The sequence below is a fragment of the Schistocerca gregaria genome, chromosome 9 (genome assembly GCF_023897955.1).
Source record: "Schistocerca gregaria isolate iqSchGreg1 chromosome 9, iqSchGreg1.2, whole genome shotgun sequence".
Classification (NCBI taxonomy): Eukaryota; Metazoa; Arthropoda; class Insecta; order Orthoptera; family Acrididae; genus Schistocerca; species Schistocerca gregaria.
Window position 1 is genome coordinate 42,706,011 of NC_064928.1, and position 72,089 is coordinate 42,778,099.

Genomic DNA, 72,089 nt, shown 5'->3' on the forward strand with positions numbered 1-72,089 from the left:
TCTGTGGACCTTCAAAGTGTTGATGAAACACAGAAATTGCATCGCGATTGTATACAACAGTCACCATGCGCACTTTCTTCCATGGGAGTAATGTCTCAAACAGTCTACGCTTTGATCGTTCCCTGGAAGACCAGTAGTAGTTTCCGATGCACATCTAAAGGCATTCTGTAATCTGTGGACCTTCAAAGTGTTGATGAAACACAGAATTCGCCTACGGGATTGAATACAACAGTCATCATTCGCATTTTCCTCCATCGGAGTAATGTCTCAAACTGTCTACGTTTTGATCGTTCCCTGGAACACCAGTAGTAGTTTCCGATGCACATCTGGAGGCATTCTGTAATCTGTGAACCTTGAAAGTGTTGATGAAACACAGAAATTGCATCGGGATTGAATACAACAGCCACCTTGCGCACTCTCCTCCAGGTGAGTAATGTCTAAACAGTCTACGCTTTGATCGTTCCCTGGAAGACCAGTAGTAGTTCCGATGCACATCTGGAGGCATTCTGTAATCTGTGGACCTTCAAAGTGTTGATGAAACACAGAAAACGCCTCGGGATTGAATACAACAGTCATCATTCGCATATTCCTCCATGGGAGTAATGTCTCAAACTGTCTACGTTTTGATCGTTCCCTGGAACACCAGTAGTAGTTTCCGATGAACATCTGGAGGCATTCTGTAATCTGTGGACTTTCAGAGTGTTGATAAAACACAGAAATTGCATCGGGATTTAATACAACAGTCACCATGCGCACATTCCTCCATGGGAGTAATGTCTCAAACAGTCTACGCTTTGATGGTTCCCTGGAAGACCAGTAGTAGTTTCCGATGCACATCTGGAGGCATCCTGTAATCTGTGGACTATCTGAGTGTTGATGAAACACAGAAATTGCATCGGCATAGAATACAACAGTCACCATGCGCAATTTCCTCCATGGGGGTAATGTCTCAAACAGTCTACGCTTTGATCGTTCCCTGGAAGTCAATGTAATAGTTTCCGATGCACATCTGGAGGCATTCTGTAATCTGTGAACCTTCAGAGTGTTGATGAAACACAGAAACTTCATCGGGATTGAATACAACAGTCACCATGAGCACTTTCCCCCATAGGAGTAATGTCTCAAACAGTCTACGCTTTGATCGTTCCCTGGAAGACCAGTAGTAGTTTCCGATGCACATCTGGAGGCATTCTGTAATCTGTGGATCTTCAAAGTGTTGATGAAACACAGAAATTGCATCGGTATGCAATACAACAGTCACCATGCGCACTTTCCTCCATGGGAGTAATGTCCCAAACTGTCTACGTTTTGATCGTTCCCTGGAAGACCAGTAGTAGTTTCCGATGGACATCTGGAGGCATTCTGTAATCTGTGGACCTTCAAAGTGTTGATGAAACACAGATATTGAATCGGGATTGAATACAACAGCCACCTTACGCACTTTCCTGCATGTGAGTAATGTCTCAAACTGTCTACGTTTTGATCGTTCCCTGGAAGACCAGTAGTAGTTTCCGATGGATATCTGGAGGCATTCTGTAATCTGTGGACCTTCAAAGTGTTGATGAAACACAGAAATTGCATCGAGATTGAATACAACAGTCACCACGCGCACTTTCCTCCATGGGAGTAATGTCTCAAACAGTCTGCGCTTTGATCATTCCCTGGATGACCTGTAGCAGTTTCCGATGCACATCAGGAGGCATTTTGTAATCTGTGGACTATCAGAGTGTTGATGAAACCCAGAAATTGCATCGGGATTGAATACAACAGTACCAGGTGCATTTTTCTCCATGGGAGTAATGTCTCAAACAGTTTACGCTTTGATCGTTCCCTGGAAGACCAGTAGTAGTTTCCGATGCACATCTGTGGGCATCCTATAATGTGGGGACTATCAGAGTGTTGATGAAACACAGAAATTGCATCAGGATTGAATACAACAGTGACCATGCGCACTTACCTCCATGGGAGTAATGTCTCAAACAGTCTACGGTATGATCGTTCCCTGCAAGACCAGTAGTAGTTTCCGATGCACATCTGGAGGCATTCTGTAATCTGTGGACGATCAGAGTGTTGATGAAACACAGATATTGCATCGGGATTGAATACAACAGTCACCATGCGCACTTTCCGCCATGGGAGTAATGTCTCAAACTGTCTACGTTTTGATCGTTCCCTGGAAGACCAGTAATAGTTTCCGATGCACATCTGGAGGCATTCTGTAACCTGTCGACCTTCAAAGTGTTGATGAAACACAGAAATTGCATCGGGATTGAATACAACAGCCACCTTGCGCACTTTCCTCCATGTGAGTAATGTCTCAAACAGTCTACTCTTTGATCGTTCCCTGGAAGACCAGTAGTAGTTTCCGATGCACATCTGGAGGCATTCTGTAATCTGTGGACCTTCAAAGTGTTGATGAAACACAGAAATTGCATCGCGATTGAAAACAACAGTCACCATGCGCACTTTCCTCCATGGGAGTAATGTCTCAAACAGTCTACGCTTTTATCGTTCCCTGGAAGACCTGTAGTAGTTTCCAATGCACATCTGGAGGCATTTTGTAATATGTGTACTATGAGAGTGTTGATGAAACACAGAAATTGCATCGGGATTGAATACAACAGTCACCATGTGCAATATTCTCCATGGGAGTAATGTCTCAAACAGTTTACGCTTTGATCGTTCCCTGGAAGTCCAGTAGTAGTTTCCGATGCACATCTGGGGGCATTCTACAATGTGTGGACTATCAGAGTGTTGATGAAACACAGAAATTGCATCAGGATTGAATACAACAGTCACCATGCGCACTTTCCTTTATGGGAGTAATGTCTCAAACAGTCTACGCTTTGATCGTTCCGTGCAAGACCTGTAGTAGTTTCCGATGCACATCTGGAGGCATTCTGTAATCTGTTTACCTTCAAAGTGTAGATGAAACACAGAAATTGCATCGCGATTGTATACAACAGTCTCCATGCGCACTTTCCTCCATGGGAGTAATGTCTCAAACAGTCTACGCTTTGATCGTTCCCTGCAAGACCAGTAGTAGTTTCCGATGCACATCTGGAGGCATTCTGTAATATGTGGACCTTCAAAGTGTTGATGAAACACAGAAATTGTATCGGGATTGAATACAACAGTCATCATTCGCATTTTCCTCCATGGGAGTAATGTCTCAAACTGTCTACGTTTGATCGTTCCCTGGAACACCAGTAGTAGCTTCCGATGCATATCTGGAGGCATTCTGTAATCTGTAAACTATCAGAGTTTTGCTCAAACACAGAAACTGCATCGGGATTGAAGACAACAGTCACCATGCGCACTTTCCTCCATGGGAGTAATGTCTCAACATTTTACGCTTTGATCCTTCCATGGAAGACCAGTATTAGTTTCCGATGCACATATGGAGGCATTCTGTAATCTGTGGACTATCAGAGTGTTGATGAAACGCAGAAATAGCATCGGGATTGAATACAACAGAAACCATGCGCACTTTCCTCCATGGGAGTAATGTCTCAAACTGTCTACGCTTTGATCGTTCCTTGGAAGACCAGTAGTAGTTTCCGATGCACATCTGGAGGCATTCTGTAATCTGTGGACTATCAGAGTGTTAATGAAACACAGAAAGTGCATCGGGATTGAATACAACAGTCACCATGTGCACTTTCCTCCATGGGAGTAATGTCTCAAACAGTTTACGCTTTGATCGTTCCCTGGAAGACCAGTAGTACTTTCCGATGCACATCTTCTGACATTCCGTAATGTGTGGACTATCAGAGTGTTGATGAAACACAGAAATTGCATCAGGATTGAATATAACCGTCACCATGCGCACTATCCTCCATGGGAGTAATGTCTCAAACAGTCTACGCTTTGATCGTTCATTGCAAGACCAGTAGTTGTGTCCGATGCACATCTGGAGGCGTTCTGTAATCTGTGGACCTTGAAAGTGTTGATGAAACACAGAAATTGTATCGGGATTGAATACAACAGTCACAATGCGCACTACCCTCCATGTGAGTAATGTCTCAAACAGTCTACGCTTTGATCGTTCCCTGGAAGACCAGTAGTAGTTTCCGATGCACATCTGGAGGCATTCTGTAATCTGTGTACTATCAGAGTCTTGATGAGACACAGAAATTGCATCGGGATTGAATACAACAGTCACCATGCGCACTTTCCTCCATTGGTGTAATGTCTCAAACAGTTTACGATTTGATCGTTCCCTGGAAGACCAGTAGTAGTTTCCGATGCACATCTGGAGGCATTCTGTAATCTGTGTACCTTCAAAGTGTTGATGAAACACAGAAATTGCATCGGGATTGAATACAACAGTCACCATGCGCACTATCCTCCATGTGAGTAATGTCTCAAACAGTCTACGCTTTGATCGTTCCCTGGAAGACCAGTAGTAGTTTCCGATGCACATCTGGAGGCATTCTGTAATCTGTGGACTATCAGAGTCTTGATGAAACACAGAAAATGCATCGGGATTGAATACTACAGTCACCATGCCCACTTTCCTCTATGGGAGTAATGTCGCAAACAGTCGACGCTTTGATCGTTCCCTGGAAGACCAGTAGTAGTTTCCGATGCACATCTGGAGGCATTCTGTATTCTGTGGACCTTCAAAGTGTAGATGAAACACAGAAATTGCATCGGGATTGAATACAACAGTCACCATGCGCACTTTCCTCCATATGAGTAATGTCACAAACAGTCTACGTTTTGATCGTTCCCTGGAAGACCAGTAGTAGTTTCCGATGCACATCTGGAGGCATTCTGTAATCTGTGGACTATCAGAGTGTTGATGTAACACAGAAATTGCATCGGGATTGAATACAACAGTCACCATGCGCACTTTCCTCCATGGGAGTTATGTCTCAAACAGTTTACGCTTTGATCGTTCCCTGGAAGACCAGTGGTAGTTTCCGATGCACATCTTCTGACAATCAGTAATGTGTGGACTATCAGAGTGTTGATGAAACACAGAAATTGCATCAGGATTGAATACAACAGTCACCATGCGCACTTTCCACCATGGGAGTAATGTCTCAAACAGTTTACGCTTTGATCGTTCCCTGGAAGACCAGTAGTAGTTTCCGAAGCACATCTAGAGGCATTCTGTAATCTGTGGACCTTCAAATTGTTGATGAAACACAGAAATTGCATCTTGATTGAATACAACAGTCACCATGCGCACTTTCCTCCATATGGGTAATTTCACAAACAGTCTACGTTTTGAACGTTCCCTGGAAGACCAGTAGTTGTTTCCGATGCACATCTGGAAGCATTCTGTAATCTGTGGACTATCCGAGTGTTGATGAAACACAGAAATTGCATCGGGATTGAATACAACAGTCACCATGCCCACTTTCTTCCATGGGAGTAATGTCGCAAACAGTCTACGATTTGATCGTTCCCTGGAAGACCAGTAGTAGCTTCCGATGCACATCTGGAGGCATTCTGTAATCTGTGGACTATCTGAGTGTTGATGAAACACAGAAATTGCATCGGGATTGAATACAACAGTCTCCATGCCCAATTTCCTCCATGGGAGTATTGTCGCAAACAGTCTACGCTTTGATCATTCCCTGGAAGACCAGAAGTAGTTTCCGATGCACATCTGGAGGCATTCTGTAATCTGTGGACCTTCAAAGTGTTGATGAAACACAGAAATTGCATCGGGATGGAATACAACAGTCACCATGCGCACTTTCCTCCGTGGGAGTAATGTCTCAAACAGTTTACGCTTTGATCGTTCCCTGGAAGACCAGTAGTAGTTTCCGAAGCACATCTGGAGGCATTCTGTAATCTGTGGACCTTCAAATTGTTGATGAAACACAGAAATTGCATCTTGATTGAATACAACATTCACCATGCGCACTTTCCTCCATATGGGTAATATCACAAACAGTCTACGTTTTGAACGTTCCCTGGAAGACCAGTAGTTGTTTCCGATGCACATCTGGAAGCATTCTGTAATCTGTGGACTATCCGAGTGTTGATGAAACACAGAAATTGCATCGGGATTGAATACAACAGTCACCATGCCCACTTTCTTCCATGGGAGTAATGTCGCAAACAGTCTACGATTTGATCGTTCCCTGGAAGACCAGTAGTAGCTTCCGATGCACATCTGGAGGCATTCTGTAATCTGTGGACTATCTGAGTGTTGATGAAACACAGAAATTGCATCGGGATTGAATACAACAGTCTCCATGCCCAATTTCCTCCATGGGAGTATTGTCGCAAACAGTCTACGCTTTGATCATTCCCTGGAAGACCAGTAGTAGTTTCCGATGCACATCTGGAGGCATTCTGTAATCTGTGGACCTTCAAAGTGTTGATGAAACACAGAAATTGCATCGGGATGGAATACAACAGTCACCATGCGCACTTTCCTCCGTGGGAGTAATGTCTCAAACTGTCTACGGTTTGATCGTTCCCTGGAAGACCAGTAGTAGTTTCCGATGCACATCTGGAGGCATTCTGTAATCTGTGTACCTTCAAATTGTTGATGAAAGACAGAAATTGCATCGGGATTGAATACAACAGTCACCATGCGCACTTTCCTCCATTGGTGTAATGTCTCAAACAGTTTACGCTTTGATCGTTCCCTGGAAGACCAGTAGTAGTTTCCGATGCACATCTGGAGGCATTCTGTAATCTGTGGACTATCAGAGTCTTGATGAGACACAGATATTGCATTGGGATTGAATACAACAGTCACCATGTGCACTTTCCTCCATTGGTGTAATGTCTCAAACATTTTACGCTTTGATCGTTCCCTGGAAGACCAGTAGTAGTTTCCGATGCACATCTTCTGACATTATGTAATGTGTGGACTATCACAGTGTTAATGAAACACAGAAATTGCATCGGGATTGAATACAACAGTCACCATGCCCACTTTCCTCCATGGGAGTAATGTCGCAAGCGGTCTACGCTCTGATCGTTCCCTGGAAGACCAGTAGTAGTTTCCGATGCACATCTGGAGGCATTCTGTAATCTGTGGACTATCAGAGTGTTGATAAAACACAGAAATTGCATCGGTATTGAATACAACAGTCACCATTCGCACATTCCTCCATGAGAGTGATGTCTCAAACAGTCTACGCTTTGATCGTTCCCTGGAAGACCAGTAGTAGTTTCTGATGCACATCTGGAGGCATTCTGTAAACTGTGGACCTTCAAAGTATTGATGAAACACAGAAATTGCATCGGTATTGTATACAACAGTCACCATGTGAACATTCCTCCATGGGAGTAATGTCTCAAACAGTCTACGCTTTAATCGTTCCCTGGAAGACCAGTAGTAGTTTACGATGTACATCTGGGGGCATTCTGTAAGCTGTGGACCTTCAAAGTGTTGACAAAACACAGAAGTTGCTTCGGGATTGAATACAACAGTCACTATGCGCACTTTCCTCCATGAGAGTAGTGTCTCAAATAGTCTACGCTATGATCGTTCCCTGGAAGACCAGTAGTAGTTTCCGATGCACATCTGGAGGCATCCTGTAATCTGTGGAATATCTGAGTGTTGATGAAACACAGAAATTGCATCGGCATTGAATGCAACAGTCACCATGCGCACTTTCCTCCATGGGAGTAATGTCTCAAACAGTCTACGCTTTGATGGTTCCCTGGAAGACCAGTAGTAGTTTCCGATTCTCATCTGGAGGCATTCTGTAATCTGTAGACTATCAGAGTGTTGATGAAACACAGAAATTGCATTGGGATTGAATACAACAGTCACCATGCGCAATTTCCTCCATGGGAGTAATGTCTCAAACAGTCTCCGCTTTGATCGTTCCCTGGAAGTCAATGTAATAGTTTCCGATGCACATCTGGAGGCATTCTGTAATCTGTGAACCTTCAAAGTGTTGATGAAACACAGAAACTGCATCGAGATTGAATACAACATTCACCATGTGCACTTTTCTCCATGGGAGTAATGTCTCAAATAGTTTACGCTTTGATCGTTCCCTGGAAGACCAGTAGTAGTTTCCGATGCACATATGGGGGCATTCTATAATGTGTGGACTATCAGAGTGTTGATGAAACACAGAAATTGCATCAGGATTGAATACAACAGTGACCATGCGCACTTTCCTCCATGGGAGTAATGTCTCAAACAGTCTACTGTTTGATCGTTCCCTGCAAGACCAGTAGTAGTTTCCGATGAACATCTTGAGGCATTCTGTAATCTGTGGACCTTTCAGAGTGTTGATGAAACACAGAAATTGCATCGAGATTGAATACAACATCCACCATGCGCACTTTCCTCCATGGGAGTAATGTTTCAAACAGTCTACGCTTTGATCGTTCCCTGGAAGACCCGTAGTAGTTTCCGATGCACACCAGGAGGCATTTTGTTATCTGTGGACTATCAGAGTGTTAATGAAACCCAGAAATTGCATCGGGATTGAATACAACAGTCATCATGTGCACTTTTCTCCATGGGAGTAATGTCTCAAAGAGTTTACGCTTTGATCGTTCCCTGGAAGACCAGTAGTAGTTTCCGATGCATATCTGGGTGCATTCTATAATGTGTGGACTATCAGACTGTTGATGAAACACAGAAATTGCATCAGGATTGAATAAAACAGTGACCATGCGCACTTTGTCCCATGGGAGTAATGTCTCAAACAGTCAACGGTTTGATCGTTCCCTGCAAGACCAGTAGTAGTTTCCGATGCACATCTGGAGGCATTCTGTAATCTGTGGACCTTCAAAGTGTTGATGAAACACAGAAATTGCATCGGGATGGAATACAACAGTCACCATGCGCACTTTCCTCCGTGGGAGTAATGTCTCAAACTGTCTACGGTTTGATCGTTCCCTGGAAGACCAGTAGTAGTTTCCAATGCACATCTGGAGGCATTCTGTAATCTGTGTACCTTCAAATTGTTGATGAAAGACAGAAATTGCATCGGGATTGAATACAACAGTCACGATGCGCACTTTCCTCCATTGGTGTAATGTCTCAAACAGTTTACGCTTTGATCGTTCCCTGGAAGACCAGTAGTAGTTTCCGATGCACATCTGGAGGCATTCTGTAATCTGTGGACTATCAGAGTCTTGGTGAGACACAGATATTGCATCGGGATTGAATACAACAGTCACCATGCGCACTTTCCTCCATGGGTGTAATGTCTCAAACAGTTTACGCTTTGATCGTTCCCTGGAAGACCAGTAGTAGTTTCCGATGCACATCTTCTGACATAATGTAATGTGTGGACTATCACAGTGTTGATGAAACACAGAAATTGCATCGGGATTGAATACAACAGTCACCATGCCCACTTTCCTCCATGGGAGTAATGTCGCAAACAGTCTACGCTCTGATCGTTCCCTGGAAGACCAGTAGTAGTTTCCGATGCACATCTGGCGGCATTCTGTAATCTGTGGACTATCAGAGTGTTGATAAAACACAGAAATTGCATCGGGATTGAATACAACAGTCACTATGCGCACTTTCCTCCATGAGAGTAGTGTCTCAAATAGTCTACGCTATGATCGTTCCCTGGAAGACCAGTAGTAGTTTCCGATGCACATCTGGAGGCATCCTGTAATCTGTGGAATATCTGAGTGTTGATGAAACACAGAAATTGCATCGGCATTGAATGCAACAGTCACCATGCGCACTTTCCTCCATGGGAGTAATGTCTCAAACAGTCTACGCTTTGATGGTTCCCTGGAAGACCAGTAGTAGTTTCCGATCCTCATCTGGAGGCATTCAGTAATCTGTAGACTATCAGAGTGTTGATGAAACACAGAAATTGCATCGGGATTGAATACAAAAGTCACCATGCGCAATTTCCTCCATGGGAGTAATGTCTCAAACAGTCTCCGCTTTGATCGTTCCCTGGAAGTCAATGTAATAGTTTCCGATGCACATCTGGAGGCATTCTGTAATCTGTGAACCTTCAAAGTGTTGATGAAACACAGAAACTGCATCGAGATTGAATACAACAGTCACCATGTGCACTTTTCTCCATGGGAGTAATGTCTCAAATAGTTTACGCTTTGATCGTTCCCTGGAAGACCAGTAGTAGTTTCCGATGCACATATGGGGGCATTCTATAATGTGTGGACTATCAGAGTGTTGATGAAACACAGAAATTGCATCAGGATTGAATACAACAGTGACCATGCGCACTTTCCTCCATGGGAGTAATGTCTCAAACAGTCTACGGTTTGATCGTTCCCTGCAAGACCAGTAGTAGTTTCCGATGCACATCTGGAGGCATTCTGTAATCTGTGGACCTTTCAAAGTGTTGATGAAACACAGAAATTGCAACGGGATTAAATACAACAGTCACCATGCGCAATTTCCTCCAAGGGAGTAATGTCTCAAACAGTCTACGCTTTGATCGTTCTCTGGAAGTCAATGTAATAGTTTCCGATGCACATCTGGAGGCATTCTGTAATCTGTGGACCTTCAAAGTGTTGATGAAACACAGAAATTGCCTCGTGATTGAATACAACAGTCATCATTCGCATTTTGCTCCATGGGAGTAATGTCTCAAACTGTCTACGTTTTGATCGTTCCGTGGAACACCAGTAGTAGTTTCCGATGTACATCTGTAGGCATTCTGTAATCTGTGGAAATTCAAAGTGTTGATGAAACACAGAAATTGCATCGGGATGGAATACAACAGTCACCATGCGCACTTTCCTCCGTTGGAGTAATGTCTCAAACTGTCTACGGTTTGATCGTTCCCTGGAAGACCAGTAGTAGTTTCCAATGCACATCTGGAGGCATTCTGTAATCTGTGTACCTTCAAATTGTTGATGAAAGACAGAAATTGCATCGGGATTGAATACAACAGTCACGATGCGCACTTTCCTCCATTGGTGTAATGTCTCTAACAGTTTACGCTTTGATCGTTCCCTGGAAGACCAGTAGTAGTTTCCGATGCACATCTGGAGGCATTCTGTAATCTGTGGACTATCAGAGTCTTGATGAGACACAGATATTGCATCGGGATTGAATACAACAGTCACCATGCGCACTTTCCTCCATGGGTGTAATGTCTCAAACAGTTTACGCTTTGATCGTTCCCTGGAAGACCAGTAGTAGTTTCCGATGCACATCTTCTGACATTATGTAATGTGTGGACTATCACAGTGTTGATGAAACACAGAAATTGCATCGGGATTGAATACAACAGTCACCATGCCCACTTTCCTCCATGGGAGTAATGTCGCAAACAGTCTACGCTCTGATCGTTCCCTGGAAGACCAGTAGTAGTTTCCGATGCACATCTGGAGGCATTCTGTAAACTGTGGACCTTCAAAGTGTTGATGAAACACAGAAATTGCATCGGTATTGTATACAACAGTCACCATGTGAACATTCCTCCATGGGAGTAATGTCTCAAACAGTCTACGCTTTAATCGTTCCCTGGAAGACCAGTAGTAGTTTCCGATGCACATCTGGAGGCATTCTGTAATCTGTGGAAATTTCAAAGTGTTGATGAAACACAGAAATTGCAACGGGATTAAATACAACAGTCACCATGCGCAATTTCCTCCAAGGGAGTAATGTCTCAAACAGTCTACGCTTTGATCGTTCCCTGGAAGTCAATGTAATAGTTTCCGATGCACATCTGGAGGCATTCTGTAATCTGTGAACTTTCAAAGTGTTGATGAAACACAGAAACTGCATCGAGATTGAATACAATAGTCACCATGTGCACTTTTCTCCATGGGAGTAATGTCTCAAACAGTTTACGCTTTGATCGTTCCCTGGAAGACCAGTAGTAGTTTCCGATGCACATATAGGGGCATTCTATAATGTGTGGACTATCAGAGTGTTGATGAAACACAGAAATTGCATCAGGATTGAATACAACAGTGACCATGCGCACTTTCCTCCATGGGAGTAATGTCTCAAACAGTCTACGGTTTGATCGTTCCCTGCAAGACCAGTAGTAGTTTCCGATGCACATCTGGAGGCATTCTGTAATCTGTGGACCTTTCAAAGTGTTGATGAAACACAGAAATTGAACGGGATTAAATACAACAGTCACCATGCGCAATTTCCTCCAAGGGAGTAATGTCTCAAACAGTCTACGCTTTGATCGTTCCCTGGAAGTCAATGTAATAGTTTCTGATGCACATCTGGAGGCATTCTGTAATCTGTGGACCTTCAGAGTGTTGATGAAACACAGAAACTGCATCGGGATTGAATACAACAGTCACCATGAGCACTTTCCTCCATAGGAGTAATGTCTCAAGCAGTCTACGCTTTGATCGTTCCTTGGAAGACCAGTAGTAGTTTCCGATGCACATCTGGAGGCATTCTGTAATCTGTGGACCTTCAAAGTGTTGATGAAACACAGAAATTGCATCGAGATTGAATACAACAGCCACCATGCGCACTTTCCTCCATGGGAGTAATGTTTCAAACAGTCTACGCTTTGATCGTTCCCTGTAAGACCCGTAGTAGTTTCCGATGCACACCAGGAGGCATTTTGTTATCTGTGGACTATCAGAGTGTTAATGAAACCCAGAAATTGCATCGGGATTGAATACAACAGTCATCATGTGCACTTTTCTCCATGGGAGTAATGTCTCAAAGAGTTTACGCTTTGATCGTTCCCTGGAAGACCAGTAGTAGTTTCCGATGCACATCTGGGTGCATTCTATAATGTGTGGACTAACAGACTGTTGATGAAACACAGAAATAGCATCAGGGTTGAATACAACAGTGACCATGCGCACTTTGTCCCATGGGAGTAATGTCTCAAACAGTCTACGGTTTGATCGTTCCCTGCAAGACCAGTAGTAGTTTCCGATGCACATCTGGAGGCATTCTGTAATCTGTGGACCTTCAAAGTGTTGATGAAACACAGAAATTGCCTCGGGATTGAATACAACAGTCATCATTCGCATTTTCCTCCATGGGAGTAATGTCTCAAACTGTCTACGTTTTGATCGTTCCGTGGAACACCAGTAGTAGTTTCCGATGCACATCTGGAGGCATTCTGTAATCTGTGGACCTTCAAAGTGTTGATGAAACACAGAAAGTGCATCAAAATTGTATACAACAGGCACCATGCAGGCTTTTCTCCATGGGAGTAATGTCTCAAACAGTTTACGCATTGATCGTTCCCTTGAAGACCAGTAGTAGTTTCCGATGTGCATCTGGGGGCATTCTGTAATCTGTGGACCTTCAAAGTGTTCATGAAACACAGAAATTGCATCGAGATTGAATACAACAGTCACCATGCGCACTTTCCTCCATGGGAGTAATGTCTCAAACAGTTTACGCTTTCATCGTTCCCTGAAAGACCTGTAGTAGTTTCCGATGCACTTCAGGAGACATTTTGTAATCTGTGGACTATCAGAGTGTTGATGAAACACAGAAATTGCATCGGGATTGAATACAACAGACACCATGTGGACTTTTCTCCATGGGAGTAATGTCTCAAACAGTTTACGCTTTGATCGTTACCTTGAAGACCAGTAGTAGTTTCCGATGCACATCTGGAGCATTCTGTAATCTGTGGACTATCAGAGTGTTGATGAAACACAGAAATTGCATCGGGATTGAATACAACAGTCACCATGAGCAAATTCCTCCATGGGAGTAATGTCTCAAACAGTCTACACTTTGATCGTTCCCTGGAAGTCAATGTAATAGTTTCCGATGCACATCTAGAGGCATTCTGTAATCTGTGGACTATCAGAGTGTTGATGAAACACAGAAACTACATCGGGATTGAATACAACAGTCACCATGAGCACTTTCCTCCATAGGAGTAATGTCTCAAACAGTCTACGCTTTGATCGTTCCCTGGAAGACCAGTAGTAGTTTCCGATGCACATCTGGAGGCATTCTGTAATCTGTGGACTATCAGAGTGTTGATGAAACACAGAAACTACATCGGGATTGAATACAACAGTCACCATGCCCACTTTCCTCCATGGGAATAATGTCGCAAACAGTCTACGCTCTGATCGTTCCCTGGAAGACCAGTAGTAGTTTCCGATGCACATCTGGAGGCATTCTGTAATCTGTGGACTATCAGAGTGTTGATAAAACACAGAAATTGCATCGGGATTGAATACAACAGTCACCATTCGCACATTCCTCCATGAGAGTGATGTCTCAAACAGTCTACGCTTTGATCGTTCCCTGGAAGACCAGTAGTAGTTTCTGATGCACATCTGGAGGCATTCTGTAAACTGTGGACCTTCAAAGTGTTGATGAAACACAGAAATTGCATCGGTATTGTATACAACAGTCACCATGTGAACATTCCTCCATGGGAGTAATGTCTCAAACAGTCTACGCTTTAATCGTTCCCTGGAAGACCAGTAGTAGTTTCCGAAGCACATCTTCTGACAATCTGTAATGTGTGGACTATCAGAGTGTTGATGAAACACAGAAATTGCATCAGGATTGAATACAACAGTCACCATGCGCACTTTCCACCATGGGAGTAATGTCTCAAACAGTTTACGCTTTGATCGTTCCCTGGAAGACCAGTAGTAGTTTCTGAAGCACATCTGGAGGCATTCTGTAATCTGTGGACCTTCAAATTGTTGATGAAACTCAGAAATTGCATCTTGATTGAATACAACAGTCACCATGCGCACTTTCCACCATATGGGTAATTTCACAAACAGTCTACGTTTTGAACGTTCCCTGGAAGACCAGTAGTTGTTTCCGATGCACATCTGGAAGCATTCTGTAATCTGTGGACTATCCGAGTGTTGATGAAACACAGAAAATGCATCGGGATTGAATACTACAGTCACCATGTGCACTTTCTTCCATGGGAGTAATGTCGCAAACAGTCTACGCTTTAATCGTTCCCTGGAAGACCAGTAGTAGCTTCCGATGCACATCTGGAGGCATTCTGTAATCTGTGGACTATCTGAGTGTTGATGAAACACAGAAATTGCATCGGGATTGAATACAACAGTCTCCATGACCAATTTGCTCCATGTGAGTATTGTCGCAAACAGTCTACGCTTTGATCATTCCCTGGAAGACCAGTAGTAGTTTCCGATGCACATCTGGAGGCATTCTGTAATCTGTGGACCTTCAAAGTGTTGATGAAACACAGAAATTGCATCGGGATGGAATACAACAGTCACCATGCGCACTTTCCTCCGTGGGAGTAATGTCTCAAACTGTCTACGGTTTGATCGTTCCCTGGAAGACCAGTAGTAGTTTCCGATGCACATCTGGAGGCATTCTGTAATCTGTGGACTATCAGAGTCTTGATGAGACACAGAAATTGCATCGGGATTGAATACAACAGTCACCATGCGCACTTTCCTCCATTGGTGTAATGTCTCAAACAGTTTGCGATTTGATCGTTCCCTGGAAGACCAGTAGTAGTTTCCGATGCAGATCTGGAGGCATTCTGTAATCTGTGTACCTTCAAAGTGTTGATGAAACACAGAAATTGCATCGGGATTGAATACAACAGTCACCATGCGCACTATCCTCCATGTGAGTAATGTCTCAAACAGTCTACGCTTTGATCGTTCCCTGGAAGACCAGTAGTAGTTTCCGATGCACATCTGGAGGCATTCTGTAATCTGTGGACTATCAGAGTCTTGATGAAACACAGAAAATGCATCGGGATTGAATACTACAGTCACCATGCCCACTTTCCTCTACGGGAGTAATGTCGCAAACAGTCGACGCTTTGATCGTTCCCTGGAAGACCAGTAGTAGTTTCCGATGCACATCTGGAGGCATTCTGTATTCTGTGGACCTTCAAAGTGTAGATGAAACACAGAAATTGCATCGGGATTGAATACAACAGTCACCATGCGCACTTTCCTCCATATGAGTAATGTCACAAACAGTCTACGTTTTGATCGTTCCCTGGAAGACCAGTAGTAGTTTCCGATGCACATCTGGAGGCATTCTGTAATCTGTGGACTATCAGAGTGTTGATGAAACACAGAAATTGCATCGGGATTGAATACAACAGTCACCATGCGCACTTTCCTCCATGGGAGTTATGTCTCAAACAGTTTACGCTTTGATCGTTCCCTGGAAGACCAGTGGTAGTTTCCGATGCATATCTTCTGACAATCTGTAATGTGTGGACTATCAGGGTGTTGATGAAACACAGAAATTGCATCAGGATTGAATACAACAGTCACCATGCGCACTTTCCACCATGGGAGTAATGTCTCAAACAGTTTACGCTTTGATCGTTCCCTGGAAGACCAGTAGTAGTTTCCGAAGCACATCTGGAGGCATTCTGTAATCTGTGGACCTTCAAATTGTTGATGAAACACAGAAATTGCATCTTGATTGAATACAACAGTCACCATGCGCACTTTCCTCCATATGGGTAATATCACAAACAGTCTACGTTTTGAACGTTATCTGGAAGACCAGTAGTTGTTTCCGATGCACATCTGGAAGCATTCTGTAATCTGTGGACTATCCGAGTGTTGATGAAACACAGAAATTGCATCGGGATTGAATACAACAGTCACCATGCCCACTTTCTTCCATGGGAGTAATGTCGCAAACAGTCTACGATTTGATCGTTCCCTGGAAGACCAGTAGTAGCTTCCGATGCACATCTGGAGGCATTCTGTAATCTGTGGACTATCTGAGTGTTGATGAAACACAGAAATTGCATCGGGATTGAATACAACAGTCTCCATGCCCAATTTCCTCCATGGGAGTATTGTCGCAAACAGTCTACGCTTTGATCATTCCCTGGAAGACCAGTAGTAGTTTCCGATGCACATCTGGAGGCATTCTGTAATCTGTGGACCTTCAAAGTGTTGATGAAACACAGAAATTGCATCGGGATGGAATACAACAGTCACCATGCGCACTTTCCTCCGTGGGAGTAATGTCTCAAACTGTCTACAGTTTGATCGTTCCCTGGAAGACCAGTAGTAGTTTCCGATGCACATCTGGAGGCATTCTGTAATCTGTGTACCTTCAAATTGTTGATGAAAGACAGAAATTGCATCGGGATTGAATACAACAGTCACCATGCGCACTTTCCTCCATTGGTGTAATGTCTCAAACAGTTTACGCTTTGATCGTTCCCTGGAAGACCAGTAGTAGTTTCCGATGCACATCTGGAGGCATTCTGTAATCTGTGAACTATCAGAGTCTTCATGAGACACAGATATTGCATCGGGATTGAATACAACAGTCACCATGCGCACTTTCCTCCATGGGTGTAATGTCTCAAACAGTTTACGCTTTGATCGTTCCCTGGAAGACCAGTAGTAGTTTCCGATGCACATCTTCTGACATTATGTAATGTGTGGACTATCACAGTGTTAATGAAACACAGAAATTGCATCGGGATTGAATACAACAGTCACCATGCCCACTTTCCTCCATGGGAGTAATGTCGCAAACAGTCTACGCTCTGATCGTTCCCTGGAAGACCAGTAGTAGTTTCCGATGCACATCTGGAGGCATTCTGTAATCTGTGGACCTTCAAAGTGTTGATGAAACACAGAAATTGCATCGGTATTGTATACAACAGTCACCATATGAACATTCCTCCATGGGAGTAATGTCTCAAACAGTCTACGCTTTAATCGTTCCCTGGAAGTCCAGTAGTAGTTTACGATGTACATCTGGGGGCATTCTGTAAGCTGTGGACCTTCAAAGTGTTGACAAAACACAGAAGTTGCATCGGGATTGAATACAACAGTCACTATGCCCACTTTCCTCCATGAGAGTAGTGTCTCAAATAGTCTACGCTATGATCGTTCCCTGGAAGACCAGTAGTAGTTTCCGATGCAAATCTGGAGGCATCCTGTAATCTGTGGAATATCTGAGTGTTGATGAAACACAGAAATTGCATCGGCATTGAATGCAACAGTCACCATGCGCACTTTCCTCCATGGGAGTAATGTCTCAAACAGTCTACGCTTTGATGGTTCCCTGGAAGACCAGTAGTAGTTTCCGATTCTCATCTGGAGGCATTCTGTAATCTGTAGACTATCAGAGTGTTGATGAAACACAGAAATTGCATCGGGATTGAATACAACAGTCACCATGCGCAATTTCCTCCATGGAAGTAATGTCTCAAACAGTCTCCGCTTTGATCGTTCCCTGGAAGTCAATGTAATAGTTTCCGATGCACATCTGGAGGCATTCTGTAATCTGTGAACCTTCAAAGTGTTGATGAAACACAGAAACTGCATCGAGATTGAATACAACAGTCACCATGTGCACTTTTCTCCATGGGAGTAATGTCTCAAATAGTTTACGCTTTGATCGTTCCCTGGAAGACCAGTAGTAGTTTCCGATGCACATATGGGGGCATTCTATAATGTGTGGACTATCAGAGTGTTGATGAAACACAGAAATTGCATCAGGATTGAATACAACAGTGACCATGCGCACTTTTCTCCATGGGAGTAATGTCTCAAACAGTCTACGGTTTGATCGTTCCCTGCAAGACCAGTAGTAGTTTCCGATGCACATCTGGAGGCATTCTGTAATCTGTGGACTTTTCAAAGTGTTGATGAAACACAGAAATTGCAACGGGATTAAATACAACAGTCACCATGCGCAATTACCTCCAAGGGAGTAATGTCTCAAACAGTCTACGCTTTGATCGTTCCCTGGAAGTCAATGTAATAGTTTCCGATGCACATCTGGAGGCATTCTGTAATCTGTGGACCTTCAGAGTGTTGATGAAACACAGAAATTGCATCGAGATTGAATACAACAGCCACCATGCGCACTTTCCTCCATGGGAGTAATGTTTCAAACAGTCTACGCTTTGATCGTTCCCTGGAAGACCCGTAGTAGTTTCCGATGCACACCAGGAGGCATTTTGTTATCTGTGGACTATCAGAGTGTTAATGAAACCCAGAAATTGCATCGGGATTGAATACAACAGTCATCATGTGCACTTTTCTCCATGGGAGTAATGTCTCAAACAGTCTACGCTTTAATCGTTCCCTGGAAGACCAGTAGTAGTTAACGATGTACATCTGGGGGCATTCTGTAATCTGTGGACCTTCAAAGTGTTGATGAAACACAGAAATTGCATCGGGATGGAATACAACAGTCACCATGCGCACTTTCCTCCGTGGGAGTAATGTCTCAAACTGTCTACGGTTTGATCGTTCCCTGGAAGACCAGTAGTAGTTTCCGATGCATATCTGGGTGCATTCTATAATGTGTGGACTATCAGACTGTTGATGAAACACAGAAATTGCATCAGGATTGAATAAAACAGTGACCATGCGCACTTTGTCCCATGGGAGTAATGTCTCAAACAGTCTACGGTTTGATCGTTCCCTGCAAGACCAGTAGTAGTTTCCGATGCACATCTGGAGGCATTCTGTAATCTGTGGACCTTCAAAGTGTTGATGAAACACAGAAATTGCCTCGTGATTGAATACAACAGTCATCATTCGCATTTTGCTCCATGGGAGTAATGTCTCAAACTGTCTACGTTTTGATCGTTCCGTGGAACACCAGTAGTAGTTTCCGATGCACATCTGGAGGCATTCTGTAATCTGTGGACCTTCAAAGTGTTGATGAAACACAGAAATTGCATCGGGATTGAATACAACAGTCACCATTCGCACATTCCTCCATGGGAGTAATGTCTCAAACAGTCTACGCTTTAATCGTTCCCTGGAAGACCAGTAGTAGTTAACGATGTACATCTGGGGGCATTCTGTAAGCTGTGGACCTTCAAAGTGTTGACAAAACACAGAAGTTGCATCGGGATTGAAAACAACAGTCACTATGCGCACTTTCCTCCATGAGAGTAGTGTCTCAAATAGTCTACGCTATGATCGTTCCCTGGAAGACCAGTAGTAGTTTCCGATGCACATCTGGAGGCATCCTGTAATCTGTGGACTATCTGAGTGTTGATGAAACACAGAAATTGCATCGGCATTGAATGCAACAGTCACCATGCGCACTTTCCTCCATGGGAGTAATGTCTCAAACAGTCTACGCTTTGATGGTTCCCTGGAAGACCAGTAGTAGTTTCCGATTCTCATCTGGAGGCATTCTGTAATCTGTAGACTATCAGAGTGTTGATGAAACACAGAAATTGCATCGGGATTGAATACAACAGTCACCATGCGCAATTTCCTCCATGGGAGTAATGTCTCAAACAGTCTCCGCTTTGATCGTTCCCTGGAAGTCAATGTAATAGTTTCGGATGCACATCTGGAGGCATTCAGTAATCTGTGAACCTTCAAAGTGTTGATGAAGCACAGAAACTGCATCGAGATTGAATACAACAGTCACCATGTGCACTTTTCTCCATGGGAGTAATGTCTCAAACAGTTTACGCTTTGATGGTTCCCTGGAAGACCAGTAGTAGTTTCCGATGCACATATGGGGGCATTCTATAATGTGTGGACTATCAGAGTGTTGATGAAACACAGAAATTGCATCAGGATTGAATACAACAGTGACCTTGCGCACTTTCCTCCATGGGAGTAATGTCTCAAACAGTCTACGTTTTGATCGTTCCCTGCAAGACCAGTAGTAGTTTCCGATGCACATCTGGAGGCATTCTGTAATCTGTGGACCTTTCAAAGTGTTGATGAAACACAGAAATTGCAACGGGATTTAATACAACAGTCACCATGCGCAATTTCCTCCAAGGGAGTAATGTCTCAAACAGTCTACGATTTGATCGTTCCCTGGAAGTCAATGTAATAGTTTCTGATGCACATCTGGAGGCATTCTGTAATCTGTGGACCTTCAGAGTGTTGAAGAAACACAGAAACTGCATCGGGATTGAATACAACAGTCACCATGAGCACTTTCCTCCATAGGAGTAATGTCTCAAGCAGTCTACGCTTTGATCGTTCCTTGGAAGACCAGTAGTAGTTTCCGATGCACATCTGGAGGCATTCTGTAATCTGTGGACCTTCAAAGTGTTGATGAAACACAGAAATTGCATCGAGATTGAATACAACAGCCACCATGCGCACTTTCCTCCATGGGAGTAATGTTTCAAACAGTCTACGCTTTGATCGTTCCATGGAAGACCCGTAGTAGTTTCCGATGCACACCAGGAGGCATTTTGTTATCTGTGGACTATCAGAGTGTTAATGAAACCCAGAAATTGCATCGGGATTGAATACAACAGTCATCATGTGCACTTTTCTCCATGGGAGTAATGTCTCAAAGAGTTTACGCTTTGATCGTTCCCTGGAAGATCAGTAGTAGTTTCCGATGCACATCTGGGTGCATTCTATAATGTGTGGACTATCAGACTGTTGATGAAACACAGAAATAGCATCAGGGTTGAATACAACAGTGACCATGCGCACTTTGTCCCATGGGAGTAATGTCTCAAACAGTCTACGGTTTGATCGTTCCCTGCAAGACCAGTAGTAGTTTCCGATGCACATCTGGAGGCATTCTGTAATCTGTGGACCTTCAAAGTGTTGATGAAGCACAGAAATTGCCTCGGGATTGAATACAACAGTCATCATTCGCATTTTCCTCCATGGGAGTAATGTCTCAAACTGTCTACGTTTTGATCGTTCCGTGGAACACCAGTAGTAGTTTCCGATGCACATCTGGAGGCATTCTGTAATCTGTGGACCTTCAAAGTGTTGATGAAACACAGAAAGTGCATCAAAATTGTATACAACAGGCACCATGCAGGCTTTTCTCCATGGGAGTAATGTCTCAAACAGTTTACGCATTGATCGTTCCCTTGAAGACCAGTAGTAGTTTCCGATGTACATCTGGGGGCATTCTGTAATCTGTGGACCTTCAAAGTGTTCATGAAACACAGAAATTGCATCGAGATTGAATACAACAGTCACCATGAGCACTTTCCTCCATGGGAGTAATGTCTCAAACAGTTTACGCTTTCATCGTTCCCTGAAAGACCTGTAGTAGTTTCCGATGCACTTCAGGAGGCATTTTGTAATCTGTGGACTATCAGATTGTTGATGAAACACAGAAATTGCATCGGGATTGAATACAACAGACACCATGTGCACTTTTCTCCATGGGAGTAATGTCTCAAACAGTTTACGCTTTGATCGTTACCTTGAAGACCAGTAGTAGTTTCCGATGCACATCTGGAGCATTCTGTAATCTGTGGACTATCAGAGTGTTGATGAAAGACAGAAATTGCATCGGGATTGAATACAACAGTCACCATGAGCAATTTCCTCCATGGGAGTAATGTCTCAAACAGTCTACACTTTGATCGTTCCCTGGAAGTCAATGTAATAGTTTCCGATGCACATCTAGAGGCATTCTGTAATCTGTGGACTATCAGAGTGTTGATGAAACACAGAAACTACATCGGGATTGAATACAACAGTCACCATGAGCACTTTCCTCCATAGGAGTAATGTCTCAAACAGTCTTCGCTTTGATCGTTCCCTGGAAGACCAGTAGTAGTTTCCGATGCACATCTGGAGGCATTCTGTAATCTGTGGACTATCAGAGTGTTGATGAAACACAGAAACTACATCGGGATTGAATACAACAGTCACCATGCCCACTTTCCTCCATGGGAGTAATGTCGCAAACAGTCTACGCTCTGATCGTTCCCTGGAAGACCAGTAGTAGTTTCCGATGCACATCTGGAGGCATTCTGTAATCTGTGGACTATCAGAGTGTTGATAAAACACAGAAATTGCATCGGGATTGAATACAACATTCCTCTATGAGAGTATTGTCTCAAACAGTCTACGCTTTGATCGTTCCCTGGAAGACCAGTAGTAGTTTCTGATGCACATCTGGAGGCATTCTGTAAACTGTGGACCTTCAAAGTGTTGATGAAACACAGAAATTGCGTCGGTATTGTATACAACAGTCACCATGTGAACATTCCTCCATGGGAGTAATGTCTCAAACAGTCTACGCTTTAATCGTTCCCTGGAAGACCAGTAGTAGTTAACGATGTACATCTGGGGGCATTCTGTAAGCTGTGGACCTTCAAAGTGTTGACAAAATACAGAAGTTGCATCGGGATTGAAAATAACAGTCACTATGCGCACTTTCCTCCATGAGAGTAGTGTCTCAAATAGTCTACGCTATGATCGTTCCCTGGAAGACCAGTAGTAGTTTCCGATGCACATCTGGAGGCATCCTGTAATCTGTGGACTATCTGAGTGTTGATGAAACACAGAAATTGCATCGGCATTAAATGCAACAGTCACCATGCGCACTTTCCTCCATTGGAGTAATGTCTCAAACAGTCTACGCTTTGATGGTTCCCTGGAAGACCAGTAGTAGTTTCCGATTCTCATCTGGAGGCATTCTGTAATCTGTAGACTATCAGAGTGTTGATGAAACACAGAAATTGCATCGGGATTGAATACAACAGGCACCATGCGCAATTTCCTCCATGGGAGTAATGTCTCAAACAGTCTCCGCTTTAATCGTTCCCTGGAAGTCAATGTAATAGTTTCCGATGCACATCTGGAGGCATTCTGTAATCTGTGAACCTTCAAAGTGTTGATGAAACACAGAAACTGCATCGAGATTGAATACAACAGTCACCATGTGCACTTTTCTCCATGGGAGTAATGTCTCAAACAGTTTACGCTTTGATCGTTCCCTGGATGACCAGTAGTAGTTTCCGATGCACATATGGGGGCATTCTATAATGTGTGGACTATCGGAGTGTTGATGAAACACAGAAATTGCATCAGGATTGAATACAACAGTGACCATGCGCACTTTCCTCCATGGGAGTAATGTCTCAAACAGTCTACGGTTTGATCGTTCCCTGCAAGACCAGTAGTAGTTTCCGATGCACATCTGGAGGCATTCTGTAATCTGTGGACCTTTCAAAGTGTTGATGAAATACAGAAATTGCAACGGGATTAAATACAACAGTCACCATGCGCAATTTCCTCCAAGGGAGTAATGTCTCAAACAGTCTACGCTTTGATCGTTCCCTGGAAGTCAATGTAATAGTTTCCAATGCACATCTGGAGGCATTCTGTAATCTGTGGACCTTCAGAGTGTTGATGAAACACAGAAACAGCATCGGGATTGAATACAACAGTCACCATGAGCACTTTCCTCCATAGGAGTAATGTCTCAAACAGTCTACGCTTTGATCGTTCCCTGGAAGACCAGTAGTAGTTTCCGATGCACATCTGGAGGCATTCTGTAATCTGTGGATCTTCAAAGTGCTGATGAAACACAGAAATTGCATCGGTATGGAATACAACAGTCACCATGCGCACTTTCCTCCATGGGAGTAATGTCTCAAACTGTCTACGTTTTGATCGTTCCCTGGAAGACCAGTAGTAGTTTCCGATGCACATCTGGAGGCATTCTGTAACCTGTCGACCTTCAAAGTGTTGTTGTAACACAGGAATTGCATCGGAATTGAATACAACAGCCACCTTGCGCACTTTCCTCCATGTGAGTAATGTCTCAAACAGTCTACTCTTTGATCGTTCCCTGGAAGACCTGTAGTAGTTTCCGATGCACATCTGGAGGCATTTTGTAATCTGTGGACTATCAGAGTGTTGACGAAACACAGAAATTGCATCGGCATTGAATACAAAAGTCACCATGTGCACTTTTCTCCATGGGAGTAATGTCTCAAACAGTTTGCTATTTGATTGTTCTCTGGAAGACCAGTAGTAGTTTCCGATGCACATCTTGGGGCATTCTATAATGTGTGGACTATCAGAGTGTTGATGAAACACAGAAATTGCATCAGGATTGAATACAACGGTCACCATGCGCACTTTCCTCCATGGGAGTAATGTCTCAAACAGTCTACGCTTTGATGGTTCCCTGGAAGACCAGTAGTAGTTTCCGATTCTCATCTGGAGGCATTCTGTAATCTATGGACTATCAGAGTGTTGATGAAACACAGAAATTGCATCGGGATTGAATACATCAGCCACCATGCGCAATTTCCTCCATGGGAGTGTCTCAAACAGTCTATGCTTTGATCGTTCCCTGGAAGTCAATGTAATACTTTCCGGTGCACATCTGGAGGCATTCTGTAATCTGTGGACCTTCAGAGTGTTGATGAAACACAGAAGCTGCATCGGGATTGAATACAACAGTCACCATGAGCACTTTCCTCCATAGGAGTAATGTCTCAAACAGTCTACGTTTTGATCGTTCCCTGGAAGACTAGTAGTAGTTTCCGATGCACATCTGGAGGCATTCTGTAATCTGTGGATCTTCAAAGTGTTGATGAAACACAGAAATTGCATCGGTATGGAATACAACAATCACCATGCGCACTTTCCTCCATGAGAGTAATGTCTCAAACTGTCTACGTTTTGATCGTTCCCTGGAACACCAGTAGTAGTCTCCGATGCACATCTGGAGGCATTCTGTAATCTGTGAACCTTCAAAGTGTTGATGAAACACAGAAAGTGCATCGGGATTGTATACAACAGGCACCATGCAGGCTTTTCTCAATGGGAGTAATGGCTCAAACAATTTACGCTTTGATCGTTCCCTTGAAGTCCAGTAGTACTTCCGATGCACATCTGGAGGCATTCTGTAATCTGTGGACTATCAGAGTGTTGATGAAACACAGAAATTGCATCGGGATTGAGTACAACAGTCACCATGAGCAAATTTCCTCCATGGGAGTAATGTCTCAAACAGTCTACGCTTTGATCGTTCCCTGGAAGTCAATGTAATAGTTTCCGATGCACATCTGGAGGCATTACGTAATCTGTGGACTATCAGAGTGTTGATGAAACACAGAAACTGCATCCGGATTGAATACAACAGTCACCATGAGCACTTTCCTTCATAAGAGTAATGTCACAAACAGTCTACGTTTTGATCGTTCTCTGGAAGACCAGTGGTAGTTTCCGATGCACATCTGGAGGCATTCTTTAACCTGTCGACCTTCAAAGTCTTGATGAAACACAGAAATTGCATCGGGATTGAATACAACAGCCTCCTTGCGCACTTTCCTCCATGTGAGTAAAGTCTCAAACAGTCTACGCTTATATCGTTCCCTGGAAGACCAGTAGTAGTTTCCGATGCACATCTGGAGGCATTCTGTAACCTGTGGACCTTCAAAGTGTTGATGAAACACAGAAATTGCATCGCGATTGAATACAACAGTCACCATGCGCACTTTCCTCCATGGGAGTAATGTCGCAAACAGTCTACGGTTTGATCGTTCCCTGCAACACCAGTAGTAGTTTCCGATGCACATCTGGAGGCATTCTGTAATCTGTGGACATTCAAAGTGGTGTTGAAACACAGAAATTGCCTCGGGATTGAATACAACAGTCATCATTCGCATTTTCCTCCATGGGAGTAATGTCTCAAACAGTTTACGATTCGATCGTTCCCTGGAAGACCAGTAGTAGTTTCCGATGCACATCTGGAGGCATTCTGTAATCTGTGGACTATCAGAGTGTTGATGAAACACAGAAACTGCATCGGGATTGAATACAACTGTCACCATGAGCACTTTCCTCCATAGGAGTAATGTCTCAAACAGTCTACGCTTTGATCGTTCCCTGGAAGACCAGTAGTAGTTTCCGATGCACATCTGGAGGCATTCTGCAATCTGTGGATCTTCAAAGTGTTGATGAAACACAGAAATTGCATCGGTATGGAATACAACAGTCACCATGCGCACTTTCCTCCATGGGAGTAATGTCTCAAACTGTCTACGATTTGATCGTTCCCTGAACGACCAGTAGTTGTTTCCGATTCACATCTGGAGGCATTCTGTAACCTGTCGACCTTCAAAGTGTTGTTGTAACACAGAAATTGCATCGGCATTGAATACAACAGCCACCTTGCGCACTTTCCACCATGTGAGTAATGTCTCAAACAGTCTACGCTTTGATCGTTCCCTGGAAGACCAGTCGTAGTTTCCGATGCACATCTGCAGGCATTCTGTAATCTGTGGACCTTCAAAGTGTTGATGAAACACAGAAATTGCATCGCCATTGAATACAACAGTCACCATGCGCACTTTCCTCCATGTTAGTAATGTCTCAAACAGTCTACTCTTTGATCGTTCCCTGGAAGACCTGTAGTAGTTTCCGATGCACATCTGGAGGCATTTTGTAATCTGTGGACTATCAGAGTGTTGATGAAACACAGAAATTTCATCGGGATTGAATACAAAAGCCACCATGTGCACATTTCTCCATGGGAGTAATGTCTCAAACAGTCTACGGTTTGATCGTTCCCTGCAAGACCAGTAGTAGTTTGCGATGCACATCTGGAGGCATTCTGTAATCTGTGGACCTTCAAAGTGTTGATGAAACACAGAAATTGCCTCGGGATTGAATACAACAGTCATCATTCGCATTTGCCTCCATGGGAGTAATGTCTCAAACTGTCTACGTTTTGATCGTTCCCTGGAACACCAGTAGTAGTTTCCGATGCACATCTGGAGGCATTCTGTAATCTATGGACCTTCGAAGTGTTGATGAAACACAGAAAGTGCATCGGGATTGTATACAACAGGCACCATGCAGGCTTTTCCCCATGGGAGTAATGTCTCAAACAGTTTACCCTTTGATCGTTCCCTTGAAGACCAGTAGTATATTCCGATGTACATCTGGGGGCATTCTGTAAGCTGTGGACTTTCAAAGTGTTGATAAAACACAGAAGGTGCATCGGGATTGAATACAACAGTCACTATAAGCACTTTCCTCCATGAGAGTAATGTCTCAAACAGTCTACGCTTTGATCGTTCCCTGGAAGACCAGTAGTAGTTTCCGATGCACATCTGGAGGCATCCTGTAATCTGTGGACTATCTGAGTGTTGATGAAACACAGAAATTGCATCGGGATTGAAAACAACAGTCACCATGCGCACTTTCCTCCATGGGAGTAATGTCTCAAACAGTCTACGCTTTGATGGTTCCCTGGAAGACCAGTAGTAGTTTCCGAATCTCATCTGGAGGCATTCTGTAATCTGTGGACTATCAGAGTGTTTATGAAACACAGAACTTGCATCGGGATTGAATACAACAGCCACCATGCGCAATTTCCTCCATGGGAGTAATGTCTCAAACAGTCTACGCTTTGATCGTTCCCTGGAAGTCAATGTAATAGTTTCCGATGCACATCTGGAGGCATTCTGTAATCAGTGGACCTTCAAAGTGTTGATGAAACACAGAAGCTGCATCGGGATTGAATACAACAGTCACCAAGAGCACTTTCCTCCATAGGAGTAATGTCTCAAACAGTCTACGCTTTGATCGTTCCCTGGAAGACCAGTAGTAGTTTCCGATGCACATATGGGGGCATTCTATAATGTGTGGACTATCAGAGTGTTGATGAAACACAGAAATTGCATCAGGATTGAATACAACAGTGACCATGCGCACTTTCCTCCATGGGAGTAATGTCTCAAACAGTCTACGGTTTGATCGTTCCCTGCAAGACCAGTAGTAGTTTCCGATGCACATCTGGAGGCATTCTGTAATCTGTGGACCTTTCAAAGTGTTGATGAAACACAGAAATTGCAACGGGATTAAATACAACAGTCACCATGCGCAATTTCCTCCAAGGGAGTAATGTCTCAAACAGTCTACGCTTTGATCGTTCCCTGGAAAACAATGTAATAGTCTCCGATGCACATCTGGAGGCATTCTGTAATCTGTGGACCTTCAGAGTGTTGATGAAACACAGAAATTGCATCGAGATTGAATACAACAGCCACCATGCGCACTTTCCTCCATGGGAGTAATGTTTCAAACAGTCTACGCTTTGATCGTTCCCTGGAAGACCCGTAGTAGTTTCCGATGCACACCAGTAGGCATTTTGTTATCTGTGGACTATCAGAGAGTTAATGAAACCCAGAAATTGCATCGGGATTGAATACAACAGTCATCATGTGCACTTTTCTCCATGGGAGTAATGTCTCAAAGAGTTTACGCTTTGATCGTTCCCTGGAAGTCAATGTAATAGTTTCCGATGCACATCTGGAAGCATTCTGTAATCAGTGGACTATCAGAGTATTGATGAAACACAGAAATTGCATCGGGATTGTATACAAGAGTCACCATGTGAACTTTCCTCCATGTGAGTAATGTCTCAAAGAGTCTACGCTTTAATCGTTCCCTGGAAGACCAGTAGTGGTTTCCGATGTACATCTGGAGGCATTCTGTAATCTGTGGACTATCAGAGTGTTGATGAAACACAGAAATTGCATCGGGATTGAATACAACAGTCACCATGCGCACTTTCCTCCATTGGTGTAATGTCTCAAACAGTTTACGCTTTGATCGTTCCCTGGAAGACCAGTAGTAGTTTCCGATGCACATCTGGAGGCATTCTGTAATCTGTGGACCTTCAAAGTGTTGATGAAACACAAAATTGCATCAAGATTGAATACAACAGTCACCATGCGCACTTTCCTCCATGAGAGTAATGTCTCAAACTGTCTACGTTTTGATCGTTCCCTGGAACACCAGTAGTAGTCTCCGATGCACATCTGGAGGCATTCTGTAATCTGTGAACCTTCAAAGTGTTGATGAAACACAGAAAGTGCATCGGGATTGTATACAACAGGCACCATGCAGGCTTTTCTCAATGGGAGTAATGGCACAAACAATTTACGCTTTGATCGTTCCCTTGAAGTCCAGTAGTACTTCCGATGCACATCTGGAGGCATTCTGTAATCTGTGGACTATCAGAGTGTTGATGAAACACAGAAATTGCATCGGGATTGAGTACAACAGTCACCATGAGCAAATTTCCTCCATGGGAGTAATGTCTCAAACAGTCTACGCTTTGATCGTTCCCTGGAAGTCAATGTAATAGTTTCCGATGCACATCTGGAGGCATTACGTAATCTGTGGACTATCAGAGTGTTGATGAAACACAGAAACTGCATCCGGATTGAATACAACAGTCACCATGAGCACTTTCCTTCATAAGAGTAATGTCACAAACTGTCTACGCTTTGATCGTTCTCTGGAAGACCAGTGGTAGTTTCCGATGCACATCTGGAGGCATTCTTTAACCTGTCGACCTTCAAAGTCTTGATGAAACACAGAAATTGCATCGGGATTGAATACAACAGCCTCCTTGCGCACTTTCCTCCATGTGAGTAAAGTCTCAAACAGTCTACGCTTATATCGTTCCCTGGAAGACCAGAAGTAGTTTCCGATGCACATCTGGAGGCATTCTGTAACCTGTGGACCTTCAAAGTGTTGATGAAACACAGAAATTGCATCGCGATTGAATACAACAGTCACCATGCGCACTTTCCTCCATGGGAGTAATGTCGCAAACAGTCTACGGTTTGATCGTTCCCTGCAACACCAGTAGTAGTTTCCGATGCACATCTGGAGGCATTCTGTAATCTGCGGACCTTCAAAGTGTTGTTGAAACACAATAATTGCCTCGGGATTGAATACAACAGTCATCATTCGCATTTTCCTCCATGGGAGTAATGTCTCAAACTGTCTACGTTTTGATCGTTCCCTGGAACACCAGTAGTAGTTTCCGATGCACATCTGGAGGCATTCTGTAATCTGTGGACCTTCAAAGAGTTGATGAAACACAGAAAGTGCATCGGGATTGTATACAACAGGCACCATGCAGGCTTTTCTCCATGGGAGTAATGTCTCAAACAGTTTACGCATTGATCATTCCCTTGAAGACCAGTAGTAGTTTCCGATGTACATCTGGGGGCATTCTGTAATCTGTGGACCTTCAAAGTGTTCAAGAAACACAGAAATTGAATCGAGATTGAATACAACAGTCACCATGCGCACTTTCCTCCATGGGAGTAATGTCTCAAACAGTCTACGCTTTCATCGTTCCCTGAAAGACCTGTAGTAGTTTCCGATGCACATCTGGAGGCATTCTGTAATCTGTGGACTATCAGAGTGTTGATGAAACACAGAAACTGCATCGGGATTGAATACAACTGTCACCATGAGCACTTTCCTCCATAGGAGTAATGTCTCAAACAGTCTACGCTTTGATCGTTCCCTGGAAGACCAGTAGTAGTTTCCGATGCACATCTGGAGGCATTCTGCAATCTGTGGATCTTCAAAGTGTTGATGAAACACAGAAAGTGCATCGGTATGGAATACAACAGTCACCATGCGCTCTTTCCTCCATGGGAGTAATGTCTCAAACTGTCTACGATTTGATCGTTCCCTGAACGACCAGTAGTTGTTTCCGATTCACATCTGGAGGCATTCTGTAACCTGTCGACCTTCAAAGTGTTGTTGTAACACAGAAATTGCATCGGCATTGAATACAACAGCCACCTTGCGCACTTTCCACCATGTGAGTAATGTCTCAAACAGTCTACGCTTTGATCGTTCCCTGGAAGACCAGTCGTAGTTTCCGATGCACATCTGGAGGCATTCTGTAATCTGTGGACCTTCAAAGTGTTGATGAAACACAGAAATTGCATCGCCATTGAATACAACAGTCACCATGCGCACTTTCCTCCATGTTAGTAATGTCTCAAACAGTCTACTCTTTGATCGTTCCCTGGAAGACCTGTAGTAGTTTCCGATGCACATCTGGAGGCATTTTGTAATCTGTGGACTATCAGAGTGTTGATGAAACACAGAAATTGCATCGGGATTGAATACAAAAGCCACCATGTGCACATTTCTCCATGGGAGTAATGTCTCAAACAGTTTACGCTTTGATCGTTGCCTGGAAGACCAGTAGCAGTTTCCGATGCACATCTGGGGGCATTCTATAATGTGTGGACTATCAGAGTGTTGATGGAACACAGAAATTGCATCAGGATTGAATACAACAATCACCATGCGCACTTTCCTCCATTGGAGTAATGTCTCAAACAGTCTACGGTTTGATCGTTCCCTGCAAGACCAGTAGTAGTTTGCGATGCACATCTGGAGGCATTCTTTAATCTATGGACCTTCAAAGTGTTGATGAAACACAGAAATTGCCTCGGGATTGAATACAACAGTCATCATTTGCATTTGCCTCCATGGGAGTAATGTCTCAAACTGTCTACGTTTTGATCGTTCCCTGGAACACCAGTAGTAGTTTCCGATGCACATCTGGAGGCATTCTGTAATCTATGGACCTTCGAAGTGTTGATGAAACACAGAAAGTGCATCGGGATTGTATACAACAGGCACCATGCAGGCTTTTCCCCATGGGAGTAATGTCTCAAACAGTTTACCCTTTGATCGTTCCCTTGAAGACCAGTAGTATATTTCGATGTACATCTGGGGGCATTCTGTAAGCTGTGGACTTTCAAAGTGTTGATAAAACACAGAAGGTGCATCGGGATTGAATACAACAGTCACTATAAGCACTTTCCTCCATGAGAGTAATGTCTCAAACAGTCTACGCTTTGATCGTTCCCTGGAAGACCAGTAGTAGTTTCCGATGCACATCTGGAGGCATCCTGTAATCTGTGGACTATCTGAGTGTTGATGAAACACAGAAATTGCATCGGGATTGAAAACAACAGTCACCATGCGCACTTTCCTCCATGGGAGTAATGTCTCAAACAGTCTACGCTTTGATGGTTCCCTGGAAGACCAGTAGTAGTTTCCGATTCTCATCTGGAGGCATTCTGTAATCTGTGGACTATCAGAGTGTTTATGAAACACAGAACTTGCATCGGGATTGAATACAACAGCCACCATGCGCAATTTCCTCCATGGGAGTAATGTCACAAACAGTCTACGCTTTGATCGTTCCCTGGAAGTCAATGTAATAGTTTCCGATGCACATCTGGAGGCATTCTGTAATCAGTGGACCTTCAAAGTGTTGATGAAACACAGAAGCTGCATCGGGATTGAATACAACAGTCACCAAGAGCACTTTCCTCCATAGGAGTAATGTCTCAAACAGTCTACGTTTTGATCGTTCCCTGGAAGACTAGTATTAGTTTCCGATGCACATCTGGAGGCATTCTGTAATCTGTGGATCTTCAAAGTGTTGATGAAAGACAGAAATTGCATCGGTATGGAATACAACAATCACCATGCGCACTTTCCTCCATGGGAGTAATGTCTCAAACTGTCTACGTTTCGATCGTTTCCTGGAAGAGCAGTAGTAGTTTCCGATGCAGATCTGGAGGCATTCTGTAGTCTGTGGACCTTCAAAGTGTTGATGAAACACAGAAATTGCATCGGGATTGAATACAACAGCCACCTTGCGCACTTTCCTGCATGTGAGTAATGTCTCAAACAGTCTACGCTTTGATCGTTCCCTGGAAGACCAGTAGTAGTTTCCGATGCACATCTGGCGGCATTCTGTAATCTGTGGACCTTCAAAGTGTTGATGAAACACAGAAATTGCATCGAGATTGAATACAACAGTCACCATGCGCACTTTCCTCCATGGGAGTAATGTCTCAAACAGTCTACGCTCTGATCGTTCCCTGGAAGACCTGTAGTAGTATCCGATGCACATCAGGAGGCATTTTGTAATCTGTGGACTATCAGAGTGTTGATGAAACCCAGAAATTGCATCGGGATTGAATACAACAGTCACCATGTGCACTTTTCTCCATGGGAGTAATGTCTCAAACAGTTTACGCTTTGATCGTTCCCCGGAAGACCAGTAGTAGTTTCCGATGCACATCTGGGGGCATTCTATAATGTGTGGACTATCAGAGTGTTGATGAAACACAGAAATTGCATCAGGATTTAATAAAACAGTGACCATGCGCACTTTCCTCCATGGGAGTAATGTCTCAAACAGTCTACGGTTTGATCGTTCCCTGCAAGACCAGTAGTAGTTTCCGATGCACATCTGGAGGCATTCTGTAATCTGTGGACCTTCAAAGTGTTGATGAAACACAGAAATTGCATCGGGATTGAATACAACAGTCATCATTCGCATTTTCCTCCATGGGAGTAAATTCTCAAACTGTCTACGTTTTGATCGTTCCCTGGAACACCAGTAGTAGTTTCCGATGCACATCTGAAGGCGTTCTGTAATCTGTGGACTATCAGAGTGTTGATGAAACACAGAAATTGCATCGGGATTGAACACAACAGTCACCATGCGCAATTTCCTCCATGGGAGTAATGTCTCAAACAGTCTACGCTTTGATCGTTCCCTGGAAGTCAATGTATTAGTTTCCGATGCACATCTGGAAGCATTCTGTAATCTGTGGACTATCAGAGTATTGATGAAACACAGAAATTGAATCGGGATTGTAAACAACAATCACCATGTGAACTTTTCTCCATGGGAGCAATGTCTCAAACAGTCTACGCTTTAATCGTTCCCTGGAAGACCAGTAGTGGTTTCCGATGTACATCTGGGGGCATTCTGTAAGCTGTGGACCTTCAAAGTGTTGATAAAACACAGAAGATGCATCGGGATTAAATACAACAATCACTATGCGCACTTTCCTCCATGAGAGTCATGTCTCAAACAGTCTACGATTTGATCGTTCCCTGGAAGACCAGTAGTAGTTTCCGATGCACATCTGGAGGCATTCTGTAATCTGTGTACCTTCAAAGTGTTGATATAACACAGCAATTGCATCGGGATTGAATACAACAGTCACCATGCGCACTATCCTCCATGTGAGTAATGTCTCAAACAGTCTACGCTTTGATCGTTCCCTGGAAGACCAGTAGTAGTTTCCGATGCACATCTGGAGGCATTCTGTATTCTGTGGACTATATGAGCCTTGATGAAACGCTGAAATAGTGTCGGGATTTAATACAACAGTCACCATGCGCACTTTCCTCCATTGGTGTAATGTCTCAAACAGTTTACGCTTTGATCGTTCCCTGGAAGACCAGTAGTAGTTTCCGATGCACATCTGGAAGCATTCTGTAATCTGTGGACCTTCAAAGTGTTGATGAAACACAGAAATTGCATCGAGATTGAATACAACAGTCACCATGCGCACTTTCCTCCATGGGAGTAATGTTTCAAACAGTCTACGGTTTGATCGTTCTCTGCAAGACCAGTAGTAGTTTCCGATGCAAATCTGGAGGCATTCTGTAATCTGTGAACCTTCAAAGTGTTGATGAGACACAGAAAGTGCATCGGGATTGTATACAACAGGCACCATGCAGGCTTTTCTCAATGGGGGTAATGTCTCAAACAGTTTACGCTTTGATCGTTCCCTTGAAGTCCAGTAGTACTTCCGATGCACATCTGGAGGCATTCTGTAATCTGTGGACTATCAGAGTGTTGATGAAACACAGAAATTGCATCGGGATTGAATACAACAGTCACCATGAGCACTTTCCTCCATGGGAGTAATGTCTCAAACAGTCCACGCTTTGATCGTTCCCTGGAAGTCAATGTAATAGTTTCCGATGCACATCTGGAGGCATTCTGTAATCAGTGGACATTCAGAGTGTTGATGAAACACAGAAGCTGCATCGGGATTGAATACAACAGTCACCATGAGCACTTTCCTCCATAGGAGTAATGTCTCAAACAGTCTACGATTTGATCGTTCCCTGGAAGACTAGTAGTAGTTTCCGATGCACATCTGGAGGCATTCTGTAATCTGTGGACCTTCAAAGTGTTGATGAAACACAGAAATTGCCTCGGGATTGAATACAACAGTCATCATTCGCATTTGCCTCCATGGGAGTAATGTCTCAAACTGTCTACGTTTTGATCGTTCCCTGGAACACCAGTAGTAGTTTCCGATGCACATCTGGAGGCATTCTGTAATCTATGGACCTTCGAAGTGTTGATGAAACACAGAAAGTGCATCGGGATTGTATACAACAGGCACCATGCAGGCTTTTCCCCATGGGAGTAATGTCTCAAACAGTTTACCCTTTGATCGTTCCCTTGAAGACCAGTAGTATATTCCGATGTACATCTGGGGGCATTCTGTAAGCTGTGGACTTTCAAAGTGTTGATAAAACACAGAAGGTGCATCGGGATTGAATACAACAGTCACTATAAGCACTTTCCTCCATGAGAGTAATGTCTCAAACAGTCTACGCTTTGATCGTTCCCTGGAAGACCAGTAGTAGTTTCCGATGCACATCTGGAGGCATCCTGTAATCTGTGGACTATCTGAGTGTTGATGAAACACAGAAATTGCATCGGGATTGAAAACAACAGTCACCATGCGCACTTTCCTCCACGGGAGTAATGTCTCAAACAGTCTACGCTTTGATGGTTCCCTGGAAGACCAGTAGTAGTTTCCGATTCCCATCTGGAGGCATTCTGTAATCTGTGGACTATCAGAGTGTTTATGAAACACAGAACTTGCATCGGGATTGAATACAACAGCCACCATGCACAATTTCCTCCATGGGAGTAATGTCTCAAACAGTCTACGCTTTGATCGTTCCCTGGAAGTCAATGTAATAGTTTCCGATGCACATCTGGAGGCATTCTGTAATCAGTGGACCTTCAAAGTGTTGATGAAACACAGAAGCTGCATCGGGATTGAATACAACAGTCACCAAGAGCACTTTCCTCCATAGGAGTAATGTCTCAAACAGTCTACGTTTTGATCGTTCCCTGGAAGACTAGTATTAGTTTCCGATGCACATCTGGAGGCATTCTGTAATCTGTGGATCTTCAAAGTGTTGATGAAAGACAGAAATTGCATCGGTATGGAATACAACAATCACCATGCGCACTTTCCTCCATGGGAGTAATGTCTCAAACTGTCTACGTTTCGATCGTTCCCTGGAAGAGCAGTAGTAGTTTCCGATGCAGATCTGGAGGCATTCTGTAGTCTGTGGACCTTCAAAGTGTTGATGAAACACAGAAATTGCATCGGGATTGAATACAACAGCCACCTTGCGCACTTTCCTGCATGTGAGTAATGTCTCAAACAGTCTACGCTTTGATCGTTCCCTGGAAGACCAGTAGTAGTTTCCGATGCACATCTGGCGGCATTCTGTAATCTGTGGACCTTCAAAGTGTTGATGAAACACAGAAATTGCATCGAGATTGAATACAACAGTCACCATGCGCACTTTCCTCCATGGGAGTAATGTCTCAAACAGTCTACGCTCTGATCGTTCCCTGGAAGACCTGTAGTAGTATCCGATGCACATCAGGAGGCATTTTGTAATCTGTGGACTATCAGAGTGTTGATGAAACCCAGAAATTGCATCGGGATTGAATACAACAGTCACCATGTGCACTTTTCTCCATGGGAGTAATGTCTCAAACAGTTTACGCTTTGATCGTTCCCCGGAAGACCAGTAGTAGTTTCCGATGCACATCTGGGGGCATTCTATAATGTGTGGACTATCAGAGTGTTGATGAAACACAGAAATTGCATCAGGATTTAATACAACAGTGACCATGCGCACTTTCCTCCATGGGAGTAATGTCTCAAACAGTCTACGGTTTGATCGTTCCCTGCAAGACCAGTAGTAGTTTCCGATGCACATCTGGAGGCATTCTGTAATCTGTGGACCTTCAAAGTGTTGATGAAACACAGAAATTGCATCGGGATTGAATACAACAGTCATCATTCGCATTTTCCTCCATGGGAGTAATGTCTCAAACTGTCTATGTTTTGATCGTTCCCTGGAACACCAGTAGTAGTTTCCGATGCACATCTGAAGGCGTTCTGTAATCTGTGGACTATCAGAGTGTTGATGAAACACAGAAATTGCATCGGGATTGAACACAACAGTCACCATGCGCAATTTCCTCCATGGGAGTAATGTCTCAAACAGTCTACGCTTTGATCGTTCCCTGGAAGTCAATGTATTAGTTTCCGATGCACATCTGGAAGCATTCTGTAATCTGTGGACTATCAGAGTATTGATGAAACACAGAAATTGAATCGGGATTGTAAACAACAATCACCATGTGAACTTTTCTCCATGGGAGCAATGTCTCAAACAGTCTACGCTTTAATCGTTCCCTGGAAGACCAGTAGTGGTTTCCGATGTACATCTGGGGGCATTCTGTAAGCTGTGGACCTTCAAAGTGTTGATAAAACACAGAAGATGCATCGGGATTAAATACAACAGTCACTATGCGCACTTTCCTCCATGAGAGTCATGTCTCAAACAGTCTACGATTTGATCGTTCCCTGGAAGACCAGTAGTAGTTTCCGATGCACATCTGGAGGCATTCTGTAATCTGTGTACCTTCAAAGTGTTGATATAACACAGCAATTGCATCGGGATTGAATACAACAGTCACCATGCGCACTATCCTCCATGTGAGTAATGTCTCAAACAGTCTACGCTTTGATCGTTCCCTGGAAGACCAGTAGTAGTTTCCGATGCACATCTGGAGGCATTCTGTATTCTGTGGACTATATGAGCCTTGATGAAACGCTGAAATAGTGTCGGGATTTAATACAACAGTCACCATGCGCACTTTCCTCCATTGGTGTAATGTCTCAAACAGTTTACGCTTTGATCGTTCCCTGGAAGACCAGTAGTAGTTTCCGATGCACATCTGGAAGCATTCTGTAATCTGTGGACCTTCAAAGTGTTGATGAAACACAGAAATTGCATCGAGATTGAATACAACAGTCACCATGCGCACTTTCCTCCATGGGAGTAATGTTTCAAACAGTCTACGGTTTGATCGTTCTCTGCAAGACCAGTAGTAGTTTCCGATGCAAATCTGGAGGCATTCTGTAATCTGTGAACCTTCAAAGTGTTGATGAAACACAGAAAGTGCATCAGGATTGTATACAACAGGCACCATGCAGGCTTTTCTCAATGGGGGTAATGTCTCAAACAGTTTACGCTTTGATCGTTCCCTTGAAGTCCAGTAGTACTTCCGATGCACATCTGGAGGCATTCTGTAATCTGTGGACTATCAGAGTGTTGATGAAACACAGAAATTGCATCGGGATTGAATACAACAGTCACCATGAGCACTTTCCTCCATGGGAGTAATGTCTCAAACAGTCCACGCTTTGATCGTTCCCTGGAAGTCAATGTAATAGTTTCCGATGCACATCTGGAGGCATTCTGTAATCAGTGGACCTTCAGAGTGTTGATGAAACACAGAAGCTGCATCGGGATTGAATACAACAGTCACCATGAGCACTTTCCTCCATAGGAGTAATGTCTCAAACAGTCTACGATTTGATCGTTCCCTGGAAGACTAGTAGTAGTTTCCGATGCACATCTGGAGGCATTCTGTAATCTGTGGATCTTCAAAGTGTTGATGAAACACAGAAATTGCATCGGTATGCAATACAACAATCACCATGCGCACTTTCCTCCATGGGAGTAATGTCTCAAACTGTCTACGTTTTGATCGTTCCCTGGAAGAGCAGTAGTAGTTTCCGATGCACATCTGGAGGCATTCAGTAGTCTGTGGACCTTCAAAGTGTTGATGAATCACAGAAATTGCATCGGGATTGAAAACAACAGCCACCTTGCGCACTTTCCTGCATGTGAGTAATGTCTCAAACAGTCTACGCTTTGATCGTTCCCTGGAAGACCAGTAGTAGTTTCCGATGCACATCTGGCGGCATTCTGTAATCTGTGGACCTTCAAAGTGTTGATGAAACACAGAAATTGCATCGAGATTGAATACAACAGACACCATGCGCACTTTCCTCCATGGGAGTAATGTCTCAAACAGTCTACGCTTTGATCGTTCCCTGGAAGACCTGTAGTAGTATCCGATGCACATCAGGAGGCATTTTGTAATCTGTGGACTATCAGAGTGTTGATGAAACCCAGAAATTGCATCGGGATTGAATATAACAGTCACCATGTGCACTTTTCTCCATGGGAGTAATGTCTCAAACAGTTTACGCTTTGATCGTTCCCTGGAAGACCCGTAGTAGTTTCCGATGCACATCTGGGGGCATTCTGTAATGTGTGGACTATCAGAGTGTTGATGAAACACAGAAATTGCATCAGGATTTAATAAAACAGTGACCATGCGCACTTTCCACCATGGGAGTAATGTCTCAAACAGTCTACATTTTGATCGTTCCCTGCAAGACCAGTAGTAGTTTCCGATGCACATCTGGAGGCGTTCTGTAATCTGTGGACTATCAGAGTGTTGATGAAACACAGAAATTGCATCGGGATTGAACACAACAGTCACCATGCGCAATTTCCTCCATGGGAGTAATGTCTCAAACAGTCTACGCTTTGATCGTTCCCTGGAAGTCAATGTAATAGTTACCGATGCACATCTGGAAGCATTCTGTAATCTGTGGACTATCAGAGTATTGATGAAACACAGAAATTGCATCGGGATTGAATACAACAGTCACCATGCGCACTTTCCTCCATGGGAGTAATGTTTTAAACAGTCTACGCTTTAGTCGTTCCTTGGAAGACCAGTAGTGGTTTCCGATGTACATCTGGGGGCATTCTGTAAGCTGTGGACCTTCAAAGTGTTGATAAAACACAGAAGATGCATGGGTATTAAATACAACAGTCACTATGCGCACTTTCCTCCATGAGAGTCATGTCTCAAACAGTCTACGATTTAATCGTTCCCTGGAAGACCAGTAGTAGTTTCCGATGCACATCTGGAGGCTTTCTGTAATCTGTGTACCTTCAAAGTGTTGATATAACACAGAAATTGCATCGGGATTGAATACAACAGACACCATGGGCACTATCCTCCATGTGAGTAATGTCTCAAACAGTCTACGCTTTGATCGTTCCCTGGAAGACCAGTAGTAGTTTCCGATCACATCTGGAGGCATTCTGTATTCTGTGGACTATATGAGCCTTGATGAAACACAGAAATTGCATCGGGATTCAATACAACAGTCACCATGCGCACATTCCTCCATGGGAGTAATGTTTTAAACAGTCTACGCTTTGATCGTTCCCTGGAAGACCTGTAGTAGTTTCCGATGCACATCAGGAGGCATTTTGTAAGCTGTGGACTATCAGAGTGTTGATGAAACCCAGAAATTGCATCGGGATTGAATACAATAGTCACCATGTGCACTTTTCTCCATGCGAGTAATGTCTCAAACAGTCTACGGTTTGTTCGTTCCCTGCAAGACCAGTAGTAAATTCTGATGCACATCTGGGGCATTCTATAATGTGTGGACTATCAGAGTGTTGTTGAAACACAGAAATTGCCTCGGGATTGAATACAACAGTCATCATTCGCATTTTCCTCCATGGGAGTAATGTCTCAAACTGTCTACGATTTGATCCTTCCCTGGAACACCAGTTGTAGTTTCCGATGCACATCTGGATGCATTGTGTAATCTGTGGACAATCTGAGTGTTAATGAAACATAAAAATTGCGTCGGGATTGAATACAACAGTCACCATGCGCACTTTCCTCCATGTTACTAATGTCTCAAACAGTCTACGCTTATATCGTTCCCTGGAAGACCAGTAGTAGTTTCCGATGCACATCTGGAGGCATTCTGTAATCTGTGGACCTTCAAAGTGTTGATGAAACACAGAAATTGCATCGCGATTGAATACAACAGTCACCATGCGCACTTTCCTCCATGGGAGTAATGTCTCAAACAGTCTACGGTTTGATCGTTCTCTGCAAGACCAGTAGTAGTTTCCGATGCAAATCTGGAGGCATTCTGTAATCTGTGGACCTTCAAAGTGTTGTTGAAACACAGAAATTGCCTCGGGATTGAATACAACAGTCATCATTCGCATTTTCCTCCATGGGAGTAATGTCCCAAACAGTTTACGATTTGATCGTTCCCTGGAAGACCAGTAGTAGTTTCCGATGCACATCTGGGGGCATTCTATAATGTGTGGACTATCAGAGTGTTGATGAAACACAGAAATTGCATCATGATTGAATACAACAGTCACCATGCGCACTTTCCTCCATGGGAGTAATGTCTCAAACAATCTACGGTTTGATCGTTCCCTGGAAGACCAGTAGTAGTTTCCGATGCACATCTGGAGGCATTCTGTAATCTGTGGACCTTCAAAGTGTTGTTGAAACACAGAAATTGCCTCGGGATTGAATACAACAGTCATCATTCGCATTTTCCTCCATGGGAGTAATGTCTCAAACTGTCTACGATTTGATCCTTCCCTGGAACACAAGTAGTAGTTTCCGATGCACATCTGGATGCATTGTGTAATCTGTGGACAATCTGAGTGTTAATGAAACATAAAAATTGCGTCGGGATTGAATACAACAGTCACCATGCGCACTTTCATCCATGGGAGTAATGTCTCAAACAGTTTACGCTTTGATCGTTCCCTTGAAGACCAGTAGTAGTTTCCGATGCACATCTGGAGGCATTCTGTAATCAGTGGACTATCAGAGTTTTGACCCAGAAATTGCATCGGGATTGAATACAACAGCCACCATGCGCAATTTCCTCCATGGGAGTAATGTCTCAAACAGTCTACGCTTTGATCGTTCCCTGGAAGTCAATGTAACAGTTTCCTATGCACATCTGAAGGCATTCTGTAATCAGTGGACCTTCAGAGTGTTGATGAAACACAGAAACTGCATCGGGATTGAATACAACAGTAACCATGAGCACTTTCCTCCATAGGAGTAATGTCTCAAACAGTCTACGTTTTGATCGTTCCCTGGAAGACTAGTAGTAGTTTCCGATGCACATCTGGAGCCATTCTGTAATCTGTGGATCTTCAAAGTGTTGATGAAACACAGAAATTGCATCGGTATGCAATACAACAATCACCATGCGCACTTTCCTCCATGGGAGTAATGTCTCAAACTGTCTACGTTTTGATCGTTCCCTGGAAGAGCAGTAGTAGTTTCCGATGCACATCTGGAGGCATTCTGTAGTCTGTGGACCTTCAAAGTGTTGATGAATCACAGAAATTGCATCGGGATTGAATACAACAGCCACCTTGCACACTTTCCTGCATGTGAGTAATGTCTCAAACAGTCTACGCTTTGATCGTTCCCTGGAAGACCAGTAGTAGTTTCCGATGCACATCTGGCGGCATTCTGTAATCTGTGGACCTTCAAAGTGTTGATGAAACACAGAAATTGCATCGAGATTGAACACAACAGTCACCATGCGCACTTTCCTCCATGGGAGTAATGTCTCAAACAGTCTACGCTTTGATCGTTCCCTGGAAGACGTGTAGTAGTATCCGATGCACATCAGGAGGCATTTTGTAATCTGTGGACTATCAGAGTGTTGATGAAACCCAGAAATTGCATCGGGATTGAATATAACAGTCACCATGTGCACTTTTCTCCATGGGAGTAATGTCTCAAACAGTTTACGCTTTGATCGTTCCCTGGAAGACCAGTAGTAGTTTCCGATGCACATCTGGGGGCATTCTGTAATGTGTGGACTATGAGAGTGTTGATGAAACACAGAAATTGCATGAGGATTTAATAAAACAGTGACCATGCGCACTTTCCACCATGGGAGAAATGTCTCAAACAGTCTACATTTTGATCGTTCCCTGCAAGACCAGTAGTAGTTTCCGATGCACATCTGGAGGCGTTCTGCAATCTGTGGACTATCAGAGTGTTGATGAAACACAGAAATTGCATCGGGATTGAACACAACAGCCACCATGCGCAATTTCCTCCATGGGAGTAATGTCTCAAACAGTCTACGCTTTGATCGTTCCCTGGAAGTCAATGTAATAGTTTCCGATGCACATCTGGAAGCATTCTGTAATCTGTGGACTATCAGAGTATTGATGAAACACAGAAATTGCATCGGGATTGTAAACAACAATCACCATGTGAACTTACCTCCATGGGAGTAATGTCTCAAACAGTCTACGCTTTAGTCGTTCCTTGGAAGACCAGTAGTGGTTTCCGATGTACATCTGGTGGCATTCTGTAAGCTGTGGACCTTCAAAGTGTTGATAAAACACAGAAGATGCATGGGTATTAAATACAACAGTCACTATGCGCACTTTCCTCCATGAGAGTCATGTCTCAAACAGTCTACGATTTAATCGTACCCTGGAAGACCAGTAGTAGTTTCCGATGCACATCTGGAGGCATTCTGTAATCTGTGTACCTTCAAAGTGTTGATATAACACAGAAATTGCATCGGGATTGAATACAACAGTCACCATGCGCACTATCATCCATGTGAGTAATGTCTCAAACAGTCTACGCTTTGATCGTTCCCTGGAAGACCAGTAGTAGTTTCCGATGCACATCTGGAGGCATTCTGTAATCTGTGGACTATATGAGCCTTGATGAAACACAGAAATTGCATCGGGATTGAATACAACAGTCACCATGCGCACTTTCCTCCATGCGAGTAATGTTTTAATCAGTCTACGCTTTGATCGTTCCCTGGAAGACCTGTAGTAGTTTCCGATGCACACCAGGAGGCATTTTGTAAGCTGTGGACTATCAGAGTGTTGACGAAACCCAGAAATTGCATCGGGATTGAATACAATAGTCACCATGTGCACTTTTCTCCATGGGAGTAATGTCTCAAACAGTCTACGGTTTGATCGTTCCCTGCAAGACCAGTAGTAAATTCTGATGCACATCTGGGGCATTCTATAATGTGTGGACTATCAGAGTGTTGATGAAACACAGAAATTGCATCAGGATTGAATACAACAGTGACCATGAGCACTTTCCTCCATGGGAGTAATGTCTCAAACAGTCTACGGTTTGATCGTTCCCTGCAAGGAAAGTAGTAGTTTCCGATGCACATCTGGAGGCATTCTGTAATCTGTGGACCTTCAAAGTGTTGATGAAACACAGAAATTGCCTCGGGATTGAATCCAACAGTCATCCTTCGCATTTCCCTCCATGGGAGTTATGTCTCAAACTGTCTACGATTTGATCGTTCCCTGGAACACCAGTAGTAGTTTCCGATGCACATCTGGAGGCATTCTGTAATCTGTGAACCTTCAAAGTGTTGATGAAACACAGAAAGTGCATCGGGATTGTATACAACAGGCACCATGCAGGCTTTTCTCAATGGGAGTAATGTCTCAAACAGTTTACGCTTTGATCGATCCCTTGTAGTCCAGTAGTACTTCCGATGCACATCTGGAGGCATTCTGTAATCTGTGGACTATCAGAGTGTTGATGAAACACAGAAATTGCATCGGGATTGAATACAACAGTCACCATGAGCAATTTCCTCCATGGGAGTAATGTCTCAAACAGGCTACGCTCTGATCGTTCCCTGGGAGTCAATGTAATAGTTTCCGATGCACATCTGGAGGCATTCTGTAATCTGTGGACTATCAGTGTGTTGATGAAACACAGAAACTGCTTCGGGATTGAATACAACAGTCACCATGAGCACTTTCCTCCATAGGAGTAATGTCTCAAACAGTCTACGCTTTGATCGTTCCATGGAAGACCAGTAGTAGTTTCCGATGCACGTTTGGACGCATTCTGTAACCTGTCGACCTTCAAAGTCTTGATGAAACACAGAAATTGCATCGGGATTGAATACAACAGCCACCTTGCGCACTTTCCTCCATGTGAGTAATGTCTCAAACAGTCTACGCTTATATCGTTCCCTGGAAGACCAGTAGTAGTTTCCCATGCACATCTGGAGGCATTCTGTAATCTGTGGACCTTCAAAGTGTTGATGAAACACAGAAATTGCATCGCGATTGAATACAACAGTCACCATGCGCACTTTCCTCCATGGGAGTAATGTCTCAAACAGTCTACGGTTTGATCGTTAGCTGCACGACCAGTAGTAGTTTCCGATGCACATCTGGAGGCATTCTGTAATCTGTGTACCTTTAAAGTGTTGATGAAACACAGAAATTGCATCGGGATTGAATACAACAGTCACCATGCGCACTATCCTCCATGTGAGTAATGTCTCAAACAGTCTACGCTTTGATCGTTCCCTGGAAGACCAGTTGTAGTTTCCGATGCACATCTGGAGGCATTCTGTAATCTGTGGACTATATGAGTCTTGATGAAACACAGAAATTGCATCGGGATTGATTACAACAGTCACCATGCGCACTTTCCACCATGGGAGTAATGTCTCAAACAGTTTACGATTTGGTCGTTCCCTGGAACACCAGTAGTAGTTTCCGATGCACATCTGGAGGCATTCTGTAATCTGTGGACCATCAAAGTGTTGATGAAACACAGAAATTGCATCGGGATTGAATAGAACAGTCACCATGCGCACTTTCCTCCATATGAGTAATGTCTCAAACAGTTTGCGCTTTGATCGTTCCCTTGAAGATCAGTAGTAGTTTCCGATGCACATCTGGAGGCATTCTGTAATCAGTGGACTATCAGAGTGTTGATGAAACACAGAAATTGCATCGGGATTGAATACAACAGTCACCATGCCCACTTTCTTCCATGGGAGTAATGTCGCAAACAGTCTACGATTTGATCGTTCCCTGGATGACCAGTAGTAGTTTCCGATGTACATCTGGAAGCATTCTGTAATCTGTAGACTATCTGAGTGTTGATGAAACACAGAAATTGCATCGGGATTGAATACAACAGTCTCCATGCCCACTTTCCTCCATGGGAGTAATGTCGCAAACAGTCTACGCTTTGATCATTCCCTGGAAGACCAGTAGTAGTTTCCGACGCACATCTGGAGGCATTCTGTAATCTGTGGACCTTGAAAGTGTTGATGAAACACAGAAATTGCATCGGGATGGAATACAACAGTCACCATGCGCACTTTCCTCCGTGGGAGTAATGTCTCAAACTGTCTACGCTTTGATCGTTCCCTGGAAGACCAGTAGTAGTTTCCGACGCACATCTGGAGGCATTCTGTAATCTGTGTACCTTCAAAGTGTTGATGAAACACAGAATTTGCCTCGGGATTGAATACAACAGTCACTATGCGCACTTTCCTCCATGAGAGTCATGTTTCAAACAGTCTACGATTTGTTCGTTTCCTGGAAGACCAGTAGTAGTTTCCGATGTACATCTGGAGGCATTCTGTAATGTGTGGACCTACAAAGTGTTGATGAAACACAGATATTGCATCGGGATGTAATACAACACTCACCATGCGCACTTTCCTCCATGGGTGTAATGTCTCAAACAGTTTATGCTTTGATCGCTCCCTGGAAGACCAGTAGTAGTTTCCGATGCACATCTGGAGGCATTCTGTAATCTGTCGACTGTCAGAGTGTTGATGAAATACAGAAAATGCATCGGGATTGAATACTACAGTCACCATGCACACTTTCCTCCATATGAGTAATGTCACAAACAGTCTACGTTTTGATCGTTCCCTGGAAGACCAGTAGTAAATTCCGATGCACATCTGGAGGCATTCTGTAATCTGTGGACTATCAGAGTGTTGATGAAACACAGAAATTGCATCGGGATTGAATACAACAGTCACCATGCGCACTTTCCTCTATGGGAGTAATGTCTCAAACAGTTTACGCTTTGATCGTTCATTGGATGACCAGTAGTAGTTTCCGATGAACATCATCTGACATTTTGTAATGTGTGGACTATCAGAGTGTTGATGAAACACAGAAATTGCATCAGGATTGAATACAGCAGTTACCATGCGCACTTTCCACCATGGGAGTATTGTCTCAAACAGTTTACGCTTTGATCGTTCCCTGGAACACCAGTAGTAGTTTCCGATGCACATCTGTGGGCATTCTGTAATGTGTGGACTATCAGAGTGTTGATGAAACACAGAAATTGCTTCGGGATTGAATACAACAGTCACCATGCGCACATTCCTCCATGATGGTAATGTCTCAAACAGTCTACGCTTTGATCATTCATCGCAAGACCAGTAGTAGTTTCCGATGCACATCTGGAGGCATTCTGTAATCTGTGGAACTTCAAAGTGTTGATGAAACACAGAAATTGCATCGGGATTGAATACAAAAGTCACCATACGTACTTTCCTCTATGGGAGTAATGTCTCAATCAGTTTACGCTTTGATCGTTCATTGGAAGGCCAGTAGTAGTTTCCGATGCACATCTTCTGTCATTTTGTAATGTGTGGACTATCAGAGTGTTGATGAAAGACAGAAATTGCATCAGGATTGAATACAACAGTCACCATGCGCACTTTCCCCCATGGGAGAAATGTCTCAAACAATTTACGCTTTGATCGTTCCCTGGAAGACTAGTAGTAGTTTCCGATGCACATCTGTGGGCATTCTGTAATGTGTGGGCTATCAGAGTGTTGATGAAACACAGAAATTGCATCGGGATTGAATACAACAGTCACCATGCCCACTTTCCTCCATGGGAGTAATGTCACAAACAGTCTACGTTTTGATCGTTCCCTGGAAGACCAGTAGTAGTTTCCGATGCACATCTGGAGGCATTCTGTAATCTGTGGACTATCAGAGTGTTGATAAAACACAGATATTGCATCGGGATTGAATACAACAGTCACCATGGGCACATTCTGAATGGGAGTAATGTCTCAAACAGTGTACGCTTTGATCGTTCCCTGGAAGACCAGTAGTAGTTTCTGATGCACATCTTGAGGCATTCTGTAAACTGTGGACCTTCAAAGTGTTGATGAAACACAGAAATTGCATCGGGATTGCACACACCATTCACCATGTGAACTTTCCTCCATGGATGTAATGTCTCAAACAGTCTACGCTTTAATCGTTCCCTGGAATACCAGTAGTAGTTTCCGATGTAAATCTGGGGGCATTCTGTAAGCTGTGGACCTTCAAAGTGTTGATAAAACACAGAAGTTGCATCGGGATTGAATACAACAGTCACTATGCGCAATTTCCTCCATGGGAGAAATGTCTCAAACTGTCTACGTTTTGATCGTTCCCTGGAACACCAGTAGTAGTTTCCGATGCTCCTCTGGATGCATTGTGTAATCTGTGGACTATTAGAGTGTTGATGAAACACAGAAATTGCATCGGGATTGAATACAACAGTCACCATGCCCACTTTCTTCCATGGGAGTAATGTCGCAAACAGTCTACGATTTGATCGTTCCCTGGATGACCAGTAGTAGTTTCCGATGCACATCTGGAGGCATTCTGTAATCTGTAGATTATCTGAGTGTTGATGAAACACAGAAATTGCATCGGGATTGAATACAACAGTCTCCATGCCCACTTTCCTCCATGGGAGTAATGTCGCTAACAGTCTACGCTTTGATCATTCCCGGGAAGACCAGTAGTAGTTTCCGATGCACATCTGGAGGCATTCTGTAATCTGTGGACCTTGAAAGTGTTGATGAAACACAGAAATTGCATCGGGATGGAATACAACAGTCACCATGTGCACTTTCCTCTGTGGGAGTAATGTCTCAAACTGTCTACACTTTGATCGTTCCCTGGAAGACCAGTAGTAGTTTCCGACGCACATCTGGAGGCATTCTGTAAGCTGTGTACCTTCAAAGTGTTGATGAAACACAGAAATTGCATCGGGATTGAATACAACAGTCACCATGCGCACTATCCTCCATGTGAGTAATGTCTCAAACAGTCTACGCTTTGATCGTTCCCTGGAAGACCAGTAGTAGTTTCCGATGCACATCTGGAGGCATTCTGTTATCTGTGGACTATCAGAGTCTTGATGAAACACAGAAATAGCATCGGGATTGAATACAACAGTCACCATGCGCACTTTCCACCATGGGAGTAATGTCGCAAACATTTTACGATTTGATCGTTCCCTGGAAGACCAGTAGTAGTTTCCGATGCACATCTGGAGGCATTCTGTTATCTGTGGACCTTCAAAGTGTTGATGAAACACAGAAATTGCGTCGGGATTGAATACAACAGTCACCATGCACACTTTCCTCCATATGAGTAATGTCACAAACAGTCTACGCTTTGATCGTTCCCTGGAAGACCAGTAGTAGTTTCCGATGCACATCTGGAGGCATTCTGTAATCTGTGGACTATCAGAGTGTTGATGAAACACAGAAATTGCATCGGGATTGAATACAACTGTCACCATGCGCACTTTCCTCTATGGGAGTAATGTCTCAAACAGTTTACGCTTTGATCGTTCATTGGAAGACCAGTAGTAGTTTCCGATGAACATCTTCTGACATTTTGTAATGTGTGGACTATCAGAGTGTTGATGAAACACAGAAATTGCATCAGGATTGAATACAGCAGTTACCATGCGCACTTTCCACCATGGGAGTAATGTCTCAAACAGTTTACGCTTTGATCGTTCCCTGGAACACCAGTAGTAGTTTCCGATGCACATCTGTGGGCATTCTGTAATGTGTGGACTATCAGAGTGTTGATGAAACACAGAAATTGCTTCGGGATTGAATACAACAGTCACCATGCGCACATTCCTCCATGATGGTAATGTCTCAAACAGTCTACGCTTTGATCATTCATTGCAATACAAGTAGTAGTTTCCGATGCACATCTGGAGGCATTCTGTAATCTGTGGACCTTCAAAGTGTTGATGAAACACAGAAATTGCATCGGGATTGAATACAAAAGTCACCATACGCACTTTCCTCTATGGGAGTAATGTCTCAAAAAGTTTACGCTTTGATCGTTCATTGAAAGGCCAGTAGTAGTTTCCGATGCACATCTTCTGTCATTTTGTAATGTGTGGACTATCAGAGTGTTGATGAAACACAGAAATTGCATCAGGATTGAATACAACAGTCACCATGCGCACTTTCCACCATGGGAGTAATGTCTCAAACAGTTTACGCTTTGATCGTTCCCTGGAACACCAGTAGTAGTTTCCGATGCACATCTGTGGGCATTCTGTAATGTGTGGACTATCAGAGTGTTGATGAAACACAGAAATTGCTTCGGGATTGAATACAACAGTCACCATGCGCACATTCCTCCATGATGGTAATGTCTCAAACAGTCTACGCTTTGATCATTCATTGCAATACAAGTAGTAGTTTCCGATGCACATCTGGAGGCATTCTGTAATCTGTGGACCTTCAAAGTGTTGATGAAACACAGAAATTGCATCGGGATTGAATACAAAAGTCACCATACGCACTTTCCTCTATGGGAGTAATGTCTCAAAAAGTTTACGCTTTGATCGTTCATTGGAAGGCCAGTAGTAGTTTCCGATGCACATCTTCTGTCATTTTGTAATGTGTGGACTATCAGAGTGTTGATGAAACACAGAAATTGCATCAGGATTGAATACAACAGTCACCATGCGCACTTTCCACCATGGGAGTAATGTCTCAAACAGTTTACGCTTTGATCGTTCCCTGGAAGACCAGTAGTAGTTTTCGATGCACATCTGTGGGCTTTCTGTAATGTGTGGACTATCAGAGTGTTGATGAAATACAGAAATAGCATCGGGATTGAATACAACAGTCACCATGCGCACATTCTCCATGGGAGTAATGTCTCAAACAGTGTACGCTTTGATCGTTCCCTGGAAGACCAGTAGTAGTTTCTGATGCACATCTTGAGGCATTCTGTAAACTGTGGACCTTCAAAGTGTTGATGAAACACAGAAATTGCATCGGGATTTTACACACCATTCACCATGTGAACTTTCCTCCATGGAAGTAATGTCTCAAACAGTCTACCCTTTAATCGTTCCCTGGAAGACCAGTAGTAGTTTCCGATGTAAATCTGGGGGCATTCTGTAAGCTGTGGACCTTCAAAGTGTTGATAAAACACAGAAGTTGCATCGGGATTGAATACAACAGTCACTATGCGCACTTTCTTCCATGAGAGTAATGTCTCAAAGAGTCTACGCTTCGTTCGTTACCTGGAAGACCAGGAGTAGTTTCCGATGCACATCTGGAGGCATCCTGTAATCTGTGGACGATCTGAGTGTTGATGAAACACAGAAATTGCATCGGGATTGAATACAACAGTCACCATGCGCAATTTCCTCCATGGGAGTAATGTCTCAAACTGTCTACGTTTTGATCGTTCCCTGGAACACCAGTAGTAGTTTCCGATGCTCATCTGGAGGCATTCTGTTATCTGTGGACTATCAGAGTCTTGATGAAACACAGAAATAGCATCGGGATTGAATACAACAGTCACCATGCGCACATTCCACCATGGGAGTAATGTCGCAAACATTTTACGATTTGATCGTTCCCTGGAAGACCAGTAGTAGTTTCCGATGCACATCTGGAGGCATTCTGTAATCTGTAGACTATCTGAGTGTTGATGAAACACAGAAATTGCATCGGGATTGAATACAACAGTCTCCATGCCCACTTTCCTCCATGGGAGTAATGTCGCTAACAGTCTACGCTTTGATCATTCCCGGGAAGACCAGTAGTAGTTTCCGATGCACATCTGGAGGCATTCTGTAATCTGTGGACCTTGAAAGTGTTGATGAAACACAGAAATTGCATCGGGATGGAATACAACAGTCACCATGTGCACTTTCCTCTGTGGGATTAATGTCTCAAACTGTCTACACTTTGATCGTTCCCTGGAAGACCAGTAGTAGTTTCCGACGCACATCTGGAGGCATTCTGTAATCTGTGTACCTTCAAAGTGTTGATGAAACACAGAAATTGCATCGGGATTGAATACAACAGTCACCATGCGCACTATCCTCCATGTGAGTAATGTCTCAAACAGTCTACGCTTTGATCGTTCCCTGGAAGACCAGTAGTAGTTTCCGATGCACATCTGGAGGAATTCTGTTATCTGTGGACTATCAGAGTCTTGATGAAACACAGAAATAGCATCGGGATTGAATACAACAGTCACCATGCGCACTTTCCACCATGGGAGTAATGTCGCAAACATTTTACGATTTGATCGTTCCCTGGAAGACCAGTAGTAGTTTCCGATGCACATCTGGAGGCATTCTGTTATCTGTGGACCTTCAAAGTGTTGATGAAACACAGAAATTGCGTCGGGATTGAATACAACAGTCACCATGCACACTTTCCTCCATATGAGTAATGTCACAAACAGTCTACGCTTTGATCGTTCCCTGGAAGACCAGTAGTAGTTTCCGATGCACATCTGGAGGCATTCTGTAATCTGTGGACTATCAGAGTGTTGATGAAACACAGAAATTGCATCGGGATTGAATACAACTGTCACCATGCGCACTTTCCTCTATGGGAGTAATGTCTCAAACAGTTTACGCTTTGATCGTTCATTGGAAGACCAGTAGTAGTTTCCGATGAACATCTTCTGACATTTTGTAATGTGTGGACTATCAGAGTGTTGATGAAACACAGAAATTGCATCAGGATTGAATACAGCAGTTACCATGCGCACTTTCCACCATGGGAGTAATGTCTCAAACAGTTTACGCTTTGATCGTTCCCTGGAACACCAGTAGTAGTTTCCGATGCACATCTGTGGGCATTCTGTAATGTGTGGACTATCAGAGTGTTGATGAAACACAGAAATTGCTTCGGGATTGAATACAACAGTCACCATGCGCACATTCCTCCATGATGGTAATGTCTCAAACAGTCTACGCTTTGATCATTCATTGCAATACAAGTAGTAGTTTCCGATGCACATCTGGAGGCATTCTGTAATCTGTGGACCTTCAAAGTGTTGATGAAACACAGAAATTGCATCGGGATTGAATACAAAAGTCACCATACGCACTTTCCTCTATGGGAGTAATGTCTCAAAAAGTTTACGCTTTGATCGTTCATTGGAAGGCCAGTAGTAGTTTCCGATGAACATCTTCTGTCATTTTGTAATGTGTGGACTATCAGAGTGTTGATGAAACACAGAAATTGCATCAGGATTGAATACAACAGTCACCATGCGCACTTTCCACCATGGGAGTAATGTCTCAAACAGTTTACGCTTTGATCATTCCCTGGAAGACCAGTAGTAGTTTTCGATGCACATCTGTGGGCGTTCTGTAATGTGTGGACTATCAGAGTGTTGATGAAACACAGAAATAGCATCGGGATTGAATACAACAGTCACCATGCGCAGATTCTCCATGGGAGTAATGTCTCAAACAGTGTACGCTTTGATCGTTCCCTGGAAGACCAGTAGTAGTTTCTGATGCATATCTTGAGGCATTCTGTAAACTGTGGACCTTCAAAGTGTTGATGAAACACAGAAATTGCATCGGGATTTTACACACCATTCACCATGTGAACTTTCCTCCATGGAAGTAATGTCTCAAACAGTCTACCCTTTAATCGTTCCCTGGAAGACCAGTAGTAGTTTCCGATGTAAATCTGGGGGCATTCTGTAAGCTGTGGACCTTCAAAGTGTTGATAAAACACAGAAGTTGCATCGGGATTGAATACAACAGTCACTATGCGCACTTTCTTCCATGAGAGTAATGTCTCAAAGAGTCTACGCTTCGTTCGTTACCTGGAAGACCAGGAGTAGTTTCCGATGCACATCTGGAGGCATCCTGTAATCTGTGGGCGATCTGAGTGTTGATGAAACACAGAAATTGCATCGGGATTGAATACAACAGTCACCATGCGCAATTTCCTCCATGGGAGTAATGTCTCAAACTGTCTACGTTTTGATCGTTCCCTGGAACACCAGTAGTAGTTTCCGATGCTCATCTGGATGCATTGTGTAATCTGTGGACAATCTGAGTGTTAATGAAACATAGAAATTGCGTCGGGATTGAATACAACAGTCACCATGCGCACTTTCCTCCATGGGAGTAATGTCTCAAACAGTTTACGCTTGGATCGTTCCCTTGAAGACCAGTAGTAGTTCCCGGTGCACATCTGGAGGCATTCTGTAATCAGTGGACTATCTGAGTGTTGATGAAACACAGAAATTGCATCGGGATTGAATACAACAGTCACCATGCCCACTTTCTTCCATGGGAGTAATGTCGCAAACAGTCTACGATTTGATCGTTCCCTGGATGACCAGTAGTAGTTTCCGATGCACATCTGGAGGCATTCTGTAATCTGTAGACTATCTGAGTGTTGATGAAACACAGAAATTGCTTCGGGATTGAATACAACAGTCTCCATGCCCACATTCCTCCATGGGAGTAATGTCTCAAGCAGTCTACGCTTTGATCATTCCCTGGAAGACCAGTAGTAGTCTCCGATGCACATCTGGAGGCATTCTGTAATCTGTGGACCTTGAAAGTGTTGATGAAACACAGAAATTGCATCGTGATGGAATACAAGAGTCACCATGCGCACTTTCCTCCGTGGGAGTAATGTCTCAAAATGTCTACGTCTTGATCGTTCCCTGGAAGACCAGTAGTAGTTTCCGACGCACATCTGGAGGCATTCTGTTATCAGTGTACCTTCAAAGTGTTGATGAAACACAGAAATTTCATCGGGATTGAATACAACAGTCACCATGCGCACTATCCTCCATGTGAGTAATGTCACAAACAGTCTACGCTTTGATCGTTCCCTGGAAGACCAGTAGTAGTTTCCGATGCACATCTGGAGGCATTCTGTAATCTGTGGACTATATGAGTCTTGATGAAACACAGAAATTGCATCGGGATTGAATACAACAGTCACCATGCGCACTTTCCACCATGGGAGTAATGTCGCAAACAGTTTACGATTTCATCGTTCCCTGGAAGACCAGTAGTAGTTTCCGATGCACATCTGGAGGCATTCTGTAATCTGTGGACCTTCAAAGTGTTGATGAAGCACAGAAATTGCATCGGGATTGAACAGAACAGTCACCATGCGCACTTTCCACCATGGGAGTAATGTCTCAAACAGATTACGGTTTGATCGTTCCCTGGAACACCAGTAGTAGTTTCCGATGCACATCTGTGGGCATTCTGTAATGTGTGGACTATCAGAGTGTTGATGAAACACAGAAATTGCTTCGGGATTGAATACAACAGTCACCATGCGCACATTCCTCCATGATGGTAATGTCTCAAACAGTCTACGCTTTGATCATTCATTGCAAGACCAGTAGTAGTTTCCGATGCACATCTGGAGGCATTCTGTAATCTGTGGACCTTCAAAGTGTTGATGAAACACAGAAATTGCATCGGGATTAAATACAAAAGTCACCATACGCACTTTCCTCTACGGGAGTAATGTCTCAAACAGTTTACGCTTTGATCGTTCATTGGAAGGCCAGTAGTAGTTTCCGATGCACATCTTCTGTCATTTTGTAATGTGTGGACTATCAGAGTGTTGATGAAAGACAGAAATTGCATCAGGATTGAATACAACAGTCACTATGCACACTTCCCACCATGGGAGTAATGTCTCAAACAGTTTACGCTTTGATCGTTCCCTGGAAGACCAGTAGTAGTTTCCGATGCACATCTGTGGGCATTCTGTAAAGTGTGGACTATCAGAGTGTTGATGAAACACAGAAATAGCATCGGGATTGAATACAACAGTCACCATGCCCACTTTCCTCCATGGGAGTAATGTCGCAAACAGTCTACGCTTTGATCTTTCCCTGGAAGACCAGTAGTAGTTTCCGATGCACATCTGGAGGCATTCTGTAATCTGTGGACTATCAGAGTGTTGATAAAACACAGAAATTGCATCGGGATTGAATACAACAGTCACCATGCGCACATTCTCCATGGGAGTAATGTCTCAAACAGTGTACGCTTTAATCGTTCCCTGGAAGACCAGTAGTAGTTTCCGATGCACATCTTGAGGCATTCTGTAAACTGTGGACCTTCAAAGTGTTGATGAAACACAGAAATTGCATCGGGATTGAATACAACAGCCACCTGCACACGTTCCTGCATGTGAGTAATGTCTCAAACACTCTACGCTTTGATCGTTCCCTGGAAGACCAGTAGTAGTTTCCGATGCACATCTGGAGGCAGTCTGTAATCTGTGGACTATCAGATTGTTGATGAAACCCAGAAATTGCATCGGGATTGAATACAACACTCACCATGTGCACTTTTCTCCATGGGAGTAATGTCTCAAACAGTTTACGCTATGACCGTTCCCTGGAACACCAGTCGTAGTTTCCGATGCACATCTGGGGGCATTCTATAATGTGTGGACTATCAGAGTGTTGATGAAACACAGAAATTGCATCAGGATTGAATACAACAGTGACCGTGCGCACTTTCCTCCATGGGAGTAATGTCTCAAACAGTCTACGGTTTGATCGTTCCCTGGAAGACCAGCAGTAGTTTCCGATGCACATCTTTAGGCATACTGTTATCTGTGGACTATCAGAGTGTTGATGAAACACAGAAAATGCATCGGGATTCAATACTACAGTCACCATGCCTACTTTCCTCCATGGGAGTAATGTCGCAAACAGTCGACGCTTTGATCGTTCCCTGGAAGACCAATAGTAGTTTCCGATGCACATCTGGAGGCATACTGTAATCTGTGGACTATCAAAGTGTTGATGAAACACAGAAATTGCATCGGGATTGAATACAACAGCCACCTGCACACGTTCCTGCATGTGAGTAATGTCTCAAACACTCTACGCTTTGATCGTTCCCTGGAAGACCAGTAGTAGTTTCCGATGCACATCTGGAGGCAGTCTGTAATCTGTGGACTATCAGATTGTTGATGAAACCCAGAAATTGCATCGGGATTGAATACAACACTCACCATGTGCACTTTTCTCCATGGGAGTAATGTCTCCAACAGTTTACGCTATGACCGTTCCCTGGAACACCAGTCGTAGTTTCCGATGCACATCTGGGGGCATTCTATAATGTGTGGACTATCAGAGTGTTGATGAAACACAGAAATTGCATCAGGATTGAATACAACAGTGACCATGCGCACTTTCCTCCATGGGAGTAATGTCTCAAACAGTCTACGGTTTGATCGTTCCCTGGAAGACCAGTAGTAGTTTCCGATGCACATCTGGAGGCATTTTGTAATCTGTGGACCTTCAAGTGTTGATTGAATCCAGAAATTGACTCGGGATTGAATACAACAGTCATCATTCGCATTTTCCTCCATGGGAGTGTCTCAAACTGTCTACGTTTTGATCGTTACCTGGAACACCAGTAGTAGTTTCCGATGCACATCTGGAGGCATTCTGTAATCTGTGGACCATCAAAGTGTTGATGAAAGACAGAAAGTGCATCGGGATTGTATACAACAGGCACCATGCAGGCTTTATTCCATGGGAGTAATGTCTCAAACAGTTTACGCTTTGATCGTTCCCTGGAAGACCAGTAGTAGTTTCTGATGCACATCTTGAGGCATTCTTTACACTGTGGACCTTCAAAGTGTTGATGAAACACAGAAATTGCATCGGGATTGTATACAACATTCACCATGTGAACTTTCCTCCATGTAAGTAATGTCTCAAACAGTCTACGCTTTAATCGTTCCCTGGAAGACCAGTAGTAGTTTCCCATGTACATCTGGGGGCATTCTGTAAGCTGAAGATCTTCAAAGTGTTGATAAAACACAGAAGTTGCATCGGGATTGAATACAACAGTCACTATGCGCACATTACTCCATGAGAGTAATGTCTCAATCAGTCTACGCTTTGATCCTTCCCTGGAAGACCAGTAGTAGTTTCCGATGCACATCTGGAGGCATCCTGTAATCTGTTGACTATCTGAGTGTTGATGAAACACAGAAATTGCATCGGGATTGAATACAACAGTCACCATGCGCTCTTTCTTCCATGGGAGTAATGTCTCAAACAGTCTATGCTTTGATGGTTCCCTGGAAGACCAGTAGTAGTTTCCGGTGCACATCTGGAGGCATTCTGTAATCTGTGGACCTTCAAAGTGTTGATGAAACACAGAAATTGCATCGGGATTGAATACAACAGCCACCTTGCGGACGTTCCTGCATGTGAGTAATGTCTCAAACAGTCTACGCTTTGATCGTTCCCTGGAATACCAGTAGTAGTTTCCGATGCACATCTGGAGGCATTCTGTAATCTGTGGACCTTCAAAGTGTTGATGAAACACAGAAGTTGCATCGGGATTGAATACAACAGTCACTATGCGCACATTACTCCATGAGAGTAATGTCTCAATCAGTCTACGCTTTGATCCTTCCCTGGAAGACCAGTAGTAGTTTCCGATGCACATCTGGAGGCATCCTGTAATCTGTTGACTATCTGAGTGTTGATGAAACACAGAAATTGCATCGGGATTGAATACAACAGTCACCATGCGCTCTTTCTTCCATGGGAGTAATGTCGCAAACAGTCTACGCTTTGATCGTTCATTGGAAGGCCAGTAGTAGTTTCCGATGCACATCTTCTGTCATTTTGTAATGTGTGGACTATCAGAGTGTTGATGAAAGACAGAAATTGCATCAGGATTGAATACAACAGTCACTATGCGCACTTTCCACCATGGGAGTAATGTCTCAAACAGTTTACGCTTTGATCGTTTCCTGGAAGACCAGTAATAGTTTCCGATGCACATCTGTGGGCATTCTGTAATGTGTGGACTATCAGAGTGTTGATGAAACACAGAAATAGCATCGGGATTGAATACAACAGTCACCATGCCCACTTTCCTCCATGGGAGTAATGTCGCAAACAGTCTACGCTTTGATCTTTCCCTGGAAGACCAGTAGTATTTTCCGATGCACATCTGGAGGCATTCTGTAATCTGTGGACTATCAGAGTGTTGATAAAACACAGAAATTGCATCGGGATTGAATACAACAGTCACCATGCGCACATTCTCCATGGGAGTAATGTCTCAAACAGTGTACGCTTTGGTCGTTCCCTGGAAGACCAGTAGTAGTTTCCGATGCACATCTTGAGGCATTCTGTAAACTGTGGACCTTCAAAGTGTTGATGAAACACAGAAATTGCATCGGGATTATACACACCATTCACCATGTGAACTTTCCTCCATGGAAGTAATGTCTCAAACAGTCTACGCTTTAATCGTTCCCCGGAAGACCAGTAGTAGTTTCCGATGTAAATCTGTGGGCATTCTGTAAGCTGTGGACCTTTAAAGTGTTGATAAAACACAGAAGTTGCATCGGGATTGAATACAACAGTCACTATGCGCACTTTCCTCCATGAGAGTAATGTCTCAATCAGTCTACGCTTTGATCGTTCCCTGGAAGACCAGTAGTAGTTTCCGATGAACATCTTTAGGCATACTGTTATCTGTGGACTATCAGAGTGTTGATGAAACACAGAAAATGCATCGGGATTCAATACTACAGTCACCATGCCTACTTTCCTCCATGGGAGTAATGTCGCAAACAGTCGACGCTTTGATCGTTCCCTGGAAGACCAGTAGTAGTTTCCGATACACATCTGGAGGAATACTGTAATCTGTGGACTATCAAAGTGTTGATGAAACACAGAAATTGCATCGGGATTGAATACAACAGCCACCTGCACACGTTCCTGCATGTGAGTAATGTCTCAAACACTCTACGCTTTGATCGTTCCCTGGAAGACCAGTAGTAGTTTCTGATGCACATCTTGAGGCATTCTTTACACTGTGGACCTTCAAAGTGTTGATGAAACACAGAAATTGCATCGGGATTGTATACAACATTCACCATGTGAACTTTCCTCCATGTAAGTAATGTCTCAAACAGTCTACGCTTTAATCGTTCCCTGGAAGACCAGTAGTAGTTTCCGATGTACATCTGGGGGCATTCTGTAAGCTGAAGATCTTCAAAGTGTTGATAAAACACAGAAGTTGCATCGGGATTGAATACAACAGTCACTATGCGCACATTACTCCATGAGAGTAATGTCTCAATCAGTCTACGCTTTGATCGTTCCCTGGAAGACCAGTAGTAGTTTCCGATGCACATCTGGAGGCATCCTGTAATCTGTTGACTATCTGAGTGTTGATGAAACACAGAAATTGCATCGGGATTGAATACAACAGTCACCATGCGCTCTTTCTTCCATGGGAGTAATGTCTCAAACAGTCTACGCTTTGATGGTTCCCTGGAAGACCAGTAGTAGTTTCCGATTCTCATCTGGAGGCATTCTTTAATCTGTGGACTATCAAGGTGTTGATTAAACACAGATATTGCATCGGGATTGAATACAACAAACACCATGCGCAATTTCCTCCATGGGAGTAATGTCTCAAACAGTCTACGCTTTGATCGTTCCGTGGAAGTCAATGTAATAGTTTCCGATGCACATCTGGAGGCATTCTGTAATCTGTGGACCTTCAGAGTTTTGATGAAACACAGAAACTGCATCGGGATTGAATACAACAGCCACCATGAGCAGTTTCCTCCATAGGAGTAATGTCTCAAGCAGTCTACGCTTTGATCGTTCCCTGGAAGACCAGTAGTGGTTTCCGGTGCACATCTGGAGGCATTCTGTAATCTGTGGACCTTCAAAGTGTTGATGAAACACAGAAATTGCATCGGGATTGAATACAACAGCCACCTTGCGGACGTTCCTGCATGTGAGTAATGTCTCAAACAGTCTACGCTTTGATCGTTCCCTGGAATACCATTAGTAGTTTCCGATGCACATCTGGAGGCATTCTGTAATCTGGGGACCTTCAAAGTGTTGATGAAACACAGAAATTGCATCGAGATTGAATACAACAGTCACCATGCGCACATTCCTCCATGGGAGTAATGTCTCAAACAGTCTACGGTTTGATCGTTCCCTGGAAGACGTGTAGTAGTTTCCGATGCACATCAGGAGGCATTTTGTAATCTGTGGACTATCAGAGTGTTGATGAAAAACAGAAATTGCATCGGGATTGAATACAACAGTCACCATGTGCACTTTTCTCCATGGGAGTAATGTCTCAAACAGTTTACGCTTTGATCGTTACCTGGAAGACCAGTCGTAGTTTCCGATGCACATCTGGGGGCATTCTATAATGTGTGGACTATCAGAGTGTTGATGAAACACAGAAATTGCATCAGGATTGAATACAACAGTGACCATGCGCACTTTCCTCCATGGGAGTATTGTCTCAAACAGTCTACGGTTTGATCGTACCCTGCAAGACCAGTAGTAGTTTCCGATGCACAACTGGAGGCATTCTGTAATCTGTGGACCTTCAAAGTGTTGATGAAACACAGAAATTGCCTCGGGATTGAATACAACAGTCATCATTCGCATTTTCCTCCATGAGAGTAATGTCTCAAACTGTCTACGTTTTGATCGTTCCCTGGAACAACAGTAGTAGTTTCCGATGCACATCTGGAGGCATTCTGTAACCTGTCGACCTTCAAAATGTTGATGAAACACAGAAATTGCATCGGGATTGAATACAACAGCCACCTTGCGCACTTTCCTCCATGTGAGTAATGTCTCAAAGGGTCTACGCTTTGATCGTTCCCTGGAAGACCAGTAGTAGTTTCCGATGCACATCTGGAGGCATTCTGTAATCTGTGGACCTTCAAAGTGTTGATGAAACACAGAAATTGCATCACGATTGAATACAACAGTCACCATGCGCACCTTCCTCCATGGGAGTAATGTCTCAAACAGTCTACGCTTAGATCGTTCCCTGGAAGACCTGTATTAGTTTCCGATGCACATCTTAAAGCATTTTGTAATCTGTGGACTATCAGAGTCTTGATGAAACACAGAAATCGCATGGGGATTGAATACAACAATCACAAGGTGCACTTTTCTCCATGGGAGTAATGTCTCAAACAGTTTACGCTTTGATCGTTCCCTGGAAGACCAGTAGTAGTTTCCGATGCACATCTTTGGGCATTCTATAATGTGTGGACTATCAGAGTGTTGATGAAACACAGAAATTGCATCAGGATTTAATACAACAGTCCCCATGCGCACTTTCCTCCATGGGAGTAATGTCACAAACTGTCTATGTTTTGATCGTTCATTGGAACACCAGTAGTAGCTTCCGATGCACATCTGGAGGCATTCTGTAATCTGTGGACCTTCAAAGTGTTGATGAAACACAGAAAGTGCATCGGGAGTGTATACAACAGGCACCATGCAGGCTTTTCTATATGGGAGTAATGTCTCAAACAGTTTACGCATTGATCGTTCCCTTGAAGACCAGTAGTAGTTTCCGATGCACATCTGAAGGCATTCTGTAATCTGTGGACTATCAGAGTGTTGATGAAACACAGAAATTGCATCGGGATTGAATACAACAGTCACCATGACCACTTGCCTCCATGGGAGTAATGTTGCAAACAGTCTACGATTTGATCGTTCCCTGGAAGACCAGTAGTAGTTTCCGATGAACATCTGGAGGCATTCTGTAATCTGTGGACTATCTGAGTGTTGATGAAACACAGAAATTGCATCGGGATTGAATACAACATTCTCCATGCCTACTTTCCTCCATGGGAGTAATGTCGCAAACAGTCTACGCTTTGATCATTCCCTGGAAGAACAGTAGTAGTTTCCGATGCACATCTGGAGGCATTCTGTAATCTGTGGATCTTCAAAGTGTTGATGAAACACAGAAATTGCATCGGTATGGAATACAACAGGCACCATGCGCACTTTCCTCCATGGAACTAATGTCTCAAACTGTCTACGATTTGATCGTTTTCTGGAAGACCAGTAGTAGTTTCCGATGCACATCTGGAGTCCTTCTGTAACCTGTCGACCTTCAAAATGTTGATGAAACACAGAAATTGCATCGGGATTGAATACAACAGCCACCTTGCGCACTTTCCTCCATGTGAGTAATGTCTCAAACAGTCTACGCTTTGATCGTTCCCTGGAAGACCAGTAGTAGTTTCCGATGCACATCTGGAGGCATTCTGTAATCTGTGGACCTTCAAAGTGTTGATGAAACACAGAAATTGCATCACGATTGAATACAGCAGTCACCATGCGCACTTTCCTCCATGGGAGTAATGTCTCAAACAGTCTACGCTTAGATCGCTCCCTGGAAGACCTGTAGTAGTTTCCGATGCACATCTTAAAGCATTTTGTAATCTGTGGACTATCAGAGTCTTGATGAAACACAGAAATTGCATGGGGATTGAATACAACAATCACCATGTGCACTTTTCTACATGGGAGTAATGTCTCAAACAGTTTACGCTTTGATCGTTCCCTGGAAGACCAGTAGTAGCTTCCGATGCACATCTTTGGGCATTCTATAATGTGTGGACTATCAGAGTGTTGATGAAACACAGAAATTGCATCAGGATTGAATACAACAGCCCCCATGCGCACTTTCCTCCATGGGAGTAATGTCACAAACTGTCTATGTTTTGATCGTTCATTGGAACACCAGTAGTAGTTTCCGATGCACATCTGGAGGCATTCTGTAATCTGTGGACCTTCAAAGTGTTGATGAAACACAGAAAGTGCATCGGGAGTGTATACAACAGTCACCATGACCACTTGCCTCCATGGGAGTAATGTTGCAAACAGTCTACGATTTGATCGTTCCCTGGAAGACCAGTAGTAGTTTCCGATGAACATCTGGAGGCATTCTGTAATCTGTGGACTATCTGAGTGTTGATGAAACACAGAAATTGCATCGGGATTGAATACAACATTCTCCATGCCTACTTTCCTCCATGGGAGTAATGTCTCAAACAGTCTACGCATTGATCATTCCCTGGAAGAACAGTAGTAGTTTCCGTTGCACATCTGGAGGCATTCTGTAATCTGTGTACCTTCAAAGTGTTGATGAAACACAGAAATTGCATCGGGATTGAATACAACAGTCACCATGCGCACTTTCCTCCATGGGGTAATGTCTCAAACAGTTTACGCTTTGATCGTTCCCTGGAAGACCAGTAGTAGTTTCCGATGCACATATGGAGGCATTCTGTAATCTGTGGACTATCAGAGTGTTGATGAAAAACAGAAATTGCATCGGGATTGAATACAACAGTCACCATGCGCACTTTCCTCCATTGGTGTAATGTCTCAAAGAGTTTACGCTTTGATCGTTCCCTGGAAGACCAGTAGTAGTTTCCGATGCACATCTGGAGGCATTCTGTAATCTGTGGACTATCAGGGTGTTGATGAAACACAGATATTGCATTGGGATTGAATACAACAGTCACCATGCGCACTTTCCTAGATGGTTGTAATGTCTCAAACAGTTTACGCTTTGATCGTTCCCTGGAAGACCAGTCGTAGTTTCCGATGCACATCTGGGGGCATTCTATAATGTGTGGACTATCAGAGTGTTGATGAAACACAGAAATTGCATCAGGATTGAATACAACAGTGACCATGCGCACTTTCCTCCATGGGAGTAATGTCTCAAACAGTCTACGGTTTGATCGTTCCCTGCAAGACCAGTAGTAGTTTCCGATGCACATCTGGAGGCATTCTGTAATCTGTGGATCTTCAAAGTGTTGATGAAATCCAGAAATTGACTCGGGCTTGAATACAACAGTCATCATTCGCATTTTCCTCCATGGGAGTAATGTGTCAAGCAGTCTACGCTTTGATCGTTCCCTGGAAGACCAGTAGTAGTTTACGATGCACATCTGGAGGCATTCTGTAATCTGTGAATCTTCAAAGTGCTGATGAAACACAGAAATTGCATCGCGATTGAATACAACAGTCACCATGCGCACTTTCCTCCATGGGAGAAATGTCTCAAACAGTCTACGGTTTGATCGTTCTCTGGAAGACGTGTAGTAGTTTCCGATGCACATCAGGAGGCATTTTGTAATCTGTGGACTATCAGAGTGTTGATGAAAAACAGAAATTGCATCGGGATTGAATACAACAGTCACCATGTGCACTTTTCTCCATGGGAGTAATGTCTCAAACAGTTTACGCTTTGATCGTTCCCTGGAAGACCAGTCGTAGATTCCGATGCACATCTGGGGGCATTCTATAATGTGTGGACTATCAGAGTGTTGATGAAACACAGAAATTGCATCAGGATTGAATACAACAGTGACCATGCGCACTTTCCTCCATGGGAGTATTGTCTCAAACAGTCTACGGTTTGATCGTTCCCTGCAAGACCAGTAGTAGTTTCCGATGCACAACTGGAGGCATTCTGTAATCTGTGGACCTTCAAAGTGTTGATGAAACACAGAAATTGCCTCGGGATTGAATACAACAGTCATCATTCGCATTTTCCTCCATGAGAGTAATGTCTCAAACTGTCTACGTTTTGATCGTTCCCTGGAACAACAGTAGTAGTTTCCGATGCACATCTGGAGGCATTCTGTAATCTGTGGACCTTCAAAGTGTTGATGAAACACAGAAAGTGCATCGGGATTGTATACAACAGTCACCATGTGCACATTCCTCCATGGGAGTAATGTCTCAAACAGTTTACGCTTTGATCGTTCCCTTGAAGACCAGTAGTAGTTTCCGATGCACATCTGGAGGCATTCTGTAATCTGTGGATCTTCAAAGTGTTGATGAAACACAGTAATTGCATCGGTATGGAATACAACAGTCACCATGCGCACTTTCCTCCATGGGACTAATGTCTCAAACTGTCTACGATTTGATCGTTCCCTGGAACAACAGTAGTAGTTTCCGATGCACATCTGGAGGCATTCTGTAACCTGTCGACCTTCAAAATGTTGATGAAACACAGAAATTGCATCGGGATTGAATACAACAGCCACCTTGCGCACTTTCCTCCATGTGAGTAATGTCTCAAACAGTCTACGCTTTGATCGTTCCCTGGAAGACCAGTAGTAGTTTCCGATGCACATCTGGAGGCATTCTATAATCTGTGGACCTTCAAAGTGTTGATGAAACACAGAAATTGCATCACGATTGAATACAACAGTCACCATGCGCACTTTCCTCCATGGGAGTAATGTCTCAAACAGTCTACGCTTAGATCGTTCCCTGGAAGACCTGTAGTAGTTTCCGATGCACATCTTAAAGCATTTTGTAATCTGTGGACTATCAGAGTCTTGATGAAACACAGAAATTGCATGGGGATTGAATACAACAATCACCATGTGCACTTTTCTCCATGGGAGTAATGTCTCAACAGTTTACGCTTTGATCGTTCCCTGGAAGACCAGTAGTAGTTTCCGATGCACATCTTTGGGCATTCTATAATGTGTGGACTATCAGAGTGTTGATGAAACACAGAAATTGCATCAGGATTTAATACAACAGTCCCCATGCGCACTTTCCTCCATGGGAGTAATGTCACAAACTGTCTATGTTTTGATCGTTCATTGGAACACCAGTAGTAGTTTCCGATGCACATCTGGAGGCATTCTGTAATCTGTGGACCTTCAAAGTGTTGATGAAACACAGAAAGTGCATCGGGAGTGTATACAACAGGCACCATGCAGGCTTTTCTATATGGGAGTAATGTCTCAAACAGTTTACGCATTGATCGTTCCCTTGAAGACCAGTAGTAGTTTCCGATGCACATCTGGAGGCATTCTGTAATCTGTGGACTATCAGAGTGTTGATGAAACACAGAAATTGCATCGGGATTGAATACAACAGTCACCATGACCACTTGCCTCCATGGGAGTAATGTTGCAAACAGTCTACGATTTGATCGTTCCCTGGAAGACCAGTAGTAGTTTCCGATGAACATCTGGAGGCATTCTGTAATCTGTGGACTATCTGAGTGTTGATGAAACACAGAAATTGCATCGGGATTGAATACAACATTCTCCATGCCTACTTTCCTCCATGGGAGTAATGTCGCAAACAGTCTACGCTTTGATCATTCCCTGGAAGAACAGTAGTAGTTTCCGATGCACATCTGGAGGCATTCTGTAATCTGTGGATCTTCAAAGTGTTGATGAAACACAGAAATTGCATCGGTATGGAATACAACAGTCACCATGCGTACTTTCCTCCATGGGACTAATGTCTCAAACTGTCTACGATTTGATCGTTCCCTGGAAGACCAGTAGTAGTTTCCGATGCACATCTGGAGGCATTCTGTAACCTGTCGACCTTCAAAATGTTGATGAAACACAGAAATTGCATCACGATTGAATACAACAGTCACCATGCGCACTTTCCTCCATGGGAGTAATGTCTCAAACAGTCTACGCTTAGATCGTTCCCTGGAAGACCTGTAGTAGTTTCCGATGCACATCTTAAAGCATTTTGTAATCTGTGGACTATCAGAGTCTTGATGAAACACAGAAATTGCATGGGGATTGAATACAACAATCACCATGTGCACTTTTCTCCATGGGAGTAATGTCTCAAACAGTTTACGCTTTGATCGTTCCCTGGAAGACCAGTAATAGTTTCCGATGCACATCTTTGGGCATTCTATAATGTGTGGACTATCAGAGTGTTGATGAAACACAGAAATTGCATCAGGATTTAATACAACAGTCCCCATGCGCACTTTCCTCCATGGGAGTAATGTCACAAACTGTCTATGTTTTGATCGTTCATTGGAACACCAGTAGTAGTTTCCGATGCACATCTGGAGGCATTCTGTAATCTGTGGACCTTCAAAGTGTTGATGAAACACAGAAAGTGCATCGGGAGTGTATACAACAGGCACCATGCAGGCTTTTCTATATGGGAGTAATGTCTCAAACAGTTTACGCATTGGTCGTTCCCTTGAAGACCAGTAGTAGTTTCCGATGCACATCTGGAGGCATTCTGTAATCTGTGGACTATCAGATTGTTGATGAAACCCAGAAATTGCATCGGGATTGAATACAACACTCACCATGTGCACTTTTCTCCATGGGAGTAATGTCTCAAACAGTTTACGCTATGACCGTTCCCTGGAACACCAGTCGTAGTTTCCGATGCACATCTGGGGGCATTCTATAATGTGTGGACTATCAGAGTGTTGATGAAACACAGAAATTGCATCAGGCTTGGATACAACAGTGACCATGCGCACTTCCTCCATGGGAGTAATGTCTCAAACAGTCTACGGTTTGATCGTTCCCTGGAAGACCAGTAGTAGTTTCCGATGCACATCTGGAGGCATTTTGTAATCTGTGGACCTTCAAGTGTTGATGAAATCCAGAAATTGCCTCGGGATTTAATACAACAGTCATCATTCGCATTTTCCTCCATGGGAGTGTCTCAAACTGTCTACGTTTTGATCGTTTCCTGGAACACCAGTAGTAGTTTCCGATGCACATCTGGAGGCATTCTGTAATCTGTGGACCATCAAAGTGTTGATGAAACACAGAAAGTGCATCGGGATTGTATACAACAGCACCATGCAGGCTTTATTCCATGGGAGTAATCTCTCAAACAGTTTACGCTTTGATCGTTCCCTGGAAGACCAGTAGTAGTTTCTGATGCACATCTTGAGGCATTCTTTACACTGTGGACCTTCAAAGTGCTGATGAAACACAGAAATTGCATCGGGATTGTATACAACATTCACCATGTGAACTTTCCTCCATGTAAGTAATGTCTCAAACAGTCTACGCTTTAATCGTTCCCTGGAAGACCAGTAGTAGTTTCCGATGTACATCTGGAGGCATTCTGTAATCTGTGGACCATCAAAGTGTTGATAAAACACAGAAGTTGCATCGGGATTGAATACAACAGTCACTATGCGCACATTACTCCATGAGAGTAATGTCTCAATCAGTCTACGCTTTGATCGTTCCCTGGAAGACCAGTAGTAGTTTCCGATGCACATCTGGAGGCATCCTGTAATCTGTGGACTATCTGAGTGTTGATGAAACACAGAAATTGCATCGGGATTGAATACAACAGTCACCATGCGCTCTTTCTTCCATGGGAGTAATGTCTCAAACAGTCTACGCTTTGATGGTTCCCTGGAAGACCAGTAGTAGTTTCCGATTCTCATCTGGAGGCATTCTTTAATCTGTGGACTATCAAGGTGTTGATTAAACACAGATATTGCATCGGGATTGAATACAACAGTCACCATGCGCAATTTCCTCCATGGGAGTAATGTCTCAAACAGTCTACGCTTTGATCGTTCCGTGGAAGTCAATGTAATAGTTTCCGATGCACATCTGGAGGCATTCTGTAATCTGTGGACCTTCAGAGTTTTGATGAAACACAGAAACTGCATCGGGATTGAATACAACAGCCACCATGAGCAGTTTCCTCCATAGGAGTAATGTCTCAAGCAGTCTACGCTTTGATCGCTCCCTGGAAGACCAGTAGTGGTTTCCGGTGCACATCTGGAGGCATTCTGTAATCTGTGGACCTTCAAAGTGTTGATGAAACACAGAAATTGCATCGGGATTGAATACAACAGCCACCTTGCGGAGTTCCTGCATGTGAGTAATGTCTCAAACAGTCTACGCTTTGATCGTTTCCTGGAATACCAGTAGTAGTTTCCGTTGCACATCTGGAGGCATTCTGTAATCTGTGGACCTTCAAAGTGTTGATGAAACACAGAAATTGCATCGAGATTGAATACAACAGTCACCATGCGCACTTTCCTCCATGGGAGTAATGTCTCAAACAGTCTACGATTTGATCGTTCCCTGGAAGACGTGTAGTAGTTTCCGATGCACATCAGGAGGCATTTTGTAATCTGTGGACTATCAGAGTGTTGATGTAAAACAGAAATTGCATCGGGATTGAATACAACAGTCACCATGTGCACTTTTCTCCGTGGGAGTAATGTCTCAAACAGTTTACGCTTTGATCGTTCCCTGGAAGACCAGTCGTAGTTTCCGATGCACATCTGGGGGCATTCTATAATGTGTGGACTATCAGAGTGTTGATGAAACACAGAAATTGCATCAGGATTGAATACAACAGTGACCATGCGCACTTTCCTCCATGGGAGTATTGTCTCAAATAGTCTACGGTTTGATCGTTCCCTGCAAGACCAGTAGTAGTTTCCGATGCACAACTGGAGGCATTCTGTAATCTGTGGACCTTCAAAGTGTTGATGAAACACAGAAATTGCCTCGGGATTGAATACAACAGTCATCATTCGCATTTTCCTCCATGAGAGTAATGTCTCAAACTGTCTACGTTTTGATCGTTCCCTGGAACAACAGTAGTAGTTTCCGATGCACATCTGGAGGCATTCTGTAATCTGTGTACCTTCAAAGTGTTGATGAAACACAGAAAGTGCATCGGGATTGTATACAACAGTCACCATGTGCACATTCCTCCATGGGAGTAATGTCTCAAACAGTTTACGCTTTGATCGTTCCCTTGAAGACCAGTAGTAGTTTCCGATGCACATCTGGAGGCATTCTGTAATCTGTGGATCTTCAAAGTGTTGATGAAACACAGAAATTGCATCGGTATGGAATACAACAGTCACCATGCGCACTTTCTTCCATGGGACTAATGTCTCAAACTGTCTACGATTTGATCGTTCCCTGGAAGACCAGTAGTAGTTTCCGATGCACATCTGGAGGCATTCTGTAACCTGTCGACCTTCAAAATGTTGATGAAACACAGAAATTGCATCGGGATTGAATACAACAGCCACCTTGCGCACTTTCCTCCATGTGAGTAATGTCTCAAACAGTCTACGCTTTGATCGTTGCCTGGAAGACCAGTAGTAGTTTCCGATGCACATCTGGAGGCATTCTGTAATCTGTGGACCTTTAAAGTGTTGATGAAACACAGAAATTGCATCACGATTGAATACAACAGTCACCATGCGCACTTTCCTCCATGGGAGTAATGTCTCAAACAGTCTACGCTTAGATCGCTCCCTGGAAGACCTGTAGTAGTTTCCGATGCACATCTTAAAGCATTTTGTAATCTGTGGACTATCAGAGTCTTGATGAAACACAGAAATTGCATGGGGATTGAATACAACAATCACCATGTACACTTTTCTCCATGGGAGTAATGTCTCAAACAGTTTACGCTTTGATCGTTCCCTGGAAGACCAGTAGTAGTTTCCGATGCAGATCTTTGGGCATTCTATAATGTGTGGACTATCAGAGTGTTGATGAAACACAGAAATTGCATCAGGATTTAATACAACAGTCCCCATGCGCACTTTCCTCCATGGGAGTAATGTCACAAACTGTCTATGTTTTGATCGTTCATTGGAACACCAGTAGTAGTTTCCGATGCACATCTGGAGGCATTCTGTAATCTGTGGACCTTCAAAGTGTTGATGAAACACAGAAAGTGCATCGGGAGTGTATACAACAGGCACCATGCAGGGTTTTCTATATGGGAGTAATGTCTCAAACACTTTACGCATTGATCGTTCCCTTGAAGACCAGTAGTAGTTTCCGATGCACATCTGGAGGCATTCTGTAATCTGTGGACTATCAGAGTGTTGATGAAACACAGAAATTGCATCGGGATTGAATACAACAGTCACCATGACCACTTGCCTCCATGGGAGTAATGTTGCAAACAGTCTACGATTTGATCGTTCCCTGGAAGACCAGTAGTAGTTTCCGATGAACATCTGGAGGCATTCTGTAATCTGTGGACTATCTGAGTGTTGATGAAACACAGAAATTGCATCGGGATTGAATACAACATTCTCCATGCCTACTTTCCTCCATGGGAGTAATGTCGCAAACAGTCTACGCTTTGATCATTCCCTGGAAGAATAGTAGTAGTTTCCGATGCACATCTGGAGGCATTCTGTAATCTGTGGATCTTCAAAGTGTTGATGAAACACAGAAATTGCATCGGTATGGAATACAACAGTCACCATGCGCACTTTCCTCCATGGGACTAATGTCTCAAACTGTCTACGATTTGAT